The sequence below is a fragment of the Nomascus leucogenys genome, chromosome 3, assembly GCF_006542625.1.
Source record: "Nomascus leucogenys isolate Asia chromosome 3, Asia_NLE_v1, whole genome shotgun sequence".
Lineage (NCBI taxonomy): Eukaryota > Metazoa > Chordata > Mammalia > Primates > Hylobatidae > Nomascus > Nomascus leucogenys.
The window spans coordinates 35,937,536-35,998,483 of NC_044383.1; the positions used below are offsets into that span (position 1 = coordinate 35,937,536).

The 60,948-nt window shown below is 46.0% G+C and overlaps 2 protein-coding genes across 3 annotated transcripts; one reads left to right on the forward strand and one right to left on the reverse strand.

The window, feature by feature from the left end:
- Positions 1–14,138: 14,138 nt before the first annotated feature.
- AVPI1 (arginine vasopressin induced 1) lies at positions 14,139–24,273 on the forward strand. Of its 2 annotated transcripts, XM_030808843.1 has the most exons (3): positions 14,139–14,642; positions 21,777–22,073; positions 23,673–24,273. In XM_030808843.1, exons 2-3 carry the CDS (start codon positions 21,787–21,789, stop codon positions 23,827–23,829), a joined length of 444 nt encoding a protein of 147 aa, XP_030664703.1. In that variant the 5' UTR covers positions 14,139–14,642; positions 21,777–21,786; the 3' UTR covers positions 23,830–24,273. The 2 variants fall into 2 exon arrangements, with proteins under 2 accessions (XP_030664703.1, XP_012361232.1); XM_012505778.2 differs by lacking the exon at positions 14,139–14,642 and having other exon boundaries at positions 20,730–22,073.
- A 1,362-nt stretch (positions 24,274–25,635) lies between these two features.
- Positions 25,636–60,550, reverse strand: PI4K2A (phosphatidylinositol 4-kinase type 2 alpha). Its single transcript, XM_004093140.3, has 9 exons — positions 60,059–60,550; positions 49,783–49,983; positions 44,536–44,667; positions 43,982–44,135; positions 38,288–38,349; positions 36,265–36,364; positions 34,686–34,819; positions 34,136–34,195; positions 25,636–28,111 (listed from the first exon to the last, which is right to left on the reverse strand). The coding sequence occupies exons 1-9, from the start codon at positions 60,491–60,493 to the stop codon at positions 27,950–27,952; spliced, it is 1,440 nt and encodes a 479-aa protein (XP_004093188.1). The 5' UTR covers positions 60,494–60,550; the 3' UTR covers positions 25,636–27,949.
- Positions 60,551–60,948: the final 398 nt, after the last annotated feature.

The following is a 60,948-nucleotide window of genomic DNA, read 5'->3' on the forward strand; positions in this document are numbered from 1 at the left end:
ACACAGAGACAAAGTATAGAGAAACAACAGTGGGCCCAGGGGACCGGCACTCAGCACACCAAGGACCTGCACCGGCACCAGCCTCTGAGTTCCCTCGGTTTTTATTGATTATTATTTTTATTATTTCAGCAAAAAGGAATGTAGTAGGAGAGCAGGGTGATAATAAGGAGAAGGTCAGCAAAAAACATGTGAGCAATAGAATCTATGTCATAATTAAGTCAAGGGAAGGTACTATGACTGGACGTGCACGTAAGCCAGATTTATGTTTCTCTCCACCCAAACATCTCAATGGAGTAAAGAATAACAAGGCAGCATTGCTGCAAACATGTCTCACCTCTCACCATAGGGCGGTTTTTCTCCCATCTTAGAATTGAGCAAATGTACAATCGGGTTTTATACCAAGACATTTAGTTCCCAGGGGCAGGCAGGAGACAGTGGCCTTCCTCTATCTCAACTGCAAGAGGCTTTCCTCTTTTACTAATCCACCTCAGCACAGACCCTTTATGGGTGTCAGGCTGGGGGACAGTCAGGTCTTTCTCATCCCACGAGGCCATATTTCAGACTATCACATGGGGAGAAACCTTGGACAATACCCCGCTTTCAAGGGCAGAGGTCCCTGCGGCTTTCTGCAGTGCATTGTGCCCCTGGTTTATTGAGACTAGAGAATGGCAATGACTTTTATCAAGTATACTCCTTGTAAACATTTTGTTAACAAGGCACATCCTGCACAGCCCTAGATTCCTTAAACCTTGATTTCATACAACACATGTTTTTGTGAGCTCCAGGTTGGGGCAAAGTGTCTGGGGCAAAGCTACAAATTAACAACATCTCAGCAAAGCAATTGTTTAAAGTACAGGTCTTTTTTCAAAATGGAATCTCTTATGTCTTCCCTTTCTAAATAGACACAGTAACAGTCTGATCTCTCTTTCTTTTCCCTACAGTTTAGGAGCTAGAAGCTACCTGCTGGCTGGGCATAGTGGCTCAGGCCTGTAATCCCAGTACTTTGGAAGGCCAAGGTGGAAGGATCGCTTGAGGCCAGGAGGTTGAGACCAGCCTGGGCAATAGAACAAGATCTCATCTCTAAACCCCACCCCCCACCCCGAAAAAAAGAAGCAGCAGCAGCTACCTAGTCTATGATATTTTGTTTTAGCAGCCCCTGAACAGACTGAGGCAGCATGTAAAAAAGTCCCACATATACATAACAAACAGAAAGAAAATATTCAAAACGACTACTATAGTCCAGGTGGCCGGTCACAAGACCAGGCTAGTAATCAGTCACAAGGCCATAATTGATATCTATGCCTTCCTTCTTTCATTACTCATTCCCTGTTTCCTCTAATTTTAGCTAGAACTGCAGATGAGTGAATTTTTTTTTACCTGTTGAAGTAACCCAAATCTTCATTTCTTTTTTTTTTTTTTTTTTTTTTTTGAGATGGAGTCTCCTTCTGTCGCCCAGGCTGGAGTGCAGTGGTGAGATCTTGGCTCACTGCAGCCTCCACCTCTCGGGTTCAATCGATTCTCCTGACTCAGCCTCCCAAGTAGGACTACAGGCACGCGCCATCATGTCTGGCTAATTTTTGTATTTTTAGTAGAGGTGGGATTTCACCATGTTGGCCAGGCTTGTCTTGAACTCCTGAACTCAAGTGATCCACCCACCTCGGCCTCCCAAAGTGCTGGGATTACAGGCATGAGCCACCGCACCCGGTCTAAAGTTTCATTTCTGAAAGGCCTGAGATGTCAATGTTCCTACCTTCTTTTGGCTACTAGTTTCCTATTGACCTTTACTACTGGGCATGGAAGTACCACTTGGTACACCCTGAGGATCCTCTGGTTTCCAGACATAGTCCTCCTATTCACATGTGGCAGACAGACTGTAAGGTAGTTCCCCACTATGTCTGCTTTCTGGTATTCACATTTTTAGGATTTTTTTTTTTGTTTTTTTTGTTTGTTTTTTTGTTTTGTTTTGAGATAGAGTTTTGCTCTGTCGCCCAGTTTGGAGTGCAGTGGCGAGATCTTGGCTCACTGCAACCTCCGCCTCCTGGATTCAAGCTAATCTCCTCCCTCAGCCTCTCAAGTAGCTGGGATTACAGGCGCATGACACCACGCCTGGCTAATTTTTTGTAGTTTTAGTAGAGATGGGGTTTCACCATGTTGGCCAGGCTGGTCTTGAACTCATGACCTCAAGTGATCCACCCACCTTGGCCTCCCAAAGTGCTGGGATTACAAGCATGAGCCACCGCACCCGTCCTGGTATTCACACTTTTATGTGTTCCCCACACCTTGAGTAGGAATAGGACCTGAGAGTGACTGCTAACCGGAAGGAGCCCAAGCCACGGCAAAGGTGATGGTACTCCGATGGTTATGTTATGTGATGTCATACTCCCATGGTTATGTTATGCTAGTCTATGAGTCTATCTTGCTTGCAGACTTGCTCTAGAGACTCTCCTTGCTGGCTTGATGAAGTAAGCAGCCATTAGCAAAAGCCCATCTGGCAAACAACTGTGAACCCCCCCGGGGAGCTGTGAACAGCCTCCAGCTAGCAAGAAATCATAGCTGGGCACGATGGCTCACGCCTGTAATTCCAGCACTTTGGGAAGCCAAGGCGGGCAGATCACCTGAGGTCGGGAGCTGGAGAACAGACTGACCAACATGGAGAAACCTCATCTCTACTAAAAATACAAAATTAGCCAGGCGTGGTGGCACATGCCTGTAATCCCAGCTACTTGGGAGGCTGAGGCAGGTGAATCGCTTGAACTTGGGAGGCAGAGGTTGCGATGAGCTGAGATCACGCCATTGCACTCCAGCCTGGGCAACAAAAACAAAACTCCATCTCAAAAAGAAAAAGAAAAAGAAGAGAAATCAGGCCCCAGTCCTATAGCAAGGAAATGAATTCTGCCAACACTGAATGAGCTTGAAAGAGGCTTCTTCCCCTGCCAGGCCTCCAGGCTCCCAGGTGCAGCCTTGGCCAACACCTTGATTACAGCCTGTGAGTCCTGAGCAAACAACCCAGCTGAGCCCTGCCTGCTTTCCTGACCCACAGAAACTGTGGATCAATAAATGGGTGTTGTTGTTTTTAAGCCAGTAAATTTGCGGCAATTTGTTACACCACCCATAGTAGAAAACTCACCTGGTGCAGTAGCTGACGCCTGTAATCCCAGCACTTTGGGAGGCCGAGACGGGTGGATCACCTGAGGTCAGGAGTTCGAGACCAGCCTGGCCAACATGGTGAAATCCCATCTCTACTAAAAATAAACAAAAATTAGCAGGGAATGGTGGCATGCACCTGTAATTCCAGCTACTTGGGAGGCTGGGGCATGAGAATCGCTTAAACCTGGGAGGCAGAGGTTGCAATGAGCTGAGATCGTGCCACTGAACTCCAGCCTGGGTGACACAGCGAGACTCTGTCTCAAAAAAAAAAAAAAAAAAAATTCTGCCAGTGGGTTACTAGAGATAGTAGTAAGTGGATCCACTCCCACTTCTACCCTTGATTCCTGGGCTAGGAGTTCTAGCTATGGAAGAGATAGCGTCGAATAATGATTCAAAGTATAGATTGCATGTTGTAAGACAGAATCCATCCTTTCTGTGTCTTGTCTCCTGAATAGCACTGTAACTGAGTCTTCAGTAAACCATTCCACATTTCCCTTTGTTTTGTTTGTTTTTGTTTTTTTTTTGAGACAGAGTCTCGCTCTGTTGCCCAGGCTGGAGTGCAGTGGCACAATCTCAGCTCACTGCAAGCTCCGCCTCCCGGGTTCACGCCATTCTCCTGCCTCAGCCTCCTGAGTAGCTGGGACTACAGACGCCCGCCACCACGCCCGGCTAATTTTTTGTATTTTTAGTAGAGACGGGGTTTCACCATGGTCTCGATCTCCTGACCTCGTGATCCACCCGCCTCGGCCTCCCAAAGTGCTGGGATTACAAGCGTGAGCCACCGCGCCCGGCCTGTTTGTTTGTTGTTGTTGTTTTTTGAGATGGAGTTTTGCTCTTGTTGCCCAGGCTGGAGTGCAATGGTGTGATCTCACCACAACCTCCACCTGCCCGGTTCAAGCGATTCTCCTGCCTCAGCCTCCTAAATAGCTGGGATTACAGGCATGCGGCACCATGCCCAGCTAATTTTGTATTTTTAGTAGAGACGGGGTTTCTCCATGTTAATCAGGCTGGTCTCAAACTCCCGACCTCAGGTGATCCGCCCAGCTCGGCCTCCCAAAGTGCTGGGATTACAGGTGTGAGCAACCGCACCGGGCCCTCCATTCCACCTTTTAACTAGCCCAGCTATTTTCAAGTGATGGAGTAGGTGGTAAAACTAGTTAATTGCAGCTGGCCGCGGTGGCTCCCACCTGTAATCCCAGCACTCTAGGAGGCCGAGGCGGGCGGATCACAAGGTCAGGAGATTGAGACCATCTTGGCTAACATGGTGAAATCCCGTCTCTACTAAAAATATAAAAAATTAGCCGGACATGTTGGTGGGTGCCTGTATTCCCAGCTACTTGGGAGGCTGAGGCAGGAGAATGACGTGAACCCGGGAGGCGAAGGTTGCAGTAAGCCGAGATTGCGCCACTGCACCCCAGCCTGGGCAACAGAGCGGGACTCTGTCTCAAAACAACAACAACAACAACAACTAGTTAATTGCATGGCCATGAACCCATTGCTGTGAAATGAGTTATCTGACCAGAAATATTGTTACAGGGAATCCCACGATGGTAAATAAGGCATTCTGTGAGTCCAGGGGTGCTGTTCCTGGCAGAAGCATAATGGGCAAGGAGGGCAAATCCATATTCAGAATGTGTCTATTGCAATGAGGACAAATCTCAGCCCCTCCATGATAAAAGAGGTGCAGTGTAATGAACTTGCTACAGGTGGCTGGTTGGTCCCGTCTGTGAGTGGTGCCATATTGGAGGGCTTTGTATGGGTCTCGGCTGTTGGCAGATTAGGCACTCAACAGTGATATTATCTAGGTCAGCTTTGGAAAGGTGAAGTTCACATAACTGAATTCCTGGGCGGCCTCCATCTATGCCACCATGGCCACTTTGTTTATGGGCCCATTGCACAAGAACTTGGGAGGCGAGAGAAAGGGGCTGACAGGCATCTAGAGCATGATGCTGTCAATTCTCCTGCTCTCTGTCATGTACAGTCCTAGCAGGCCAGACACGGTGGCTCAAGTCTGTAATCCTAGCACTTTGGGAGACCAAGTGGGCAGATTGCTTGAGCTCAGGAGTTCAAGACCGGCCTGGGCGACATGGGAAAACCCCATCTCTACAAAAAATACGAAAATTAGCTGGGCGTGGTGACATATACCTGTAGTCCCAGCTACTCCAGAGGCTGAGGCAGGAGGATGGCTTGAGCTGAGGAGGGGGAGGTTGCAGAGAGCTGAGATAGTGCCACTGCACTCCAGTCTGGATGACAGAGCCAGACCCTGTCTCAAAAACAAAACAAAACAAAACGAAAAAACAGAAAACAGCCTTAGCAGATCTTGATGATTTTGACATTCCACAAAACATCATGATGGTCTATTACATTGACAATATTATGCTAAGTTGGTCTGATAAGCTGAAAATAATGCATACTTTAGATGCCTTAGTAAAACTTACCGGACCTGGAGGGTAGGAGATAAACCCCATGAAAATTCAGGGTCAGCCAGGCGCGGTGGCTCACGCCTTGTAATCTCAACACTTTGGGAGACCGAGGCAGGTGAATGACCTGAGCTCAGGAGTTCAAGACCAGCCTGACCAACATGGTGAAACCCTGTCTCTTTGCAGTGAGCCGAGATCACTCCAATGCACTCCAGCCTGGGCAACAGAGCGAGACTCCATCTCAAAAAAAAGAAAAAGAAAAAAAAAACCCTAAAATTTATATGGAACCACAAAAGACCCACAATAGCTGGATCATAAATCCTCGTATAAAGCCTACAAGAGTGGCTTGTACTGCACATTGAACTTAGTACAGAGCCTTCTCTTGCTCTGGTCCCTAAAAATACAAAAATTAGCCGGGTGCAGTTGCAGGCGCCTGTAATCCCAGCTACTCGGGAGGCTGAAGCAGGAGAATTTCTTGAACCCAGGCAGCGGAGGTTGCAGTGAGCTGAGATTGAGCCACTGCACTTCAGCCTGGGCAATAGAGTGAGACTGTCTCAAAAAAAAAAAAAAAAATCAGGGGCTGCCCATGTTAATGAAGTTTCTGGCACAATCAATGGCTTTTTTTTTTTTTTTTTTGAGACAGAGTTTCGCTCTTGTTGCCCAGGCTGGAGTGCAATGGCACAATTTCGGCTCACAGCAACCTCCGCCTCCCGGGTTCACGCCATTCTCCTGCCTCAGCCTCCGGAGTAGCTGGGATTACAGGCATGCGCCACCACGCCCGGCTAATTTTGTATTTTTTAGTAGAGATGGGGTTTCTCCATGTTGGTCAGGCTGGTCTCCAACTCCAGACCTCAGGTGATCCGCCCACCAAGGCCTCCCAAAGTGCTGGGATTACAGGCGTGAGCCACCATGCCCGGCCTCAATGGCTTAAACCATCTGAAAATAGGCCTTCTATGGTGACAGACACCTACATTTCACACTATCTACCTTGACAAAAGAGGCACAATGCTTGGTAGATCTTTTCTGATTTTGGAAGCAACATACCACAACTGAGTGTACTACTTCAACATATTTATAGAGTCCCCTCCATGGCTAACAGTTTTGAATTGGGACCAGAGCAAGAGAAGGCTCTGTACTAAGTTCAATGTGCAGTACAAGCCACTCTTGTAGGCTTTATACGAGGATTTATGATCCAGCTATTGTGGGTCTTTTGTGGTTCCATATAAATTTTAGGGTTTTTTTTTTCTTTTTCTTTTTTTTGAGATGGAGTCTCGCTCTGTTGCCCAGGCTGGAGTGCATTGGAGTGATCTCGGCTCACTGCAAACTCTGTATCCCTGATTCAAGCTATTCTCCTGCCTTAGCCTCCCTTGGTTTTTTTCTAATGCTGTGAAGAATGTCATTGGTATTTTGATTGATAGGGATTGCATTAAATCCGTAGATTGCTTTAAGTAGTATGGACATTTGAACAATAACGATTCTTTCAATCCATGAACATCGAATCACTTTCCAGTTTTCTGTGTCCTCTTCAATTTCTTGCATCGATGTTTCATAGTTTTTATTGTAGAAATCTTTCACTTCTTTGGTTAATTTCTAGGTATTATTTTATTTTATTTGTGGTAGTCGCTTTTTCAAAAAAACGAATGCATGAGAATAAATATAGTCCTGGTCGAATTTTACTCACAGAACTGCTGCAGCCCCCTTGGGTCCATGAGGAGAGATACTGCCCACGTGCTGAGTAAACAGAGCAGAGGAATGAATGACACCATTGCCCTGTGGAATGAGCCATTCCAGAAATCTCCCTGCCTCTGGACTTCATGATATGTAAGAAAATAAGCTTCTCCTTGTGTAATCCAGTTTATGTGGTGCATTATCCTCTGTTTACTCCCTCTTGATCTACTTTCTGCCATTATTTCCACTCTGCTCTTGCCCTGGGGGCTGACCTGTCTCAATTACATTAGGAACTTCCCTTCTCCTCCGGCTTTCAACTGGGTTTGGCCAATAAAACACACCCACAAGAGATGGGAGGGAGAGAAATGAGTTAGAAAATGTTTCCTGCCAGAACCTTGAGTGATGATATTGGGTTATCTGTTACTTGAAGTCAAAAGCATCCTGATGATGTCCATGTTCTCTGTCTTCTAGGTGGCAATTTATATATTATTTATTTATTTATTTCCCCCAGCTTTACTGAGGTGTGATTGACAAACAGAACCAACATGGTGAAACCCCGTATCTACTAAAAATACAGAAAAATTAGCTGGGCGTGGTGGTGGGCACCTGTATTCTCAGCTACTCGGGAGGCTGAGGCCGGAGAATCACTTGAACCTGGGAGGCGGAGGTTGCCGAGATCGCACCATTGTACTCCAGCCTGGGCAACAAGAGCAAAACTCTGTCTTAAAAAAAGAAAAAAAAAAAAACAGAACATTGTATATATTTAAGATTACAGCATGGTGTTTCAATACCTTGTAAGTATACCTTGTGTAATGATTCTCACAATCAAGCTAATTAACATACTTGTCACCTGGCATAGTTACTTTTTTGTGTGTATGGGTGATGTGAACATTTAGGATCTATTCCCCTACCAAATTTCAAGTATATACTATTATTAAGTATGGTTGCCATACTGTACATTAGATCTCTAGAATTTATTCATCTTATAACTGAAAGCTTGTACTTTTGACCAATACCTTCCCATTCCACCACTCCCTAGGTGCTGGCAACACCATTCCTCTACTCGCTGTTTCTTTAAGTTCAACTATTTTGGATTCCACATATAAGTGATATCATGTAATATTTGCCTGTAATTTGTGAAGAGATACTTTTTAGACTATATAAGTATCCTGTTCATCAATAAACTTTCACTCACTAACTCTAGTAGCCACTGATGATTTTCTAACTATGTCATTCCTTCTATATTTATTAGTGAGCATTCTACTGTAAGGAAGGGCTTTCTTCTTTCCCCTGTTTATTTACTGATTGATATTATTGTGGACTTAAGCATTCTTATTTTATTACACTATAATTTATTACTGTTATATTTTATTTTGATGCCTAATTGCCCCACCTTTGGCCAGTGGGAGCCCTTTTAACCTGACTCCTGGTCCTTTGACATGTCTCCATTATTCTTTGAGAACCTCCTTACTTTCTAGCACAACAAGATGTTCCAGGTTCATCTTGAATTTTCTCAACTTCATTCTAGAATCAACCATTTCTCCAAGGATCCATAGTCCCTTTTTGTAGAGAATGGTTATTGAGAAGTCAATATCTAGGTGCTAAGTGTGGTTATTCCCACTAGACTATCATTGTTTCTAGGCCTTCTTCACCAACAGAGCTGGGGAGTGCATGTGTGTGTGAACGTGATTGTTCATATACATACATATGCATATATGTACATATATGTGAATATATATACATATACACATATAGAGAGATATATACATTTATGGCTTTATTTACTTTTAGAGACAGGGTCTTGCTCTGTCACCCAGGGTAGAGTGCAGTGGCACAACCACAGCTCACTGCAGCCTCAAACTCCTGGGCTCAAGCAATCCTCCCACCTGAGCCTCCTGAGTGGCTGGGATTATAGACGCAAGTCACTGCACCCAGGTATATTTATTTTTGTATCTATTTATCTATATCTTTAAAACCATGAGTTCATACTAGCTATGGATTGAATTGTGTTCCCTCAAAATTCATATGTTGAAGCCCTAACCTCCAGTGTGACTGCATTCGGAACAAGGAAGTAATTAAGATTAAACGAGGTCATAAGGGTGAAGCCCTGATTCAACAGGATTAGTGTCCTTGGCCAGGTGCGGTGGCTCACACCTGTAATCTCAGCAATTTGGGAGGCGGGGGCAGGTGTATCACCTGAGGTCAGGAGTTCGAGACCAGGCTGGCCAACATGATGAAACCCCGTCTCTACTAAAAATACAAAATTAGCAGGGCATGGTGGCACGCACCTGTAATTGCAGCTGCTTGGGAGGCTGAGGCAGGAGAATCACTTGAACCGGGGAGGCAGAGGTTGCAGTGCCTGAGATCTCACCACTACACTCTAGGCTAGGCAACAGAGCAAGACTCTGTCTCAAAAAAAAAAAAAAAAAGATAAGGATGAATGTCCTTGTGAGAAGAGAAGAGACGCCAGAGCTTACTCACAAATGCTCTCTCTGTCTCTCTTTCAGCATGTGAGGACACAGTGAGAAGGTGGCCATCTACAAGTCAAGAAGAGAGCCCTCACCAGAAACGGAACTGGCTGGCATCTTAAGCTTGGACTTCCCAGGCTTCAAAGCTGTGAGAAAATAAATGTTGTTTAAGCCACCCAGTCTATGGTATTTTGTTACAGCAGGCTAATACAATACTGACCTTTAATTCTAATCTACATGAACAGTGTACTTTTTTAGTGCTTCTATAATGTACCATTTTTCTTTTTTCTTTTTTTTTTTTTGAGACGGAGTTTTGCTCTCATTGCCCAGGCTAGAGTGCAGTGGCACAATCTTGGCTCACTGCAACCTCCACCTTCCAGTTTCAAGCGATTCTCCTGCCTAAGCCTCCCAAGTAGCTGGGATTACAGGCGCCCGCCACCACGCCCAGCTAATTTTTTTGTATTTTTAGTAGAGACGCGGTTTCACCAAGTTGGTCAGGCTGGTCTCGAACTGCTGACCTCGTGATCCATCCACCTCAGCCTCCCAAAGTGCTGGGATTACAGGCGTGAGCCACCGCACCCAGCATGTACCATTTTTCTATAAGGACTTTGCTATTTTTTGCCTGTCCAGATTGTCAGTTGATAGAAGAGGGCTATAGTCTAGTTGCCTTGTGTAATGTCATAAGCAGAAGGGGCTTTCTTAAAAAGTTTAGAATGCCCATGATTATTTATCAAGAAAATCAGAGTTAATTCAAAAGTTGCACTGTTGCATGTCAGTTGAGTGTAAAAGTTCTCTCTACTTTGCCCAGAACAGGACAAATAGCAATAAGAAACCCATGGGAATAAGTGTCAGCCCCATTAGGGAACCGTAACTGTCCAGCTGCTTGAACCATTCCTGCAGGATAGAAAGAGGGAAGGAGTCCAATGCTGGTTTAGTGTCTATAGCAAGGTGTATATTAAGAACTCAGCCTACAGTACCTCAATTCATCTTCACAGCAACACTGAAAAGTGGTGTGATTATTCTCATTTTAAAAAGAAGAAAAATAGGCCAGGCTGGGTGGCTCACGTCTGTAATCCCAGCACTTTGGGAGGCCGAGGCAGACAGATCACGAGGTCGAGAGATAGAGACCATCCTGGCCAACATGGTGAAACCCTGTCTCTACTAAAAATACAAAAATTAGCTGGGCGTGGTGGCACACGCCTGTAGTCCCAGCTATTTGGGAGGCTGAAGCAGGAGAATCGCTTGAATCTGGGAGGCAGAGGTTGAAGTGAGCTGAGATCAGGCCACTGCATTCCAGCCTGGTGACAGAGCAAGACAGTGTCTCAAAAAAAAAAAAAAAAGAAAAGAAAAAAAAGAAAAGAAAAAAAGAAAAAAAAGACAAGAAAACAGGCAGAGGAATTAAGTCATTTGCTTAAGGTAAAACAGCTAGAACCCCCTTCCTAGACTTTATTTCCTTTAAGGGTAAAAACCAGTACTGACTTGAACCATATTTGAGCCCAAGACAAAAGAAAAAATATATGTCCTATATGCACTTACCTTCCATATTTTGAACCAAATAGCAAAAGTGGATAAAAGCATTCCAATAAAAAAAGACTACATATACAGTTCCATGTTATTCAATCTGTTCACATGTTATTGTCAACTCCCATAAAGCCACTTGTCAGGACACGCAGTGGCAGTCTGCCTGGGAACCATGGGCTGACTGGTAATGACTGTTCCCATTGCAAAATAATGCAAAGTCATAAACAATAGCCTGCCTATATTTTAAATGTTGATATTCTGTTCATCATGGATTTTTTGCATTAATTTTGATTTTAAAAAATATTGTGTTAATATTATTTATCTTGGGTTTCCTGAATTTTTTGATGCCCTCTTAAATTTTATGCCTGAAGGGAGTTCCTCACTAAACTCACTTTAATCTAGGCCCTGGGTAAAATCAAGTTTGGGCCTGAATTTCATGACGTTTCCATTCCCCAGAGTTGACTTTCTCTAAACAGGGCCCTGTCCGGGGTCATTACTGTCTCCAGTACCATTCTGTGGGTCTCAGATGACTCCACTTCTGGTGAGGCTTACATGGCCCACACAACTGTGGAGTGCCCCATCTTCTCGCCAGAAGTATGGAATCACAAAGCTGTAACAACAGAAATGGTTCCATTGTGTGGTAAGCACATGGTCACATGCCTGCAAACATGTTTGGAGATACTAGATACGCTCCACCCAGCCTTAGTCACATCTGAGCCAGAAACCACAAGTTCCCAATTCCTACCTTGGGATGCTCATCTAAGCTCATGGCATCAGAGTTCCTAGGTTCACCCAGCACTGATATGCCAAGTCTGGCTTCCCCATTGGTTAGAATGGGCCAGTGGGAGTCACTGGCTCAGAAGCTCAGCGTTTGGTTTAGGAGCCTGCATAGTCCCCTCCTTAGCCAAGTAGTTGGCTGAAAGTCTCTGCACCAATACTTTCCACTGGAGATGAACATTGCTGATTTCTTTGTTTTTTTCAGCAGTTCCCCAGGGGTTGAGGAAAAGTGAAGAGAGGCCACTGTAAAAACCTTTTTAACGGGCCGGGTGCTGTGGCTCATGCCTGTAATCCCAGCACTTTGGGAGGCCGAGGCAGGTGGATTACCTGAGGTCAGGAGTTCAAGACCAGTCTGGCCAACATGGTGAAACCCCATCTCTACTAAAAATACAAAAATTAGACAGGTGTGGTGGTACGTGCCTGTAGTCTCAGCTACTCAGGAGGCTGAGACAGGAGAATCGCTTGAACCCAGGGGCAGAGGATGCAGTGAGCTGAGATGGTGCCACTGCACTCCAGCTTGGGCAACACAGTGAGACTCTGTCTCAAAAAAACAAAACAAAAAACCCTTTTAGCCACAGCACAACAACACTTACTGATGCTGTTTTTGTGCAGAAGGACAGAGAGAGGAACTGGAGATTATGGGGTGAGGACGAATAGCTCCCAAGCATCCCCTTCACCCTGCAACAAGGAATTCACAAAGCCCCATGTGCTGGCTCTTCCCCTTCCCACCCAGAACTTTTACAGAAGAAAAATCAAGCTTAAATGGATAAGAGGTCAGCTATGAAGTAAAAAGGAAGTCAGGGAGACCCAAGAGCCTTTCCTGAGCATTGCTGAACAAGTGCACGAACATTTCATCTTCCAAGGACAAAACAAGCATTTATCAGGGGCCCACTGGACACCCTGTATCCACTCCTGCCCCCTCCAATCCAAGTTCCAAACTGCAGCCAGAGTGACCTTCTAAAAACACAAACTTGTCATGATGATGAAATTTGCAAAGTGCTGACTGACACTACCGGTACGTGGTAAGTACTATAAAATACCCGTTACATAAACACAGTACATATAATGCCATTCCTTGTTTAAACCCCTCCAAGGATCACATGCAACCTTCTCTGCCTGCCTCTGCCTTCTGCTTCCCACCGTGCTCTCTCTTGCTAGCCTTACTCCGGGTCGCATTTAATTCCTCCGGAGCCAAGCTACTCCTGGCCCAACCAAATGCCTTTCCCTCTTTCCTTAAAGCAGTCTCCCGATCCACTCCTCTTCATTTGACCAATTTCAACTCCTCTATATCTCAGCTTAAATGTTGCTTCTTCAGCCCTCCTGAACTTCCCAGAAGCAGCTTAGGTTCCTCCATATTTATCCTCTTATAGCCATAACATTGATCACAACTAATCACATACTCCATGTTTTAGGTTGTTTAATGCCTGCCTCCCTTACTAGGCTGTAGACGCCCCAGGACAAGGGCTGTAGGTCTTTCTGTCTCTCTTGTTTACTGCCTATCAAGGAACTCGGACAGCATAGGTCACTAATGAACATTTCCGAATGCATACAAACTTTAAAATACTGTCGTTTAGGCAACCGGCCCAAAGTCGCACAAATGACCCAATATTTGAACCCACGACATTCTGGCTTTGAAGCCCGAGGTCTGACTGCAGCAGACTGCCCCCTCCTCTCCCTCAAAGCTGGAGCCAAACGGAGGGCTGGGAGGGGAGTTGAGCAGCAGAGTCTGAGGATCTGCAGAGGGCTACGCGCTGCAAGGCAGTCGGTGCCGCGCGCGCTGGGCTCGGGCCCAGGAGAAGGGGCATCCGTCACGTGTACCCGGCAGAGCCAGCTTTCGCCGCACCCTGGGACAGGAATGCAGCCCCGCCCAGCTCCCGCGCCAGCAAAACCGCACTGGCCCTGGGGACTGACGTCAACGAAGGGGGCGCCTCGGGCGCCGCGCGAGGGCGGTGAGTGCAGTGGGCAGGGCCCGGGCAGACACGCCCCCTCACCGCCGCTCCGCCGCCGATTAGGTTCGAGGAAGCTTCGCACTCGGCTTTCGAGGCCAGCGGAGGCGGGGGGCGGGGGTAGACACGCCCCCTCCCTGTCTCCCGCCGATGATTGCCGCACGGAACTCCGCCTTGGGTTTGGAGGGCTCGCCTGGGAGCTCACACCGGGCTCGGGCCGAGGATTGGCTGTTCCGGGGCTAGGGAGCGCTTTCTCCTGGGAACCGCGGCTGTGACCCAAGTGGCCCGGACCAGTTTGGGGCTGCGTGCGGCCTGCCTCGAGCAACCGGGTACGTAGGTCGGCGGCCCAGCTCGGCGCTGCGGTGGGAGCCGGAGGGCGACAATCAGAGCCGGGGTGCCAGCGGGACGCGACCGCCAGATCCACTTAGGGCCCCGTCGTTCTGCGAAGCGGCCACGTCTGAGCCCTGGGGCCTCCTCGTGCTGCAGATGTCGCCTTAGGACCTCGGCCAGGATACCCTGTGCCATGCTCTTGTGCTGCCCGTGATCACCGACTGGCCCTTGTAAGCAAGCACCTTCGCAGCAGGAAGCCCAGAGCTGCGCCCGCCCTTTCTGAAGGCTGTGGAAGAGGTTGGAGTGGACACATCTTAGCTTGCCCCATCCCCATTTGAGGTCTGTTGGAGCTGCCCTTCAGCGTGGTGAGTACCTGCTCCAATTCTCCACCGGGCAGTGGAGTGCAGAGGTCACAGAGGCTAGTCTGGGAGTCCTGACTTTGGATCCCTGCTCCTTCCACAATCTACAGAAGCAGATAGCCTCCGAAAGGCTTCTGGGCCCGACCTTCCCCAGAAGACTTCCTCAGCCATCTGGCAGGAACAAAAATAACAGTGGCTTGAGAGCCTGGGTGCTGGGGTCAGACTGCCTGGTTTCTTGTCCCAGCTTCCATCACCTGCCAGCTGTGTGACTTTGGGTGTAGCTTTCTCATCTGTTAAATGGGTGTAACAATAGTGCCACCTCAAGTGAGGAGGAAAGAAAGCACCCATCTGAACGTGCTCTGTTCTGCGCTTGACACTGAACAAGCTGCCTTTTAATCATAAAAACAAGCTTTATGATTTTAATCATAAAGCTATGATTTAAAAGTACACAGATTTGTTGATGGCTGTGATGATGAAAATGACTGATTCTATAGCCTTTGGTAGTCAAACAGCCTTTCCTTTCATCATTTATTCATTCAACCAGCATACATAGAATGTCTGTGGTATACCAGGTACTAGAAGGAATGCCATCACAAACTTAATCTCCCTTTTCCTGTTAAGGGTTATTTATTCTCACCATTTATTTTATTTATTTATTTATTTATTTATTTATTTATTTTTTTTTTTTTTGAGACGGAGTCTCGCTCTGTCGCCCAGGCTGGAGTGCAGTGGCGCGATCTCGGCTCACTGCAAGCTCCGCCTCCTGGGTTCACGCCATTCTCCTGCCTCAGCCTCTCCGAGTAGCTGGGACTACAGGCGCCCGCCACCACGCCCGGCTAATTTTTTTTGTATTTTTAGTAGAGACGGGGTTTCACCGTGGTCTCGATCTCCTGACCTCGTGATCCGCCCGCCTCGGCCTCCCAAAGTGCTGGGATTACAAGCGTGAGCCACCGCGCCCGGCTTCTCACCATTTATTTTAAAAAGCTTATTTAAAATTTTGTAGAGGCAGTCTTGCTATGTTGACCAGGCCGGTCTCGAACTCCTGGGCTCAAGCGATCCTCCCACCTCAGCCTCCCAAAGTGCTGGGATTACAGGCATGAGCCACCGGACCTGGCCTTATACTCACTATTTTGATGACGAGCAACTTGTGGCAGGGGAAACTGAGACTTATCCAAGGTCACCCAGGTAGCAGCACAGCCAGAATTCAGGGTTCTGGAAATCTTGAAAGGATTATCCCTAGATCTAGTAGCAGTTTATTTCCAGGTCATATATGAGAACTGGTCTGGGGAAAGGGCCCAGTTCCCTTCTCCACCTCCAGGGGCACGGATTTGGAGGCCAATGTATATCCAGTTCTCTAGGCATACCTCCCTGAGGCTAGGCCCTGCTGGTGGGGAAGCCCACACAGCCATTTGAACTGGGCTTCCCGTTTGAGGAGCCACAGATTTTGGCTGCTGTCCAGTGGCATGTCTGTGTAGGGTAGCAGGCCAGGGCCCCAAGTGTTGATTCAGGCCTTGGGCCACAGCCTCCAGTAATTTTTCTAAGAGCCCCTAGGCCCCTGATTACAGAGATTATTGCTATCACCTGGGTTATTGGAAGGGTGCCTCCTCCTGCATGAGGACCTAGGAGTTGCCAGCTCACCCAAATGTGTTCTGCCTCTCGTGGTTACCTGTGCCTCCCTGGGACTACAGTGAGATACTCTCCTAGAATGGCTGTCTGAACTGAACTTCGTATATTGCAAAGAGTGCTCAGTTGCGCACCATATGTATATATTGCAAATTCATTGCATGGTGAGTCACTTTTTAAATATATTTCTTTGTTAAGGTTCCACAGTTCTTCACTTATTGCCTGTTTCAAAACGAGTTGAACTTTGTCATTTTCAACATTTGGTATTTCCTTTGGGGTTTTCAACCTAGTTTGTGTCAAATTGAAGTATTTTGCAATTGGTCTTTACTCGTTTGTACACAGACCCATACTTACCTTCTTTCATGTCAGCTCTGAAATGAAAGGTCCATTTGTAATCTTTTAATAGCCCCATGGTTTCATTTTCTAGTTTTCAAAAGTACTATTGTTCCAGTATACACTGACTTTTCCTGGACTAAGGTCTTCTCCAGGAAATTGGAGGGAAAATAACTATTGAACACATTGAATGAGACAGGAAAAGTTTCTTTTGATAATAAAAGTGTTCTGATTCGCCATTTCATAGGTTTTCCCAAAACTTACCATCTAATCCTACCTGGAATCAGCCTAGTTTTATTCCCAGCCTCACTCTGCTGTCTGAATCCCAGAATAAGAGGCAGAGCAAAGAGTGAGGGGACTTGGCTGGTCACAGTGGCTCACGCCTGTAATCCCAACACTCTGGGAGGATGTGAGTGGATCACTTGAGGTCAGGAGTTCAAGACCAGCCTGGCCAACATGGTGAAACTTTGTCTCTACTAAAAATACAAAAATTAGTCCGGCATGGTGGTGGACACCTGCAATCCCAGCTACTTGGGAGGTTGTTGAGGCAAGAAAATTGCTTGAACCTTGGAGGCAGAGGTTGCAGTGAGCTGAGATTGCACCACTGCACTCCAGCGTGGGTGATAGAGACTCTCCCTCAAAAAAAAAAAAACTTAAAAAAAAAAAAGAGTGAGGGGCCTCAAAATCTGGAGGTGCTAAGCCCTCCCCAAGGTTCATGGAGGGTTGAGGCTGGAGGCTCAGACTCTCCCTAAGGGTTTCTTGGTATGTTTGTGATGCGCGGCTCGCAGCTCGCTGAAGCTGTGGAGTCAAAGCCTTGCCGTCCTGGGAGAGGTTGCTGGGAAGTCAGGCTCCAAGCCATTTCCTCCCAGAGGCAGCTGCTGCTACATGATCCTTATTGCCCTTCTTTCCCTGGGGAGGTGAGGCCGGATATCACCCTTTCTCCTACCACCCCAGACCAGCCTAGGCGTCTGCCCCCGGCTTGGTCATAGCCAGCTGAGGTCACTAGGGAGCTTTAGAGCTGTGAGTTCTGTTTTCTACCAGGTCCTAACCCCAGGGCCCACTGCAGCAAAACAGCATAGAGTAGGGAGGAGAAAGGGAGCTACTGGCTGGGGAATTTCCTAGCACCCAGTTAGCCAGACCTGTCCACACATGTTGCCCCTAGGCTTTGGCAGACAAGTAGCTCCATTCCTCCTTCTGTACAGACTTACCTGCGGGTGGAAGTGTTGACTCCCAGCACTGGTGCAGGCCCTCAGAAACCAACAGCATCAAGCTGTTCTTATAGCAGTAACAGGGAAACTGACCCACAGAGGGGATGTGAATTGCCTGAGGCTTTTCAGCCAGTGAGTGGCAGAAGTAGGGCTTGAACCCATTCCTCTGACTCGTAAGCCAGGGCTCTGTGCACTGGGCTGGGTTGCAGTTCTTGATTTCTTCTGTGGAAGCTGGGCTCTTCCTCTTTAGAGTGCTACGGCTCAAAGCTGGGCTGTCACCCAGGAAAGAGCCCTGACCCTAGAGAACAGACTAACGAATTTCCACAGCTCCACCCCTGCCTCCACCAGGTGGGATAATTCATTGTTCTTCCCTTTCCATTGGCAGGATTTCCCCTTCATGAATTAGGTGGGAATAGGAAAGCATTCTTCATAGAAACGTGAAGTGTTCTTTAAGCTGCCTGGCTGTGAAGCGTAGGCTGATTGGGCGCAGTGGCTCACGCCTGTAATCACAACACTTTGGGAGGCCAAGGCGGGTGGATCACCTGAGGTCAGGAGTTCAAGACCAGCCTGACCAACATGGTGAAACCCTATCTTTACTAAAAATACAAAAAATTAATCGGGAGTGGTGGGGGACGCCTGTAATCCCAGCTATTCAGGAGACTGAGGCAGGAGAATCGCTTGAACTCGGGAGGTGGAGGTTGCAGTTAGCTGAGATTGCAACACTGCACTCCAACCTGGGCAACAAGAGCAAAACTCGCTCTCAAAAATAAAAATAAAAATAAAATCATGGGCTGCAGTCATTTGAACCACCTCTGGCCTCGGCTAAGCCACTGGTACTCATATTTGCATCTTAGCTTCCCTTTACTTCCCTGTGAAATGGGATAACAGTCCCTAACTCCTAGAATTGTTTTTTTGTTTTTTGGTGTTTTTTTTTGAGATGGAGTCTTGCTCTGTCGCCCAGGCTGGAGTGCAATGGCGCCATCTTGGCTCACTGCAACCTCCACCTCCTGGGTTCACGCCATTCTCCTGCCTCAGCCTCCCGAGTAGCTGGGACTATAGGCGCCCGCCACCACGCCCAGCTAACTTTTTATATTTTTAGTAGAGACTGGGTTTCACCGTGTTAGCCAGGATGGTCTCGATCTCCTGACCTCGTGATCCGCCCGCCTCGGCCTCCCAAAGTGCTGGGATTACAGGCTTGAGCCACCGCGCCCGGCCTCCTAGAATTGTTTTGAGGATTAAAGGATATCATACATATTGCCTGATCCAGAGTAAGTATCCCATAATTAGCTTTTATTTCTCTTTATCAGCCTAAAAGTGTTACTTGGTGACTGTTGTCTTCTTGTCACAGTGTGTTTATGTCATCCAGCTCTGGGGGCTTAATTACCACATAGATTAGGTTTTAACTGGATTTTCATAATAGCACCTAAGGAGGGGCAGATTTTTAAATTCCATTTTCCAGATAAAAAGTACAATTTTCATGATGTTAACTCATCTGGAAGTCTTCTGCAGCTTTTAGTTGTCAAATCTTTTGAAAACAGGGTGGAGTTTTTATCATAGAAGGCCTGGAAATTGGGACAGAGTGAGCATAGAAATGATTGGAATAATGAGGGTGACTGTTGAGGTGAGGAGCAGAGAAGGCCAGGGCAAAGGAGGGAGTCATATTTTGGGAGTATGATTGGGGCGGAGACAATTCAAACTCTTACAGAGAACAAAAGGCAGGTTAGGGGAAGGGTTACTTCTGCAAGTGGGTTGATAGGAAATTGGAAAAGCTTTTATATATAAGCTTTTGTACTGTTTGCCTCTTATGATGAGCATATAAATATTTTAATTTAAAAGTATTTTAATGTTCCTTTTCCCCCTTTGGAAGCTGGTTGCTGTTGACAGCTGTCTCTGTAGCTGGCTGTGAAATGAGGTCTGACTCAGGCAGCCAGGCCCTGGGGAAGCAGCAGGACCTGCTCCTCCTCTCCCCAACAGCCCTGAGGCTGGGAGAGAGGGGTGGGAGCACAGGCCTGTCATCAGCTGGCTGTGCCACACAGCTTGGAGGAACGGAGGGTTCACCTGTACCCCTGACCCAGGTACAAAGGTCACAGAGGCCAACAGAGGAGGATTTGCATTTATAAATTCCTCAGTATCCATGGAGGGTGGTTCCAGGCTCCTCCATGGGATGCTTAAGTCACTTACATAAAATGCCATGTTTGCCTATAGACTGCGCACATCCTCCTGCATGCTTTAAATCATCTCTAGGGTACTTATAATACCTAATACAATGTGAATGCTCTGTAGTTACAACGTATCCATTTTTTATTTGTATTTTTTAATTGTTGTATCATTGTATTCTTTAAGACGGAGTTTTGCTCTTGTTGCCCAGGCTGGAGTGCAATGGCGGGATCTCAGCTCACCGCAACCTCTGCCTCCTGGGTTCAAGTGATTCTCCTGCCTCAGCCTCCCGAGTAGCTGGGATTACAGGCGTGCGCCACCATGCCTGGCTAATTTTGTATTTTTAGTAGAGACCGAGTTTCTCAATGTTGGTCAGGCTGGTCTTGAACTCCCGACCTCAGGTGATCCGCCCGCCTCACCTCCCAAAGTGCTGGGATTACAGATGTGAGCCACCATGCCCAGCCACATCATTGTATTCTTAAATTTTTTATTTATCTAAGGTTAGTTGAATCCCTGGATGTAGAACCCACAGATGCTGAGGGCCAACTATAGCTCTCATTGGGTAACTGATATACTGGGCTCATTTAATCCTTACTATAACCCTAAGAAGTGGGTAATCTTATCCCCATTTGACAGTTAAGGAAACAGGCTCAGAGAGGAGGTTGGGTAACTTGCTTAAGGTGTCAGAGTTGGGACTCGAAACCTGTTCTATGTAATGCCAGTCTTCCTTTGTTTCCAGGCTGTGCTGGATACAAGGATGTGATGGGTAAGCTTCTTAGGCCTTTATTATTCAAAGTGAACTATCTAGAATCAAGGGAGATCCTTTAATTTTCACTTCCTGGATATGATGGGAGACATTGACACACAGCCTAACTTCTATTGAACTTTCTTATAAATTTCAGCCTCTGCCCTTGACAGTATATTCTAACCCTTGTAGCCTCCTCTTTTGCCTCCACCTCTCGCTCATTAGGTCCACTGGACTGTGCTTAGATCTGATTGGCTCATTTCATACTATGTTTGCTAAATTATATGGATTTGGTTCATCCTCAAGGTCTTGAAGATAGGAGGTGGGATGATGTCTCAATTTTATAGATTGAAAACACTGACCACTATTCTATATACTTTGTCTTCCTTCAATCTTCAAATTAATCCTACAAAGTAGGTAGTAGTACCAGGTGATAATTTGAAATGGCAGGCAGCTGAGGCAGGGGGGATGCCCAGCCAGTAAGTGGTGGAGGGGGTAGAAGTGGGATTCCAACTTGGGTAGCCCAGCTCCACAACTCCTCTCCTACCTGTGTGCTACAGCACCTGGGCCTTAGCATCAGAGAGGCCTGGGTTCTCATCCTAGTTGCATAACCATGGATGACTTAACCTTTCCTCAGATTCCTCATCTGTGACATTGAAGAAGATAAAAATACCTACCTAACAGGGCTGTTGTGCTTGTTACATCTCCTTGATACTATGTGAAGCAAGCTCTTACACATGAAGCAAGTACTGGGCATCCTGGTGTCTGCACTGCTGGCTCTGCATGTGCACGTGGCTTTATGACAGTGGCAAGTCATTTAACCCCTCTGAGTTGCACTTCTTCATCGCTAAAATGAGGATAAACAATAATTCTTACCTCACGGGTTGCTGTGAATCCTAAATGAGATAATATGGGGGTCTGACACATAAGTGCTTAAGTGATTTTAAGGCAAGAGACTTCCTCCAGTTTATCTGCTGGAGAATGGAAGCATCAGAAGTCCTAGGATTAGCCAGGACCCCCAGGTCTGGGAAGGACCAGCTGAGTTGCTGATGTCTCCATGCTTTGCATCCTCAGAGCATCCACAATGGGTACCCCAGCCTCGGTGGTCAGTGAGCCACCCCCTTGGCAGGCCCCGACTGAGGCCCGGGGCCGCAAGCAGGCCTCAGCCAACATCTTCCAGGACACTGAGCTGCTGCAGATCCAAGGCCTGTTTCAACGCAGCGGGGACCAGCTGGCCGAGGAACGGGCACAGATCATCTGGGAATGTGCAGGGGACCACCGTGTGGCTGAGGCCCTCAAGAGGCTGCGTAGGAAGAGGCCCCCAAGGCAGAAACCCCTGGGCCACTCGCTACACCACTGCAGCCGCCTCAGGTAGGTTCCTAGAACTGGATGGCTGAGGGAAGAGCACCAATGCCTATTCCACCATTGTGTGGCTGTGTGGCCTGGAGCTAGTTACTTGGCCTCACTGTAAAGTGCCTGCCTACCACTGGGGTGGTTATAAGGTCTACACAGTGTCACCACTTGGTTGGCACTTAAAAGATTGCTGTTGGCAGGTGTGGTGGCTCATCCCTGTAGTCCCAGCACTTTGGGAGGCCGAGGCAAGCAGATCACTAGGTCAGGAGTTGGAGACCAGCCTGACCAACATGGTGAAACCCTGTCTCTACTAAAATTACAAAAATTAGCTGGGTATGGTGGCACGCACCTGTAATCCCAGCTACTCAGGAGGGTGAGGCAGGAGAGTCACTTGAATCTGGGAGGTGGAGGTTGCAGTGAGCCGAAATGGTGCCACTGCACTCCAGCCAGCCTGGGTGACAGAGCGAGACTCTGTCTCAAGAAAAAAAAAAAAAAAAAAAAAAAAGATTGCTGTTACTTTTGGAGTCATATACAACCCTGTGAACTCTCATGGAAAGAGATGCCGGAGTCCTAGTAGCACCACCTCATTTTGCCGTTATTCTCAGTTTACCAGCCTGGGCAACATGGCAAGATCCTGTCTCTGAAAACACACACACACACACCTGGGCAACATGGCAAGATCCTGTCTCTGAAAACACACACACACACACCTGGGCAACATGGCAAGATCCTGTCTCTGAAAACACACACACACACACACACACACACACACACACACACACACGGAAAAATTAGCCAGGCATGGTGGCATGCACCTGCAGTCCCAGCTACTCCAGAGGCTGAGGTAGGAAGATCACTTGAGGCCAGAAGTTTGAGGCTGCAGTAAGCTATGATCCTGTCACTGCACTCCAGCCTGAGTGACAGAGTGAGATTCTATCTTTTTTTTTTTTTTAAAGCCTAATTAAAATCTTGGCTGGGGGATTACAGAGAATATAGCCTAGGAACGTACTGTCGAGGCATTATGGGTTAAAAATTGTCGAAAAACTTTTACCTTGAGATCTCTCCCCAGTCTCCCTAGTTGGCCACGTCTTTGCCTAGGCCACTGCCAGCCCAGGAACAGTGAACCCAAAGGGAGGGAGCTGAACCACTTTGCCTCAACCAATCACTATGGGTGATGCTCTGGGCTTCATCTCTCTGCTGCCTTCTCTGGGGCCCACAATCATAACATCAGACCTGAACAGGCCTTTGGAGGTCATCAGATCCTGAGATAGCAAGTCAGTGTCATAGCTTGTATTTAACTCCAGTTGATTAGTAGTCACTGCTTATCAAACCAGTTTACTAGCATGACTAATTAATGACATCTGCCATGAGTACAGGCTGAGGATGAAGAAATGTTGAGTTTTGCACAACCTGATCTGGTCCAACCCTTTCTACTGCAGAGAAATCTGTAAACTTTGTCTGGTCAGACAGTTCTCAGAGGGGGAAAGACCAGACCAGAGCCCTGGTCTCATTTTGCTCCAAATCGTATGTTTTATGGTCCACCACGACAAAATCTCTTGAAGTCCCCATTCCATTCTCCCTATTGATGTTGGCTAATCATACACTTGTTCTCTGCAGAATCCTGGAGCCCCACTCTCCACTGGCCGACCCACAGAATGCCACGGAGACAGCCTCCAATGAGCAATATCTGCACTCTAGGAGGAAAAGTGCCAGGATCCGCCGGAACTGGAGGAAGCCAGGCCCCACAAGCTACCTCCACCAGATCAGACACTGATCCAGGGAAAGAGCCAGGAATGGCAGTGTCTTCCCTCTTGCCAAAGGGCCTGGAGAGGTGAAGAAGGAAGAGAGACTTTAGGCAAGCAGCCCAAAGGGGTAAATGAAAGCAAGAGGCCGCTGCTACTGGCCTGCTCCATTCAGAACAAGACTGGATGCTTCGGCTGAGTTCTCCATTATTTGGGACCCATTCCTCACCAAAATGAGGAGAGACAGTGACTGTTCCTGCCACAGTCCTTCCCAATCTAACACTATTCCTGGGCTGCATGATATTCCCCTGAGAGCCAAGCGACAGGCACTCAGATGCAGCATTTCACCACTCATGCTACTAATCTACCTGCTACTACTGTAAACCATGGTTCCGGCAGCCTGTTCCACACCCCGCACCATCAGGAGAGCACAGGGAAACTGGTTTAAGTGGCAAATAAAAACATTTGCATCAAGAGCTGTGTGAGTCTCACAGAAGGGGAGGACCTGAAACAGAGGGGGAGGGGCAAGAGTGTCCCCAGGAAGGAAAAATCAGCGCTGGCCTCCTCTGTCCTTTTCACCTCCCTCTCCTTTTTCACCCCCATGCCAAGCTCCTGGATCACAGCCCCCTTTTCCAGAGCCTGTTGGATCGGGAGTAGAGAGGGGAGTCTCTGCAGCAGTCCTGATCCACAGGATCAGAGAAGGGGGAAGACTGTCATGGTCAGCCCTGCACAGTAGGCTGGGGCCTTGGGTTGGCTTAATCTGCAGTCAAACTAGTGGTGCCAGCTCCTCATTTGGTTTCTTCATCCTTATGGGCTGACCATCCCAAGGTGGACCGATCATTCTGAAGCTGCCTGCATTATATCCTAGGCTTCCCTTGGCTTGGAAACCCTTGAAGGCAGGGTTTTTCCCGCAGTTCTAGCTCCACCTCAAGAGAGGCATACTCTGTGCTTATTAGCTTTCTTCTCCCTCTCCACCCACCCTAATTGCCTGATTATTCAGGGTTTGAAGTGGGGCAGTGATGTACACAGGGCAGGGCTGCCCTCTGGTGGCCGAGAGGAGGAACCACTACTACCTGAGTGTAGGTAGGTCCTCTTTTTTATTTTATTTTATTATTTATTTATTTATTTAATTTAATTTATTTAGAGACAGAGTCTTACTCCAGGCTGGAATGCAGTGGTGCGATCTTGGCTCAGTGCAACCTCCACCACCCGGGTTCAAGCGATTCTCCTGCCTCAGCCTCCCGAGTAGCTGGGATTACAGGCGTGTGCCACCACACCCAGCTAATTTTTGTATTTTTAGTAGAGACAAGGTTTCGCCACGTTGGCCAAGCTGGTCTCAAACTCCTGACCTCAGGCGATCCACCCACCTCAGCCTCCCAAAGTGCTGGGATTACTGGTGTGAGCCACTGCACCCAGCCTGTAGGTCCACATTTCTTATCCCAAGCCCTTGCCACTAGATTATTTTGGAATTCACATTTTTTATTTTTGGCTCTTAGGAAGTAGTCAGGGCAAATACTGTATAATCCCTAGTAGGGAACCATGTCATAAAATATATTGACATTTCTGCAACAAAGAATCACACTAAGAGGGACACATCATAATTACCAATAGCTTCCCATCAGTGTAGGTTCAGGTCAGGTTTGGTTTCAAATGGGTTATGAAAATACTTTTGGTTTTCAGAGCATCGGGACTTTGGAAATGAGGACCTGGATCGTCCTTTACTAGGGAGAAATAGCCCCAGAAGCCACGTCTCAGCAACTCCGTGGAAACAGGTTTCTTTGCCCTCAAAATTCGGTTCCTACCTTGTCTTCCTTCCCCCAAAGAAACTGACAAAAAAGGTCAGAACTGGATTTGTTATTCATACATTTGCGTTGATTTAAATACATTACGTACAATTTCTACAGTGGATTAGAAGAACGACACGGGGCAGCAGCACTCTCGCAGCCCAGCCTCCATTCCCTGACACTGGAGGCAGGGCCTATGGCTGGCAGAGGGACGTTGTTTCATGAGTGCCACCCAGAAGCCTCCCCCAGCATTCTGGGCCCCTGGCTCTTCCAGAGTCCACATTCAAGGCAACCTGAGCACAGGCTTGAGGGAGAGTGGAGAAAGGCCAGGAAAGGATGCCCACACTCTTGCCTGCCAGGCCCAGGACCAGCTTGCTCCTACATCGGACCCAGTTTCCTTCTGATCACAGAGCTGGTCTGGATCAAGACAATGTGCAGATCTGGTGTGGAGGCTGTGGCCAGGTGAGGCAGCCGGGCTCCCTGTTAGACCCCCAGGCTCTCTTGAGCACCAGATGGGTGCTTTACCAACAGGTTTGGGTAAAAATGTCTACAGAGAGCTATGCACACCTGGGTCCCCTTCTGGCTCCTACAGTCAAGAACACGTGCCGGTGTTCTCTCAAACATTGTTCCCAAGGCCAGTGTCCGAGTCAGCTGCATGTGATTGTCGGGGCTGGGGCTGGGGCAGGCAGGCGAGCTGTACCTTCGTCCACAGGGCATGCACATCCGGCTCTCAGAGATTCTTCCTGTCAGCCAGGTGGAAGCCTGGGACAAGTGGGCTCCTGGTGGCTGGACTGGAAGGGGACCGGCGGGGACCAGCCTGGACCAGCTGACCAGAGGGCTGCACATCTCTGCTCTGCAGCTGGGCAAGCAGAGGACATGCAGCCATAGTCCTCACTCCCTTTCTTTGGTTGTTTTTCAAACCTTCAAGATAGTTACTTTCTGAGGTTGACTGACCAATCGCAAGGTGCCAGAATTATGAAATGTCCAGTAGCACAGGACATGAACACAGCTGCCCCTCAGACACAGATGGCACCCTTTTTACTCCCTCCTGAGGCCGTACTTTGCTTTGGTGTAGAAACAGCTCAAACACCTGGCAAGTGGGGATGGGGAGTGAGGCAGCAGGGGAAAAGACACATGGAAGCAAGAAGATACGCACTGAGCTGGGCAGGACCTGGGACAGTTTGAAGGCCTCTCTCCTTTGGGTCCCACCTTTCTCAGGGAAACCATAGAGAAATCAGCCTAGGACAAGTCAGAGAGAAAAGGGAAACTGCCACTTATGAGGCAGAATCCACATCCTGTTACTTCCACCAAGCAGCAGCGGTAGCACAGAAAAAAGTCCAAGAACCTAATAGCCTGTCCTCTTAGAAGCCAAGACTCATCCCAGAACCCTTGCAGAGACCCACTCCAGAAGATAAACTGAAGTCTTACATCAAAAGAATTGGGGGGAAAAAATTTAAAACGACAGGAACAAATGAGAAGATTGGGACCAAGGACTCAGGAAGCAAGGTGGGCTACATTCACCCATAGACGACTTAGCTCCCGGCATACACTCCGGCTGCGTGGATCACTTTTACATGCTGGGAGTCAACTTCCTATTAAAATATAAATGCTAAGACTAGCTCTTCCTGCCTCTGCTTGAGAAAGAGACAAGCTGTAGGCCAGCAGAGAGCAGAGAGGTTCTGTATGATTGTGTGCGGAAGTGCTGGCGGGGGTAAAGCAAAAACCTCCCTTCCAGGAGAACTGTTTGGAGGCTTGCAGCCAGCCCACAGCACTGGTGGGAGATGGAGGAGGCTTGGCAAAAACTCAAAAGAAAGGTGTGGCTTCTGTCTGTCCCAGTGCTGTGGTACTGCAAGTCATCCAGGTGCCCTCTGACACTGCCTTGGCTCATGGGAGGAAGCAACTGCAAGGCAGCTGAATGTCAGGTCTATGCAAATTTAGGCCTGGATTAAAGGTTTCAGACGTGAGATAACCCAGGATTCTGCTACAAGCATTTAAAGTTGTTTTTGTTTTGTTTGTTTTTCTGATGCAGAATATAATAGGGAATTGCAATAGAGCAGGGTGTCAGGGAAGGAAGGGACTGTCCCAGCCTGCCACCAGCAGATGCTGGAAGGGAGATGTTCCTTCCCAGGCATCTGGACTACGTGCATGGAGCTCCAGCCTCCCCCGCACTCAGAAGGGCAAGGAGCACTCACTGTTCCTGATTGTGCTTCTCCTTGTGGGTGGGAAAGCCCTGAGCGGGGTGGCAAGCAGACAGAGAGGGCTCTTAAAGGTGCTGCTCTCCACCAGCTTCTCTGGCTTTTCCTGCACCCCACTCCCCAGGCTTCCTCCCACCAGTCTCTGACAATATTTCCTCTGCCTGTCTCTGGAGCTACCACCATGAAAAGAAGGGCTTCCGGCTCTGAAAGCTCTGTGTATAGGACTCGCTAGAAGACCGCTGGTGGGAACGGGCCGTCTCGACAATCACAGGTGGCATCTGGACGAGGTGCAGGGGACTCTTGTTGTCTTTCAAGGCCTGGGTCAGATTTAAGATCTGCAGTGGGAAAAAGGAGATGGGTGAGGGAGAGGCCTCAGCATTCCAGATCTGCCTCTGAAAGCAGATCAGTAGAGAGGACTTCTACCAATCAATTTTTAAAAACACCAATGGAAAATCATGCAAATAGGCTATTTACAAAAGTAGAAATGAGCAAAACAGAAAATGGAAACCTCTCTAATCATTTAAAAAATACAAATGAAAACAAATCCTTTATTTTTTTGCCCTCCAGTTAGTAAAGATACAGAAGAACGACTCAGAGTTGGGGAGAGTTCAAAAAAATAAACACTTGCCAGGCACAGTGGCTCATGCCTGTAATCCCAGCACTTTGGGAGGCTAAGGCAGGTGGATCACTTGAGGTTACGAATTTCAGACCAGCCTGGCCAACATGGCGAAACCCCGTCTCTACTAAAAATACCAAAAAAAATTAGCCGACCGTGGTGGCACATGCCTGTAGTCCCAACTACTGGGGAGGCTGAGGCAGGTGAATCACTCGAACCCAGGAGGCGGAGGTTGCAGTGAGCCGAGATTGTGCCACTGCACTCCAGCCTGGGCAACAGAGTGAGACTCCGTCTCAAAAAACAAAAAGAAAAAAAAAAAACACACACACACAGAAACACTTAAAAATGAACAGATCCTAACCTGGCCAACATGGCAAAACTCTGTATCTACTAAAAATACAAAAAAATTAGCCAGGTGGGGTGGTGCACACCTGTAATCCCAGCTGCTTGGAGGCTGGGCTTAAGAATTGCTTGAACCTGGGAGGTGGAGGTTGCAGTGAGCTGAGATCATGCCCCTGTACTCCAGCCTGGGCAACAGAGCGAGACCCTGTCTCAAAAAAAAAAAAAAGGAGAACAGACCCTGACTCAGCAATTCCATTTTTAGGAAACACTAATGGATATGCAAAAAACATTTAGTTCCAAAAAATATATAATGTAATATTGTTTATAACAGTGAAAAGATGTAAATTGAATTAGTTAATAATTTAAGGGATAAGAAACAATTATCCTGAAATATATAGAAATTTAACCAGGGAACTATCAGATATATATACAAATGTATTGGCAAAGAAGCGATCACACTGTTGTGTTAGATGCAAAGGAAAGCAGAAAAGGAACCAGTGTTAGACTGTGACCCCACTTTTACTTTCTAAAATTCTATCTTCCTATCTACCTATAGTGTAGAAAAAAGTCTGGCAGCTGGCAGTGGTCACCTCTGGGTCTCAAGAAATTATAGGTGGTTTTGGGCCGGGCATGGTGGCTCATGCCTATAATCCCAGCACTTTCGGAGGCCGAGGTGGGCAGATCACGAGGTCAGGAGTTCAAGTCCAGCCTGGCCAACATGGTGAAACCCCATATCTACTAAAAATACAAAAATTAGCCAGGCATGGTGGCGCATGCCTGTAATCCCAGCTACTTGGGAGGCTGAGGCAGGAGAATCATGTGAACCCAGGAGGTGGAGGTTGCAGTGAGCTGAGATTGCGCCATTGCACTCAGTCTAAGCGAAAACTCAAAAACAAAACAAAACAAAAAAAGTAAAAAGCCAACATTTCATTTGGATTCTCCTTCTAACACTATCTCTTCATCATCTTTTTTTAAAAATAAATGTTTTACTTTGGAATAATTTTAAATTTAGAGAAAAGTTGCAGACAGTACAGAGAGTTCCTATATAGCATTTGCCCAGTTTCCCCTAATTTTTTTTTTTTCTTTTCTGAGACAGGGTCTCACTCTGTCACCCAAGCTGGAGTACAGTGATACATTCATAGCTCACTGCACCCTCCAACTTCTAGCCTCAAATGACCCTCCCAATTTGGCCTCCCAAAGTGTTGGGATAACAGGCATGAGCCACTGAGTCCAGTACTCACCATCTTTTGTCAGTATTTTACAGGTATTTCAGTTATGTGTCCATGAGGACACAGTTTCTCCTCTTTGTCAAAATTAGTATCACCACCATTTATCTTCTCTGGTAGGACAGTACAAAAGCTGAAGGTGTCCTATCTTCTCTCTCTTTCTTTTTTTTTTTCTGAGAAGGAGTTTCACTCTTCTTGCCCAGGCTGGAGTGCAATGGCGCAATCTCGGCTCACAGCAACCTTCGCCTCCCAGGTTCAAGCAATTCTCCTGCCTCAGCCTCCCGAGTAGCTGGGATTACAGGCATACACCACCACACCCAGCTAATTTTGTATTTTTAGTAGAGATGGGGTTTCTCCATGTTGGTCAGGCTGGTCTCCAACTCCCAACCTCAGGTGATCCACCCGCCTCAGCCTCCCAAAGTGCTGGGATTACAGGCATGAGCCACCGCGCCTGGCCCTATCTCCTTTAAAACACTAGATGTTGAAGATTTCATGGCCAGGTCACAGACCATGGGAGGGTAAGCTAGACTGCACCCCGAAATCACACAGACACACAGCCCTCAAGCCACAAATATCCTCTTACACAACTGCTGCCTATAAAGAGGCAGAGATACACCTGCAACAGGGGTCATTTGTTACCCAATCGGTAACAAATTTCTTTTTTACTTAATTGTTTTGGTACTTGCCAGCATCCTACACTGTTCCAAACAGTCTTAAGCACAATATCGGGGTGAAGAACTGAAAGGTGATTACGGGAGTATCTGGGGTAAACATGTCAAATTGTCTACTACTTATTTTCAAAAGATTTGGCAAAAAAGCATATCTAGGGAGAGAGAGAAATTAAATAGATATTATTCAGATACATCAATGGATAATACGTAGACATATGAGATAAATCTGGCTAAATATAACAACTGAAGAATCTAGAAGATCCCATTCGTTCAACTTTACTGAGGTTTGAAAATTTCCAAATTAAAAAGCTGAAGATAAGCCTGGAACCAGGACTAAAAAGAAAGGAGAACAAAGAATTTAAAAAGAAAAATTATTTTTTAAAATTGAAGAAAAAGTATAGCAGTCACATAATACTAAAGAATAAATACTATCTTTGAAAATGTTGGGCTGGATGTGGTGGCACATGCCTATAATCTCAGCACCTTGGGAGGCCAAGGCAGGAGGATTGCTTGAGGCCAGGAGTTTGAGACCAGCCTGGGCAACATAGTGAGACCCCACCTCTTAAAAAAAATTACCCAGAAATGGTGGTGCATGCCTGTGGTCCCAGCTACTCAGGAGGCTGAGTGGGGAGGACTTCTTGAACGTAGAGTTCAAAGCTGCAGTGGTCTACGATTGGGCCACTGCACTCCAGCCTAGGTGACAGAGCATGACCCTGTCTTTAATAAAAAGAAAAGAAAAAGAAAATGTTAAAGAGGCTTTCTCTCAGACCCTAGATTCTTTAACTCCTGGTGAGAAGCCTTTGAGTAACAACTTCTATCACCTGACTGTGTCCCTGTGGGGCCTCTTCACTCTTTCCCTACATCTCAGGGCCCTTGTACTGCAGCCCATCCTGTGATAATGGCTCAGCTATGTAAGACAGGGTTATGACCTCTTTTCTCTGTGCTTTGTCAGATTTCTGTAGTGCAGAGGACCATTTTGCTTTGATGTGTGAATGGTAGACAAGTAAGCACATGAGTGATATACTGGCCATGTGCATGTTGGAAGGAGCTGGATGGTCACCCTAAGGTAGTAGGCACCCTAGGTTACAAGATAGCAAAAGCTCCTCTGAAGACATTAGGAGCACAAGATGGAGAGAAATAAAACTGCACTACCCCAACCTCTCCTACCACTCTGAATAATGGCTCTATCTGAGTAATGGGAGAAGGGCTGGCAAGGAACTGAGCTGGGATGGAATTAGGTAAGACATTGCAATATGGACAGAGGCACAGCCTATATCAACTGGAGAAGCCAGTTTATTCCTTTATGCTGAGTTCCATAACATCTGAGTCTATCACGTGGCTTTTAATGTTTCCAAAAATTCTGCCAGCCTAATTGGGCCCTTACATTACTTGGGAAATGTAGGAATACCATGTTACTGGTATTCAGACAGCTACAATAATTGTAGTTCTTAAAACCTCTGTCCAGGCCGGGCTCAGTGGCTCACTCCTGTAATCCCAGCACTTTGGGAGGCCAAGGCAGGCAGATCACCTGAGATCAGGAGTTTGAGACCGGCCTGGCCAACATGGTGAAACCCCATCTCTACTAAAAATACAAAAATTAGCCAGGTGTGGTGCCATGTACCTGTAATCCCAGCTACTTGGAGGCTGAGGCAGGAGGATCACTTGAACCTGGGAGGTGAAGGTTGCCGTGAGCCAAGATCTCACCGCTGCACTCCAGCCTGGGTGACAGAGTGAGACTCTGTCTCAAAAGAAAAAAAAAACCTCTGTCCAACCCACTTCCAGGGAAAAATGGGCTCAGCAAACCCAGGAGGTGCTGTCATCAGACGTCTTTAGATAAATGGAAGGAAGAAGTAAATGCAGAATTAAGGCTGAGAAGATCCTCTTGCCCTTTAAAGATGGGAGAAGCTGAATTTTCTGTATACAAAAATCATAATCCTAACAGCTATTAATACTACAAATTGAATACTTCAATATGCCAGGTGCTACTCTAACTGTTTCAAATCATTTATCTCATAATAATTCTGTAAGGCGGGTACCATTATTATCTTGAGACAGGTTATCACTCTGTCCCCCAGACTGGAGTGCAGTGGTGCCATCTCAGCTCACTGCATCCTAGACCTCCCAGGCCCAAGCAATCCTCCCACCTCAGCCTCCTGAGTAGCTGGGATTACAGGTGTGCGCCACCACTCACAGCTAATTTTTGTATTTTTTGTAGAGATGGGGCTTCACCATGTTGCCCAGGCTGGTCTCCAACTCTTTAGCTCAAGTGATCTGCCCACCTCAGCCTCTCAAAGTGCTGGGATTACAGGTGTGAGCCACCATGCCTGGTCTCAGCTACTATTATTGATCCCACATTAAACATCAGGAAACTAAGGGAAGGAGAGATTAAGTAACTTGCCCAAAATCTCACAGGTAGTAAATGGCAGAGCCAGGCTTCAAAAACCCAGGCACTGTGACCACAGTTTGTACCCTTAACCACTAGGTCATCCCAACTGTCTTGAAGAAGACTTCAAAGTGATAAGCATAATACCAGTACCCTATAGAGTTTTCAAACCATTTTTCAAGCATTTCTTTACTACGCTTTGGAAGATCAACAATCCCCTTGGTTTCCTTAGCTCCCTTTGAAGGTGAAGTGGAAGGAGAAGGAATAATGTAAGTTGTACCTACAACAACATAATTATAACCGTAATCAATATCTGAGTGCTTCATGTGCCCAGTACTCTTTTTACTAAATGATTGATAAGCATTATCACGTGAAATCCTCCAGCCAACTGTGCAATTTATTATTACTATTCTGTTTTATGAACAAGAAAACAGAGGCTTTTGCCCCAGGCCACAGAGCTTCCAAGTAGTGAAGCAGTCTGGCTCCAGGGCCCAGGTCTTAACCACCAAAACATACAGCCTGCCTTGAGCAACTCTAGGACAGAAAGCATTAGTTTAATTACCAATGAATTACCTAGCAACTAGCATGGAGATAAGTGCACATTAAGTGCTTCATCAAGCACTGGATTCCAGGGAAGAAGTGGGAGAATTGGGAGGGCCACTTTTCCTCTCGTAGGTGTTAAGGTAGAGCCAAAAATAACGTACAGAACATACTGAAAAAAGGTGTAAAACACGGTCAGGCGCGGTGCCTCACGCCTGTAATCCCAGCACTCTAGGAGGCGGAGGCAGATGCATCACTTGAGGTCAGGAGTTCGAGACCAGCCTGGCCAACATGGTAAAACCCCATCTCTACTAAAAATGCAAAAATTAGCCGGGCATTGTGACATGCGCCTGTAATCCTAGCTACTTGGGAGGCTGAGGTACAAGAATTGCTTGAACCTGGGAGGCCAAGGTTGCAGTGAGCAGAGATCATGCCACTGCACTTTAGCCTGGGTGACAGAGTGAGACTTGGTCTCAAAAAAAAAAGGGGGGTATAAAACACAAGCTTCAAACATTTGTTCAACCTGAGCACACAACACTCCCAGAGACGCCAAAGATACTGGGAGGATGTCCCAGGCTTACCTGGCCCCGCATGACAGCAATCTGCTTATGGAACTGGCCCCTGTCGAAACCAGGATCTTTCTGCAAAAGAAGACCAGAAGGAGATGGAACCTGTGTGAATGCCTCACAGGAACCCATTTTCTCCCCCAGTTAGAAACTTTCTAATAAGGAAAACCTGCATAAGGCTTCTGCAGCTTTGTGAAGTCAACTACTCCCACAAGAACTCCCTGCTTTACAGATGAGGAAACAGAAAACAAGTCAATATCTTCCTCTACATCTCAAACTCTAGGCTCCAGTGCTCCATATTAAAATGAAAGCCCTGCAGATACATTGCAGCCACATGATGCACAGGAGAGGCACATCAGTGTGATTTCTCACCCCTGCCCATTTCTCTCAAACCCATCCAAACCAGGTCCTGCTGTCCACATGTGGAAATCTTGCCATTCGTTGGCTAACTCAAGTCAGAAAGGTGTTAGCCATTTCCTCTTGGCTTTTGTCAGGACCAATTAAAAAAAACCATTAAAAATTCCTTCTTCCATATGATAATAGGGCTGAGGTTCCCAGGGCTAACCTTGAAGAGTTCGTATAGGTCCTCTTCCAAGTCCTTGACGAAGTTAGGGTCCGATATCTTTGGAAGGATCAGATCTTTTATCTCCTGAGAAAATGGGACTTTCGCCTGGGGCAACCAGGCCCAGTAAAAAGGATCTGAAAAGAGGAAAAGCCAAAGGCAAAGCTGGTGTTGGAAAAGTCCCTGCTCATCTATGTCCCCCACTCGTCAAGGCATTTTCTAAAGGAGAACCCCTCTTCCCTGATATACAACAGAAACAAAAACTTACAAGTGCTCTTAAGTGTAAAGGTTACACAGCTAGTCAGTAGAGGAACCAGGGTTCAAACCCAGGGCTGCCTAATGTCAGAGCTCATTCTCAGACATTACATGACCCTCCCAGATGCAAGGTCTAGAAGCAACTACTTGTCACCGAGATGCTGAGATGGTCCTTCTGAAAAGGAAGACTAATGCTGCAAAAGGGGCTACTGACTCCCTACGTTTATTTCTCCTCCTTTCCAGAAGCTTCTGTTACAACAGGGTAGGAGATGGAACAAGGAAGACAGAACACTGATAGGCAGCTTATATTTAGAGGCACAATTGGAATAAATTATGGAAAGACAGTCCTCAGATAACAGAAAAAAAAAGATATTTCAGGAAATATACACTAAAACAATAAAATAACAAATTAAAACATTAAAAAAGGGCCAGGCGCAGTGGCTCATGCCTGTAATCCCAGCACTCTGGGAGGCCGAGGTGGGTGGATCACAAGGTCAGAAGATTGAGATCATCCTGGCTAACACACTGAAACCCTGGCTCTACTAAAAATACAAAAATTAGCTGGGCATGGTGGTGGGCACCTATAGTCCCAGCTACTCGGGAGGCTGAGGCAGAATGGTGTGAACCCAGGAGGCAGAGGTTGCAGTGAGCCGAGATCATGCCACTGCACTCCAGCCTGGGCGACAGACCAAGACTCTGTCTCAAAAAAATAAATAAATAAAAAATAAATAGCCCTCGGCCAGGTGCAGTGGCTCACACCTGTAATCCCAGCATTTTGGGAGGCTGAGGCAGGCGGATCACCTGAAGTCAGGAGTTCGAGAACAGCCTGGCCAACACGGTGAAACCCCGTCTCCACTAAAAATACAAAATTAGCCGGGCGTGGTGGCGCATGCCTGTAATCCCAGCTACTTGGGAGGTTGAGGCAGGAGAATCGCTTGAACCCGGGAGGTGGAGGTTGCGGTGGGCACAGATCGCACCATTGCACTCCAGCCTGGGCAACAACAGTGAAACTCCATTTCCAAAAAAAAAAAGGTCCTCAGAAAGAACGAGAAGAATGCAAAGAGACAATGAGAAAACTCATCTTTATGCTTCTAATTTCTAATCACCTTTATGCTTGTAATGGTAATCATAGAAGACAAAAATTAGAAAAACAGCTTACATTATGAAATAGTTGCCATATGCCAGCCATTGTGTTAAAGTGCCTGAACTGCATTATTTCATTAATTTTTAGAATAATCCTATGATAGAGACATTATCATCTCCACTGCACAGTGAGAAAATATACCGAGCAAGGGAAGAGCCAGACCACCATTGTCTTGAGACTTACATGCCCTCCAGGAGTCAGGATGCTTCAGAGGGAAGGCCAGCCCATTGTCTATGGCAGCCACCTTGATAACAGGCTCCTTCACCACCACCCAGTCTGTGTCCTGAAAAGCAAGGAAAGACTAATGACTGAAGAAACCCATCTCCCTCAGGCCCTTCCAATTAGTAGCAAAGCAACTCATCCCAACTCCCTCAAGAGAACAATTCTTATTGAACTTATCTTGAGCTACTCTCTGAACTGGCTTCCATGTTGTTATCTGAATTTAGCACATTTTGGTGCCTCTGACCTGGCTCTTGTTCAAAGTTCAAGAGTCCTGTTCTTATCTCAGAAAAGGCACACTTCCCCAAGAGTTGCTATAGACCTTGGTAAGAAGGATAATGACAATAATAAAGATAACTATAAGCCATTCCTCCTAGGGAAAGAAAATGAGAATCCTGAAAGCAGAACAGAAGAAATAAAATCCATATCAGTTGGCCAAGGTCCTTTTGTGTGGACCTTGACTCAGATGTTACTTCACTGGTGACAACTACATTTTCCAGCGAGAAAACAGCCTCGGAAGATAACAGCTGGCTGCTCTTGCACAAGGGAGTCTATTCTCCTGCCTCAATGGTGCATGAAAAGGGAAAGGACAAGAGATGAATGTAAAAAGAGTGGGCATGTCACCTGTGACAGCCCATGTCAGAGACAATCACTGACTATGTGGCTCCATGCTTCAGGTTCATGGGTGCCATCACAGGAACAAGAACTGTGGTTCCAGGATGCCTGAATCTGAATCCCCTGAGATACCTTATTAAATGTGCAGAATCCTGAGTTTTACTCCAGACCTGATGAATCAATTTCTAAGGGAAAGGCCTGAAGAATCTGTGTACTATTTTAAATAACTCTTCAGAAGATTCAGGCACAAAATTTGAGAGCCACTATTACAGAAAGTAAAAAAGTTATAAGGAATAAAAACCCCATTCTGGGCAACATAGCAAGACCTCAACTCTACAAAAAATTAAACAACTTTTGCACCTGTAGTCCCAGCTACTCAGGAGGCTGAGGTGAGAGGACTGCTTTGAGCCCAGAAGTCCAAGGCTGCTGTGAGCTAGGATAGCACCACTGCAGTCCAGCGTGCACAACAGAGCAAGACCCTGTCTCTCTCTTTTTTTTTTTTTTTTAATTTTTGAGACAGAGTCTTGCTCTGTTGTCTGGGCTGGAATGCAATGGTGTGATCTTGGCTCACTGCAACCTCCGCCTCCCGGGTTCAAGCCATTCTCGAGTCTCAGCCTCCCAAGTAGCTAGGAATACAAGCTCTCGCCATCATGCCTGGCTAATTTTTGTATTTTTAGTAGAGACGGGGTTTCACCATGTTGGCCAGGCTGGAACTCCTGACCTCAGGTGATCCTCCCACCTCGGCCTCCCAAAGTGCTGGGATTACAGGCGTGAGTCACCATGCCCAACCGACCCTGTTTCTTAAAAAAAAAAAAAAAAAAAGAAAGAAAGAAAAAAGAAATAAAACCAATCTCACTCTCCCCCAGGCAGCCTTCTGCTAATTTTGTAAAACATGCAGACTGAACAGTGATAGAGAAGTACGGTGGAGGATGAAAGAAATGAGAAAGGAAAGCAAGTTGCAGAAGCAGCTTTTTCTAAACTTATGTTCTGTGGACTTGCGGTCTGTTGTGAGAAAAGTGGCTCATGGCTTAAAAAGGGTAGAAATCAAATTTAAATAGGTTTGTTTAACGTAGTACTTCTCAGACCTTTACTATGCTACTGTGCAATAGGAAGCTCGAAGAAAGGAACAGAGTACATAATATGTTCCAAATTTACTTGACCCTTTCTTCATGCTATTCCTATTAACATGTGTCAGTAGGATGTCTTTGAAACACATATTGAGAAAAACTATACCAAATATTAACCTATTAATTTTAAACATATGCGCCCCCTGATTCTTCTGAACTTATATGAACTACATCTCTGACCATTTTATGTTTCTATATTATGCAAATACTCTTCATTCTCTTTAAGATTTATCTCAGTCTCTTACCCGAGAGCTAGAACTATCCATTGGACAGTCATATTTAATCAGCCAGTTGTCATTGCCTCGATCTGTGAACAGAAATATAAAGTTAGCAGAAAAAGGGGGGATGATTTTCAATTTTTGTAATGGTGGACTAGGTATTCTGGACACTTGGACTAACCCTTCTACTGAGAATGACTACAAATGCTGGGTAAAATATTTTTAGATCTCTTTAAGGTACTGGAGATTTTAACAAGACCACAAAGAATTTAAGAGTGAAGATATGGGAGAGAAAGGAAATCCATGGGAGGAAGTGGAGCCCAGCACTGTGGCTTCTTTTCCCCCACAGCACCTGCCAATTTGGAAAGAGCTGGCTAAGAGCTTGAGAGGTACAACAATTATAAGAGCCTTGTGGAGCTAGAGAGACAAAAACTATAATCCAGTAACTGATCAGGGGTAAAGGACCCTCGTATATCATCTATGCTTTGGGTTAAGACCTGAAGCACTACACCTTAGAAATACACCAAGCTCCCCTCAACACCGAAATTAAAGTGATACTGGATTGCTAGTGCCCTAGATGCTTGCCAAAAGAAATCTTCCTCCAGACAGGATTTACAATGACATCTTAGGCCTTCATACAGCTCTACGATTTCTGATAGGCAGTATTTGACAGTGAAAAACAACCAGGTACACAAAGAAACAAGATGACAGGAATAAAAACAAAGAGAAACAACTGAAAATTAAAACAGATCTGTAGGGGCTCCAAACAATAAAAATATACAGACTTTAAAATGTTCACAACAAAATCCTCAATATGTTTAAAAAGATAAAAGTCAAGATTAAGAATATCAGCAGAGGCTGTACCTGAAATCCCAGCATTTTGGGAGGCTGAGGAGGCAGAGAATCACTTGAGGCCAGGAGTTCAAGACCAGCCTGGGCAAAATAGCGAGATCCCATGTCTAAACAAATTGTAAATAAGATTAGCCAGGTGTGGTGGTACGTGCCTATAGTCCCAGCTACTTGGGAGGCTGAGGCAGGATAGCTTGAGCCAAGAGTTGGAGGCTGCTGCAATGAGCTATGATCATACCACTGCACTCTAGCATAGGCAACAGAGTGAGACCCTGCCTCCAAAAAAAAAAAAAAATCAAACCTGAATTTGATCAAGCCTTTAAACTCAAGCAGTAAAGTTACAGGAAATACAGAGAATGGAGGGTGCCAAATCCACAATGTGGAACTTCTATAGGGCAAATATCCAGTTTCTTCAACAAATAAAAGTCAAGGGGAAAAAAAAGATGTGAAACTTTCCCTAAATTGAAGACATTTAAGAAACATATTAACCTGGCCAGACACAGTGGCTCATGCCTGTAATTTCAGCACTTTGGGAGGCTGAGGTGGGAGGACTGCTTGAGCCCAGGAGTTTAAGACCAGCCTGGGCAACACAGTGAGATCCCATCTCCAAAAAAAACAGAAAAGAAAGCTATTAACCAAATGTAATATGTGGACCTTTATATCATGATTTCAACAAGCCAATTATAAAAATCATTTTTTTATGAGACAACTGGGGTAATCTGAACACTGATGGGACATTACATACTGATTATACTGAAAAAAAAAAAAAAGTCTTTATCTCTTCAAGAACATATGGAGGTATCTATGGATGCTATAAAATGATGTCTCAGATTTGCTTTAAAATAATCCAGCGGTGGCCAGGCGTGGTGGCTCACACCTGTAATCCCAGCACTTTGGGAGGCCGAGGCGGGCAGATCACGAGGTCAGGAGATCGAGACCATCCTGGCTAACACGGTGAAACCCCGTCTCTACTAAAAATACAAAAAATTAGCTGGGCGTGGTGGCAGGCGCCTGCAGTCCCACCTACTCAGGAGGCTGAGGTGGAAGAATGGTGTGAACCTGGGAGGCGGAGCTTGCAGTGAGCCAAGACTGGGCCACTGCACTCCAGCCTGGGCGACAGGGTGAGACTCCATCTCAAAAAAAAAAAAAAAAAAAAAAAAAATTCAGCAGTTCCAGTCAAAGCCTTAGTTGAAAGAAAAAAAAAAATCCAGCAGGGATGGGGGTAGCAGGAAGTGAGACCTTACATAGTAATTGTTGAAGGTGGTTACAAGTACATGGGGTTTATTATACAAGTCTCTCTACTTCTGCGTATTTTGAAATTTTCCTACTAACCAGCTAAAAAATTATTTTAAGTAAACTATGGGTCAGAGAAGAAATGAACAATGGAAATTAGAAAATATAGTCTCCATCTATAAACTGAGGGGATAAAAAAATTTTCAATATATTTTATAATGATTGATTACAGTGAAAAAAAAAAAAAAACACTTGTAAGATACACCTAAACTATGCTTAAGATGAAATTAAAGTCTGAAGTGCATATATTAGAAAAGAAGAAGCCGGGCTCGATGGCTCACACCTGTAATCCCAGCACTTTGGGAGGCCAAGGCGGGCAGATCACGAGGTCAGGAGTTCAAGACCAGCCTGACCAATATGTTGAAACCCTGTCTCTACTAAAAATACAAAAATTAGCTGGGCGTGGTGGCATGCACCTGTAGTCCCAGCTACTCGGGAGGCTGACGCAGGAGAATCACTTGAACCCGGGAGGTGGAGGTTGCAGTGAGCCAAGATCATACCACTGCAATCCAGCCTGGGCGACAGAGCGAGACTCCATCTCAAAAAAAAAAAAAAAGAAAAGAAAAGGAACGGAAAGGAGAAAAGCTAAAAATCAATACTCTAAGAGAGAGGATTCTGGGAAGATGGTGGAGTAGGAAACAACAGAAATCTGTCTCCCCACGTGGACAACAACTGTAGTGGCAAAAATCTGTCTGATGTAATTATTTTGGCGCTCTGGAGTCTGTGGAGGGCCTGCAACTTGCAGGGGAAAGCCTGGACAGTAAATTGTGGTTAATTTCATTCAATTTTGGCTCTTAGCCCCACAAGCAGCTACCCACCCCCCACCCTTCAGCCACATGGCAGCCAGATATGCACAACTTCCAGGAGCAGCTTGCAAATAGCTTGAGGGTGCCAAGGTGGGCAAAAAGGACCCTAACATCATAATGGTGAAAGACTGCAAGGTTTTCCTCTAAAATCAAGAACAATGAAAAGATGCCTGCTTTTACTTCTATTCAACATAGCACTGGAAGTCTTAGAGCACTGAAGCAAGAAAAAAGAAATAAAAAGCACCCAAATTGGAAAAAAAAAAAAAAAAAGAGGGAAAATTATGTCTGTTCATAGATATGATTGTGTGTGTGCATAACCCTAAAATTTCCACACACAAAACAAAAACTACTAGAACTAATAATTCAGCAAAGTAGCAGCATACAAAGTCAATCCACAAAAAAATCCGTTGCAAGCCAGCCGCAGTCATTCACACCTGTAATCCCAGCACTTTGAGAGGCTGAGGTAGGAGGATTGCTTGAGCCCAGGAATTAGAGACCAGTCTGGGCAACGCAGTGAGACCTCGTCTCTACAAAGAATTTAAAAACTAGCCAGGCGTGGTCCTCACACCTGTAGTCCCAGCTACTCGGAGGGCAGAGGTAGAAGATCACTTGAGCCCAGGAGTCCGAGGCTGTAGTGAGCTATGATTGTGCCACTGCACTTCAGCCTGGACAATAGAGCATAACTCTGTCTCTTTAAAAAATAAAACTAAAGGCAACAGATTGAGAGAAAATATTTGCAAATTATATATCTGATATGGGACTAATAGCTAGATATACAGAGAACTTTAAACAAATGTATAGAGAACTCAACAATAATGACCAAAAAGAAAATTCAAAAATAGGCAAAGGACTTAAATAGATAACTCCAAAGAAGATATATGATTGGCCAATCAGCACATAAAAAGATGCTTAACATCACTAATCATTAAGGAAATGCAAATCAAAACTATAAGATAACATCTCACACCCATCAGGATGGTTACTATCAAAACAACAGAAAACATTCAGCAGAATGCAGATTAAATATGAAAAGGAAAAAACAGAAAACAGTAAGTGCTGGCGAGACACTGGAAAGAACCCTCGTGTGCTGTTGGTGGGAATGTAAAATGGCACAGCTGCTGTGGAAAACAGTATGGTGGTTCCTCAAAAAATTAAAAATAGAATTACCATATATGATCCAGTAATTCCACTTCTGGATATATACTCAAAAAAACTGAAAGCAGGGTCTTGAAGAGATATTTGTACACCCATGTTCATAGTAGCATTGCTCGTAATAGCTAAAATGCAGAAGCAACCCAAGTGTTCACTGAAAGATAAATGGATAGACAAAATGTGGTATATACAGAAAATGGATCAGTATTTATCCTTAAAAAGGAAGGAAATTCTGATACATACTACATCATAGATGTACCTTGAGGACGTTATGCTAAGTGAATAAGCGAATCACCAAAAGACAAATACTATACTATTCCACTTATATGAGGTACTTAGAGTAGTCAAAATCATAGAAACAGAAAACAGAATGATGCTTGCCAGGGACGTGGGGAGGGGGAATGAAGAGTTACTGTTTAATGAGTATAGAGCTTCAGTTTTACAAGATGAAAAGAGTTCTAGAGGCCAGGCGTGGTGGCTCATGCCTGTAATCCCAGCACTTTGGGACACCAAGATGGGTGGATCACCTGAGGTCGGTTCAAGACCAGCCTGGCCAACATGGTGAAACCCTATCTCTATAAAAACACAAAAATTAGCCAGGCATGATGGCGGCTGTCTGTAATCCCAGCTAGTTGGAAGGCTGAGGTGGGAAAATCACTTGAACCCAGGAGGCAGGGGTTGCAGTGAGCTGAGATCGCGCCATTGCACTCCAGCCTAGGTGACAGAGCAAGACTCGGTCTCAACAACAACAAAAAAGAGCTCTGGAGATGGATGGTGGTGACAGTTGCACAACAATATGAATGTACTTCATACTACTTTAAAATGGTTAAGATAATAAATTTTATGTTACATGCATTTTACTGTTTAAAATATCAGACAAAATATAGCTCCAATAAGGTGAATTTAAAGACTTTTTTTTTTTTTTTTGGAAACAGAGTCTTGCTCTGTCACCTAGGTTAGAGTGCAGTGGTGCAATTGTGACTCACTGCAACCTCCGCCTCCCAGGTTCAAGCTATTCTCCCACCTCAGCCTCCTGAATAGCTGGGACTACAGGTGCGTGCCACCACACCTGGCTAATTTTTGTATTTTTAGTAGAGATAGGGTTTCACCATGCTGTCCAGGCTGGTCTGGAACTCCTGGCCTCAGATGATCCGTCCACCTTGGCCTCCCAAAGTGCTGGGAGTACAGGCATGAGCCACCACGTCCAGCCTGAATTTAAAGACTTTTGTCCTCAATGCATGTACATTTTACCAGGCTAGTTGAATTTAAATTGCACTGAAAAAAAATTTTTTTTAAATGTCAATGATCTAAACATCTACCTCAAGAAGTTACAGGAAGACAAAACTGTCCTGTTACAGGTCTTGAGGCTACAAGAATGACTAGGGATCAAGGGTAAGAGTACTCTTCACAGTGCTTTGGAAGAGCTAAGTGTCTTCTGTCTGGAACCAGGAAAGAGTGTAAGATAAAATGCAAATACTAACTCCAGGCCTCACCACTTCTGAAAACTACACATGATGTGTCTGGACAAGGCACTCTGACTCCAAAGCCTTGCAAGCCTCCAGGCCTCCCCATGCCTCAACACAGTCTGGCACAGGGCATGGGACCACCTGCAGGTGCTCACCAGTGTTGCGGATGATGTAATCCAGCACCACCAACCGCTCAAACTGGAGCAGTAGTTGCCGGTTAGTGTTCTCAGGAAGAGGTTCTGCTTCAAAACGTCGCAGCCAATAGTCTGCATCTTTGTAGCCTTCAACAAAGAGCTGGAATGAACCAACCTGGAACCAAGAGGAACAAAGGTTTTTCCCTACTGCCCAAATCCAAAGACCTTTGGAGTATATGCCAGATACCCATTAAGGCCCTATGGAGTTTGTATCAGAGAAGGAAAACTTTTCAAGATCTTTACTTCCTCATTTCCTGCAAGTACAGGAGGAAAGAGATGTAACAGTGATCATCCATCCAAATTAAAGAACCTATCCAAATGAACCAGAGGAGTAAAGTGAAAAGTTAGGTCTCAACTTTTCAAACCTTAGCCACTTGACAGAAATGAGGAAGACAGGATCCTCAGGGCAGGTTATTCATGTGCCCATATTTGAGTTGTAGGCACCTTGCTTCACCACTTGGATGACTATGTCACTATAAATCATGACCCTTGATAAGCCAGAGGTGCGTCTATACCTTTGGTGGTAGCCCGATGCGGTTAAACCGCTGTCCAACTTTTGGCACTTTCTCTAGTGCAAGCCGCTTGCCCCTGGACTTCACTCGGTCAATGGCACTATAGTTGAAGGTCTCACTGGCCAGGTATACTACCTACAGTGAAAGAGAAGAGATACTAAGGTTAGAGTCAAGTTTAAGGAACCAGAACACTATGGCAGAGAATAAATACCTTGATGTTCACAAGTAATATTCCTCTTCCAGGGCACAGAAAGAATACATTTCTCAGCCTTCCCAGCAACTAGGAGAGGGAAGATAACTAGTTGGGGCCAATGAAATAATGACAAAATTATGTATGTACAACACTTCCACTGTTGGCAACTAAAATCTCCCACAATCCTTAATTCACATTCCCCAGTCTGTGCAGCTAGGAAAGAAGGGCTGGGAAATAGCAGAGCCACACCATGGAAGAACCTCGGATACCTTGTAACTACAGGAGTGATGTGGTATCTAGGAGAGCTGCCTATCTGGCATGAGTCTGAGATGTAATCAAGAAATACACTCCTGGCCAGGCGTGGTGGCTCACACCTGTAAACCCAGCACTCTGGGAGGCCGAGGTGGGCAGATCACTTGAGGTCAGGAGTTCGAGACCAGCCTGGCCAACATGGTTAAACCCCGTCTCTACTAAAAATACGAAAAAAAAAATTAGCCAGGCATGGTGGTGCACGTCTGTAATCCTAGATACTTCAGAGGCTGAGGTGGGAGGATGGCTTGAACCTCGGAAGCAAAGGTTGCAGTGAGCCAAGATCACACCACTGCACATTCTATCCTGGGTGACAGAGGGAGACTGTCCGAAAAAAAAAAAGAAAAAAAGAAATACAATCCAATTGTATTAAACCACTGAGATTTAAGGGTTGTTACAGCAGCTAGTATGAAGTACAAGGATTAACACTGTCATCTCCTGGGTTAGATTAGGCCAAATGCCCATTTTCTTTCCAGAGACAAACAATTTACTCTGTACCCCTTTATTTCCTTTTGAATTTTTTTTTTTTTCTTTTTTGAGACAGAGTCTTACTCTGTTGCCCAGGCTGGAGTGCAGTGGCGCAGACTCGGCTCACTGCAACCTCCAAGTCCCGCATTCAAGCGATTCTCATGCCTCAGCCTCCCAAGTAGCTAGGATTACAGGTGTGTGCCACCACTCCTGGCTAATTTTTGTATTTTTAGTAGAGAGAGGGTTTCACCACGTTGGCCAAGCTGGTCTTGAACTCCTGACCTCAGGTGATCCTCCCCCCTCAGCCTCCCAAAGTGCTGGGATTACAGGCATGAGCCACTGTTCCCCAGGCCCTTTTGAAATTTTTAATTTGTGAAATTATGCATATTCAAAACATAAACATTAAAATTGGTTTTCATTTTAATTAACTGCTATTTTTATGTATAGGCTATATACTGTAATCCTGGCTGCCTCTGAGGAAGGAAACTGAATGACCAAGAGATAAGGGTAGCAGGGAGTCTGAATTACTTTTCTCTGTTTACCCTATGTGCCTTCTGATTTTTGTACTAGATGCATGCATTACTTACTCTAAAAAAAATTTTTATGGGCCATCAATATTATACTTGATTTAAGTCAAATTGCAGTGACATAATTGTAATCCACAAATGCATCTATTGTCACACTTATCACATTGTCTTGTAATTATCCATTTGTATATCTAACTCCTCCCTTAAAACTAATGAGATTTGAGGAAGTGGAGAACATCTTATTTATATTAGCATCCACAGCACCTAACACAGTAGCTGGCATATGCTCATTAAATATTTATTAAGTAAATGAAGAAGGAGTTACAAGCTTCTTTCAGAGACAGCAACAAGTGAGTTTTAGCATATAAATACCTAAAATCAAACTTACAAGAAAGGTATTTTCCTAAACCTTGTAAAATTTATTACAAATAACTATTTTTTTCCCATGAACCTGAGAGGCAAAATAACTGCCTCTCATCTATCGCTCCATGCTACCATCTAGTATTAATAGAGTACCTAAAATGGATGTGCATGGTACTGTAGGAGGCACTCCCTGCCTTACAAATCAGAAAACTCAGGCATAGGAATGAAGGAAAAAGAGCTTTCCTAAGGCTACCTTGCCAGTGTCCACAGTGAAACTCCTGGCTCTCTCAAGCCATATATCCCCTTTTGCCCCCATCATATTTATTTTCTATCATTCTTCCTAATAAACCACTTTTTCCCCGTGACTAATGAAACTATCATAACCTGAAACCTCATAGGAGCAGAGAGCAGAGACAGCCACTGAGTGAGAATTAGAGCCTTACCATTTGAAGTTCCAATGCAATGTGAGCCCTGTTTCTATAATGACAGATGCTCTGATCAACTGGATAGAATCCTGTCACAAGAGTTGGGGAGACAGGGAGAGGAGTCCTCTTACTATTCTCCAGCAGTTATATGTTAAGCTTCCAAAGTTCTGTCTCATCTCAGTCTCATGGAAGACAAGTCTCGCTCTGTTGCCCAGGATAGAGTGTGGTGGCACAATCTCAGCTCACTGCAACCTCTGCCTTCCAGGTTCAAGCGATTCTCCTGCCTCAGCCTCCCAAGTAGCTGGGATTACAGGCACGCACCACCATGCTCAGCTAAGTTTTGTATTTTTAGTAGAGACAGGGTTTCACCATGCTGGCCAGGCTGGTCTCGAACTCCTGACCTCAGGTGATCCACCCACTTAGGCCTCCCAAAGTGCTGGGATTACAGGCGTGAGCCAGCGAGCCGAGCCAAGACAAGTATTTTGGTTGTTGCTGACTTTCTGATGCAAAAGATCCTCAGGCCTCATGAAGGTTCTCTAACAGGGAAAGAGGAAGACCAGAGATAGGGATGAAAGGGATTGTGGGGGTGACACTAACGATTAGAATAGCTGATAAAAAATATCACAGGCTAACATATGGAGGGTTTACGTTGTGCCTGGCACTCACTCGGCTATGTGCTTCATATAGGCTGTCTTGTGTAATATTGATGGCCACTCTACAAAGTAGGAACTATTTATATCCCTATTTTTACAGTAAGGAAACTGAGCCTAGGGAGGTTACACGACTTGCCCAAGTGTTACACAAATCAAAAACTGCAGAGCAAGAATTCAAACTCAAGTCCTCTGATTCTTGGGCACCACACTCCAGAAGCACCAACAGAGCAGGCAGGCATAGGGCCAGGCACGGTCTGCTATCTGCCTAGTAAAGGAAGAAAACTACAGAGTGATAAGCAAGGAGAATTTAAAAGTTTCTAGAGTCTAAGAGGAGCCTAGTAGAAGGATTTCAGGTTAGGAGACTTAAGAACATTAATTATCATACAAGATGTTCAAAGCATGCTGTAAAACTATCTGCACAGAGAGGGAAAAGTAAGGCATAAAGAGAAGGAATGAGTTGTACAAAGCCAGGCAGTGAATTAGATGTGAAATGGGAACTAGAAGCCTGGTCAAACATTTTCTCGCTAGACCTGAAGTTGGGAGAACTTTGGTATTGTTTCTCATGATTTGATATTCATTTACTGACTCAGCTGGTACCTCATGAATGCTTACTATAAATATAGTATTTTGCTAGGTGCTGAGAGTGAGAGAGGAAATCTTCAGAAGTGGTCTCTGACTTCTACAACTTACAAATTAGTTGGCTAATTGTTTGGAGTTTAGTAGCAAAGGAGCAGACATGGTTAAATATCCACAATAGTCACATTTTCCTCTCAAACGGAAGGGAAGTTTCTATCTGCTGATCAATCTCTTTGCTCATAGAGTCTGCTATCTAAACCTGTGAAGAAATCTTCAAGGCTGGGCATGGTGGCTCACACTTGTAATCCCAGCACTTTGGGAGGCCAAGGCAGGAGGATAGCTTCGGACTAGGAGTTCAAGACCAGCCTGGGCAAAACAGGGAGACCTTGTCTCTACAAAAAATTAAAAAAAAAAAAAATTAACAGGCATGGTGGCACATGCCCATAGTCCCAACCTGAGAGACTGAGGTGGGAGGACTACTTGAGCCTGGGAGGTCAACGCTGCAGTGAGCTGTGATTGTGCCACTGCACCCCAGCCTGGGCAACAGAGCAAGACCCTGTCTCTAAAAATAAGAAAGAAAAGAAAACTTTAAGCAGAGGGATTTTAATCTAGAGACATGCTCGCTGGGGGGTCAACAGATAGACTGCAACATTTATGAACCATCGCCCTAAAATTATCCAGAAAACAATAATTGCAAATATATATACTTTTTCTGGAAAGGGGGTCTATAGGTTTCATCAGATTCTCAAAGAGTTATTTAACAAATAAATAAATTTAGTTTTAGTTATTTAGTAAATAATTAAATAAACTAGCATAGATTAGTTAAAACTAAGCACAGAGCCAGGATTGTTGAGATGACTCAGCAGCCTCAGGGCATCAGATGAGAGTTCCACCTAAGTTGTTACTAAACCCCAGATAGCCACGTACTCAGTGAATGATGTGTCCGGACATGTTCATATGCTGACCAGCAGATTCCTTCCCCTCATAATCCTTGTTGAGTTTCATGGAATACCTTGTAGTGCAGGGGTTCTTAGCCTGGTGTCAGTAAACTCCCTGAAATTTTATGCAATAAATTCTGTATTCAAGCATATTGGTGGGGGTGGAGGTGGGGGTGAGGGGAGACCTCAACTATGTCTATAACACATACAAGATGTGTATGAATCCATTCTGAGTGTGAGTCTGCCTGGATCTGGCACCCCTATTTTGATATGTTCAGACAAGTCCCAAAATTCCACAGCATAAAGATAAGTTAGAAAAATTCCATGTCAGTTCCCTGTAGGGTTCAGGCCAGACCATTGCTCTAACCCTCAGCCTGTCCTAAAGTCTTCCTTGTCAGACCCTGCAGAAGTGCTTAGCTGTCATCAGTCAGTCCTAGACTGTATCGAAATGCTGGGATGGCTCAGAAGTCTGAGAGTAAGCCACAAAGTCACTAGGTTTCTAACTAGCTTGGGGTTAGCTGGGATTCAAAGACCAAGGGAGCTAATAAACATGCAGTAGAAGTTTGTGAATTTCCTAAAATTGTATGCAAAAGTTGTGTGTGTATCCTTCAAAAAATAGCCTTATCAGATGATCAAATCACGAGCCTAAGCCTGCCATCCTCCCGAAAAAAGATCGAGAACCCAGACCTAGGGTATAAATGACCCTAGTGGACCCAAGGTCCCACTAACATGTAGCAGGGCTTAGGCCCCAGGAAAACTGTGGCCAGGCAGTAAGGCTTCCTGAGATGAGTCACTGACCTTTGTACGGGGAACAATGTTGAGTTCCAGTTTTTGGTCCACCAGGCTGGCCCCTGCCTCTGAGAGATAGCCCTGGTTGAGGACAAGGCAGTCACGGCCAAAGCAGCAGGGACAGCACAGCTTCTGCAGCCACTTGGTCCACTTAGGATTAAGATGCCCATAGGGCTCTTCATTCTTGGGTTTGAAGACAGCAATGATCCTCTACAAAGACAAAAGAAAAAGAGGATGTTGAATCCAAGTTGACTGAAATAGCCCACAGACCAAGTCAGCAGGAATCTAGAAAGAAATGAGAGGGCATAGGCAGACAATTCCTACTTACAGTCGGACTCAGGTTTCTCCCAGTTGGTAAGGGGAAGACACCAGCTCGTGTGTGCAGCTAAGAGACCCACTGCTAGAAAGGGTTGTGGCCAAAGAACATATTAAGTCTTTTCTTTCTTCCTTGCTCCTTTATCCCTCTTCTCCATCTCTTTTCCCTCATATAAGTACCTACCTCTAACTCTGTGCTTCAAACAAACAAGGTAAATGGATTACTACATTTCTAGGAGCAAGATACAGAAGCAGGCCAGGTACAAGGGCTCATGCCTGTAATCCCAGCACTTTGGGAGGCCAAGGCGGGCGGATCACTTGAGGCCAGGAGTTTGAGACCAGCCTGGCCAACATGGCAAAACCCTGTCTCTACTAAAAATACAAAAAGTAGCTGGGCGCAGTGGTGCACACCTGTAATTCCAGTTACTTGGGAGGCTGAGGCACAAGAATCACTTGAACCCATGGGGCAGAGGCTGCGGTGAGCCTAGATTGCCCCCACTATATTCCTCACCCTGGGCGACCGAGCGAGGCCCTGTCTCATTAAAAAAAAAAAAAAAAAAAGGTACAGAAGCCAATTCAGTGGTAGATGCTGAGTCACTGGCAGCATCTAATGCCAATACGGTACCGCTTCCTGCCCTCCAGAAAAATACAATATCCTAATGCACATATCGTAATGTTCATTAGGCTGAGGTGGGTGGATCACAAGGTCAGGAGATCAAGATGTTAGCATCCTGGCTAACATAGTGAAACCCCGTCTCTACTACAAATACAAAAAATTAGCTGGGCGTGATGGCAGGCGCCTGTAGTCCCAGCTACTCGGGAGGCTGAGGTAGGAGAATGGTGTGAACCCGGGAGGCGGGTTCACTCTAAAGTAATCTTTCCCCCCAAAAATGAGGAATTAACTTATCACAGGTTATGTTCTCTTTTTTTGCATGCACCCCTGCCCTATTTATCCTACGGGATCTTTCTGTATGTGGTATGCCAGAAATTTAACACCATAAACTCTAATTTCCAAAGTTACATATATGCACACTGTTGTTCTGCATCAATTACAGAAAGACTAAAAACTTTACCAACTGGAAGGAAGTAAAGAAGGTATTATGGGCCGGGCATGGTGGCTCACGCTTGTAATCCCAGCACTTTGGGAGGCCGAGGTGGGCGGATAACCTGAGGTCAGGAGTTCGAGACCAGCCTGGCCAACATGGTGAAACCCTGTTTCTACTAAAAATATAAAAATTAGCTGGGCATGGTGGCATGCACCTGTAATCCCAGCTACCCGGGAGGCTGAGGCAGGAGAATCACTTGAACCCAGGAGGTGGAGGTTGCAGTGAACTGAGATCACGCCACTGCACTCCAGCCTGGGTGACAAGATCAAGCCTCTGTCTCAAAAAAAAAAAAAAAAAAAAAAAAAGCTATTATGGAATGAGGTTAAGGAAATTCCTTCATCAATGATGAAGAGATTTCCTCTCGCAGCCCTATTATCCAAAGAGAAAAATCACAGCAGGAAAAAGACTCTGCTACTTGGTTAGAATGAAGCCCTCTTAAGTAATTCTGATAGGCAAGAAACCAGGACATGAGATGCCACACAGATTAAATCCATCTTCTATAGCAGACAGTAACTTAATCTTCTAAGGTCTTTGGAAATATGGGATGCCTAGAAACTATGGCCCTCCCTCCTGAGTGTTTTCTTCAACAGGCCAGTCAGCCCTCTGAGGTTGTTTTACATTCACCTAATTCCCTCCAGTCCCCAAACTGGTAATTCAAGGGAAAAAAGCAAATATGCTATCCAAGTGATTCATCCTCATATCATATGACTCTTCTTGTCCCCTCACCCCACAGCCTACTCAAACTAGTCTGGGTCATAAGACATTTTCCTGTGGGTGTCACTTCCTGAATAGCAGGTCACAGCAGACAACATACACCCATCTGCTTTCACCAACTCAGTACTCATATTAGGAACTGGCTAAGTCCATGTTGCTAACAATAACTGGTCGATCTTGAAGCCAGCTCCTTTAAAAATGCCTTCCAAGGATTTGAGAGGACAAGAAAAATACAGAACTCCTCCTTCTCCCTCCAAAAAGAATCAATTTATTCTTAAAGACAAACTAACTTATTTACTGGCAAACCCAAAATGCATATATTCACATCCTAAGTCTTCAGAATTACTTTCTTATCCAAAGCAGCTAGCTAGAGGCCTCAGCAGTCTTCTCTGTCTCTGCTCCCCTGGAACCCCAGCCTCTGAATAACAAAGCAGCAGTAGCAACAGGCTCACAACTCAGAGAATGACTGACGAGTCCACTGTAACCCTCCGGAACCTGGACAGGGAAACCAAAAGGCAACTTGAAGCATGTCCCAGAACGCAACAGTCAGTTCAACTGAGGCACATTATGGAGTTCAGTAAGCTCGTCCCCAATGAAAGGGAGGCCAAGACACTCCTACCACTACTGGGGGCTGAAAAATACCAGGGCTAAGGCCAACTGGTAAATACTTATACTTAAAGACAGAAAAGGTTGAGCATAGTGGCTCATGCCTATAAGCCCAGCACTTTCAGAGGATGAGGCCGGACTGCCTGAGGCCTGGAGTTTGAGACCAGGTTGGGCAATACCACAAGACTCTGTCACTAATTTTTAAAAATCAGCCGGGAATCATGCCTGTAATCCCAGCACTTTGGGAGGCCAAGGTGGGCGGATTACCTGAGGTCAGGAGTTCGAGACCAGCCTGACCAACATGGAGAAACCCCATCTCTACTAAAAATACAAAATTAGCCAGGCATGGTGGCACATGCCTGTAGTCCCAGCTACTTGGGAGGCTGAGGCAGGAGAATCGCTTGAACCTGGGAGGTGGAGGTCGCAGTGAGCCAAGATCATGCCACTGCACTCCAGCCTGGGCAATGAGCGAAATACCATCTCAAAAAAAAAAAAAAAAAAATTGGCTAAGTGTGGTGGTATGCACCTGTAGTCCCAGCTACTCGGTGGGGAGAATCCCTTGTGCCTAGGAGATCAATGCTGCAGTGAGCTAGGAGCATGCCACTGCACTCTAGCCTGGGTGACAGAGCAAGACCCCATCTCTAAAAAAGAAAAATTAAACAACAACAACAAAAAAAAAGAAAGCAGAACTTGAAGGCCAAGATTGCAGTCAAGTGTCATTTAAAGACTGACCTCTCAAACATCTTGATTTCCTTCTACCATAAGGAGAATAAGAAGCATTTCAGTGACTCCAAAAGCATGAGTAATTATGGTTATGCAATAGTACAGGGGTTTCACTAAAGAATACTGCCTGGACTAGATCAATGAGGGAATGTTAGAGTATGAAGAATGGAGGAACAAAAGGGCATTCAGACAGAAGGGGAGACAAGTGCCTTTCAGGACTAAGCGTAGGCCTCAGTTCAATTCAATTATGTTAGCATTTGCTCAGGACCTAGCCCGTGGAGAACGATGTGCAAGCATTCTGCAGGCATTTGGTGGCTTTCCTAGACAGAGAGGTAAAATAGCCTCTGGCCTAATTTCCAATGTTCACTTCATAAAATCAACTATGCTACTGAATAACCAAGAATACCCTCCTCATTCATGGAGAACAAACTCTAAAACCACTCAAATTGGAAAGACACCCACTAGTATTTAGCTGGAAAAGAAAATGACTACTGCCTAATTTTTCCTCACCATCCACTCTCTTCTTTAATAGATTTTTGTGGTTTTTTTCTCTTCTTTAATAGATTTTCAATTCCTTCATTATAGCTAGGAGAGAGCTTCAGTTTGATGCCAATATTATAAAACAACTTTTCTTAACACCCATTTACTAATCTCCCCTTTTAACAAAGGAGGGGTGAGGTACAGATAGCTTAAGCAGTAGCAGTCCATGAAGTTGGGAATAAAAACCAAATCACACAAGAAAGCAAGAGGCATGCACCAGCTGGTGTCAGAACCCACAACCAATTACTGGAAACTGAGCCCAGTGCAGTGGCTCACACTTATAATCCCGGCACTTGGGAGGCCAAGGCAGGTGGATCATTTGAGGTCAGGAGTTCAAGACCAGACTGAGTAGTACCAGCTACTCAGGAGGCTGAGGCGGGAGAATCGCTTGAACCCAGGAGGTGGAAGTTGCGGTGAGCCAAGATCACACCACTGCACTCCAGCCTGGGCAACAGACAAAACAAACAAACAACAACAAAAAATTACTGGAACCTGGAACCCAGGGGGGTTCCTATATCTAACCAGCAGTGACAAGAAGGAGGGTGTCATGCTATGCTAAAAGAGGTCCTTTCTCCAAGAACCTAAAACATAAGACAGTTCAAGCATATCATTCATATTGCACAGTGAAATATACAGAAATGACCTTTTATAAAAGTCTTCTTTTAAAGTTTCGTAAACATAAAGTGGATGGTTCTCAAACTTTTTGGTCTCAGAAAGTTTAAACTCTTAAAAATTAGGCTGGGTGCAGTGGCTCATGCCTGTAATCCCAGTACTTTGGGAGGCCAAAGCGGGTGGATCACCTGAGATCAGGAGTTTGAGATCAGCCTGGCCAACATGGTGAAATCCCATCTCTACTAATAATACAAAAATTAGCCGGGCATGGTGGTGGGCGCGCCTGTAATCCCAGCTACTCAGGAGGCTGAAGCAGGAGAATTGCTTGAACCCAGGAGACAGAGGTTGCAGTGAGTCGAGATCATGCCACTGCACTCTAGCCTGAGCGACAGAGTGAGACTCCATCTCAAAAAAAAAAAAAATTATTAAGGACTCCAAAAAGCATTTGTTAATGTGGGTAAAGGCTATATCTCATATCTTAGTATTCAATCTGTTTCAATATCACACATCATGTAGTCTCTGGAAATCTCCACTCTCCACTCATAAGTAAATGAGAATGAAAAAGGCAAATAAAGGCCGGGCGTGGTGGCTCAAGCCTGTAATCCCAGCACTTTGGGAGGCCGAGGCGGGCGGATCACGAGGTCAGGAGATCGAGACCATCCTGGCTAACACGGTGAAACCCCGTCTCTACTAAAAATACAAAAAAATTAGCCGGGCGTGTTGGCGGGCGCCTGTAGTCCCAGCTACTTGGGAGGCTGAGGCAGGAGAATGGCATGAACCCGGGAGGCGGAGCTTGCAGTGAGCCAAGATCGCACCACTGCACTCCAGCCTGGGGGACAGAGCAAGACTCCGTCTCAAAAAAAAAAAAAAAAAAAAAGAAAAAGGCAAATAAAATCTTAGAATTAATGATGAAAATAATTTTGATCTGTGGACCCCAAAAAGGAATTCCCAGAGGTCAAGATCTCTGGGCCACACTCTAAGAACTGCTGTATTCTATGGTATAGGTTGGAGGAAAATAGCAGTCCTTGATTTAGCTATTTAGGTAGAGAAGCCTTATTTACAAGTTCATTCTTACAAAAGGGAGGGAAGGGCATGTCCAAATATATAAAACCATCCAGGCACAGTGGCTCACACCTGCAATCCCAACACTGGGAGGCCAAGGCTGCAATGAGCCAAGGTTGTGCCACTACACTCCAGCCTGGGCGACAGTGAGAAACTGTCTCAAAAATATATATATAATAAAATTATTTTACTAAAACGTTAAGAGGCAGTCAAGTTTGTATGTCATACATGTAGGTCTTGAGATTTTAAGCATCATCTACCAACTCTTTTTTTTTTTTTTTTTTGAGATAGGGTCTCACTGTCTTCCCCAGACTGGAGTGCAGTGGCACGATCTCGGCTCACTGCAAGCTCCGCCTCCCGGGTTCACGCCATTCTCCTACCACAGCCTCCCGAGTAGCTGGGACTACAGGCGCCTGCCATCACGCCCAGCTAATTTTTTGTATTTTTAGTAGAGACAGGGTTTCACCATGTTAGCCAGGATGCTAACATCTTGATCTCCTGACCTTGTGATCCACCCACCTTAGCCTCCCAAAGTGCTGGGATTACAGGAGTGAGCCACCGCGCCCCATCTACCAACTCTTACAGCCTTATTCGATGCCATGTACCCCAAGAACCCTAATTCAGCAGTTAGTAGAAATGTTTTTAAAAACAAAACCCAAAACACTGTGATTGAGCTGCCCCCACTAAGTGCCAAGAACTACATCGGGGCTTTCATGTGTGATATGTCATTTAATCCTCTTAACCTAGTGAGTCACATGCTGTCCTATGATTCTTGGCAATGTGGAAATCTAGTATTACTCCACGCAAAAGAGAAAAAGCTCAAAAAATCCTTTTGCAGTTGAGTGAGCATGAGACCTGAAGCACAAGGAGGTAAGTGAGGGGGGTAATGTGTATCTAGCATTCTCCATCTGTTCCTGGACCCCACTGAGACAGAAACCATCCAAAATTGAGAAATGGGACCAGGGCTGTTATCTTCAAGAATCTTTCAGACTGTCTAAGATCCAAAAGTGGCTGTCGCAGAAAGTGCTGGTTCTCCCAATCTGTTCCCCCTTGTTCCCTAGACACAAGACCCATGATTTTTACCTGGGCAAAAAAAGAAGAAAGACTATAGTTCCCAGCCACTACTACAGCTAAGTTTTAGACAATGGGATGTAAGTAGAAGAGTCTCCTACAACTTCTACAAAGTGCCTTAAAGGATGGGGGCATATTCGCCCTCTCCCTTTCCTTCTTCCAACTGACTGAAAAGCAGACAAGATGTTTGCAGCTTGAGCGGCCATCTTGGACCATGGAGTAGAAGCCACATTCTAAAGATGGCTGATCAGCTGGCAGGAAGAACCCTATGTCCCCAGTAAAGTGAAATGTCATGCCAGCCCTGAGCATGCCTGAGCAGCTAGCCTATAAACTTCTTTTACATGAGGCGTAAATGAACCTTTTTTCAAGTCATCATTATTTTAAAATATCTGTCACATATAGTCAAATTCAATACTAACCAATATAGTAGCTGAGAAGAGAATTTAGAAATTCTTTTTGTTTTGTTTTGTTTTTGAGACGGAGTCTCACTTGGTCGCCCAGGCTGGAGTGCAGTGGTGCGATCTCAGCTCACTGCAACCTCCACCTCCCAGGCTCAAGCGATTCTCCTGCTTCAGCCTCCCGAGTAGCTGGGATTACAAGTGCCTGCCCCAGTGCTCGACTAATTTTTGTATTTTTAGTAGAGATGGGGTTCCACCATGTTGACCAGGCTGGTCTCGAACTCCTGACCTCCAGTGATGCGCCTGCCTCGGCCTCCCAAAGTGCTGGGAGTACAGGCGTGAGCCACCGCGCCTGGCCAGAACCTGGAAATTCTGATGACTGACTCTGAGGGAGCAAAGGATAGTGGTGAGAACATGAATTCCACAGCCAACCCGCCTGGGCCCAATCCTGCCTCTACCACTTACTAGGTGTGAGACCTTGGAAAAATTAGTTATACCATGGGCTTGTGTTGTCACCTGTGGGGATAATAACAGTACCTACCTCCAAGGGTGGTTATAAAGATTAAGTGAGTTAGTATTTGTAAAGCGCTTAAAGGAATATAGTAAATGCTATGTAAGTATTTGTTTAATAAAGTAAATACATTTGGAGGAGAGCCAAAGATGACAATTCCAACTACAGTAAGTCTGTGGGCCAGTCTAACCCACCGTAAGCATTTAGAAAGTGCCCTTTGCTCTAAATCACATTTTCTTCACTGGAAGCAGTATGAGTACATCAAAAAGTTTTGTCAGGGCATCTGTGTTTTGACATCCCCTATGAGAAAGGATAGTGGCCGGGAAATTTTAGAGACTGGAATCCCTAAATCACCAAGTAACATACCTATGGTCTGTCCTTCTCTGTGGCCTATATACTGAGATGGTAGTACTTTACCTGCCAGGTAGAATTAAGAGATCATATTACTCCCATCTGTCAAAGCACCAGCTCACTTCTCAGCTGACCTAACCCACTTCCAATGCAGCTCTAACAGTGTCATGAAAGAAAAACAAAAATATTCCTCCTTCTCCTGTACCTATCAAAGATAATCTTAGCCCCTTCTTACATTTGCCAACAAACTAAAAATACCCTCTGCCCGCAAAAAAAGGACAGACATGGTGGGTCACATCTGTAATCCCAGCACTTTGGGTGGCTGAGGCAAGAGGATCATTGCTTGAAGCCAGGAGTCTGAGACCAACCAGGGCAACATGGCGAGACTCTTGTCCCTACGAAAAATAATTTTTAGCTGGGTGTGGTGGCGCGTGCCTGTAGTCCCAGCTACTAGGAAGCTGAGTGGGAGGACCTTGAGCCCGGGATGTCAAGGCTGCAGTGAGCAGTGAGATTGCACCACTGCACTCCAGCCTGGGTGTCAGAGTGAGACCTTCTCTCTAAGAAAGAAAGAAAGACAAGAAAAGGAAGGAAGGAAGGAAGGAAGGAAGGAAGGAAGGAAGGAAGGAAGGAAAAGGAAGAAAGAGAGAAAGCAAGCAAACATCTGGCTGACATGTAAACTTCAGGGCACTCATATTTCTTTGCTTCTAGAAATGATGGTTCCCACTTGAGCTTGCAAGCTCTTTTATTTAAGAAACGTGGAGGCTGGGCGCGGTGGCACGCCTGTAATCCCAGCGCTTTGGGAGGCCGAGGTGGGCAGATCACAAGGTCGAGAGATCGAGACCATCCTGGCCAACATGGTGAAACCTGGTCTCTACTAAAAATACAAACATTAGCTGGGTGTGATGGTGCACGCCTGTAGTCCCAGCCACTCAGGAGGCTGAGGCAGGAGAATTGCTTGAACCTGGGAGGCAGAGGCTGCAGTGAGCCCAGATCGCGCCACTGCACTCCAGCCTGGCGACAGAGCAAGACTCTGTCTCAAAAAAAAGAAAAAAAAAAAAAGAAAAAGAAACTTCGAAAGACTTATTACTCGCAAAGCTTTCCCCAACTCAGTTTATGTAAACTGAGAAACTGAGTTGATGGCAGAATTGTTCCCTAATTCTTGATTAATTCAGGGACAACTCAAACTCTGAGGGAATAACTAGATCATTCAATGAGCCGAACCAAGAGCTACAAGTAGCAGCCCGTCCTGGCCACTCAGGACTCCTATTAAAACAGCACCCTGGCCATCTAAAGAGTTCACACAGGAGAGATGTCAGGGAAAATCTGAGGAAATTTTACACCCATAATTTAAATAACAATACATCTTTCCAATGACCCATTCCAGCACACCTGAAAATTTCCCTGAAACTTCCCTGAAAACAGGGAAGACTTGGTATTTCTTAAATTCTGCAGTTCTCAAAAGGATAAAGGTCACTTCTCAGATGCCCTGGTCACTCCATGCCCCATCCTATCACCATCCTCCTTTATATACAGGCAGGGGACAAAATAAAGGTCGGCAAACATTCTGCCTTAGTTGAAAAGCAGGCTGTTGATCGCCCTGGGAGAGAAATGAAAGAAAAAGTAGCTGATGGCCCCATGTTTCTAAAACTCCAAGTTCTATCTAAACTTTGGAGCCGTCAAAAAGGATTTGAACCCTTTCCCAGAAGTGAGCAATAACCAGGGCAGATGAAACTGGTGAGTCCGCCCATTCTTTCTTCAACGTCTGTTAATAAGAGCTGGGACGGTGGCAGGGGACATCCCCCACAACATAGAAAGCTGGAACTGAATTCTCACATCCCCTGATGGGTCACCCATCCTCCTCCGTGAACAGCGATACACTGGTTCGGTCGGTCCAAAAAGAGAGAATAGGCCTAAAGCCCCAAATCTGTAAGTCGGCGATCGAATAGGAGTCCCAGTAGTGTGAAGCTAAGTACCCTACTAGAAAGCAGTCTCTGTCCAGCGGCGGATAGCCCCACCACACCGCCGAGCCCTCGGCCCGTATCTGGTCAATTTCCTCTTTTCATTTTCCGCTCACTCCTCCCCCACCAAGTAGATTCTTATTTATTTCTCCATTCCGCACAGCGTCCCCAGCTCCAGTCCTCAGTGGCATCCCTAAATCCTGCCAGGGGCTGGTACTGTGAAGTTTCTCCCTTCTCCCTCTGGCTGTGCGAAGCCCCCAACTCCCCAGGAGCGCCGCCGGCCCCCAGCGCGGCAGCGGTCTCCACCCCCGCACTCACCCCCTGAGGGTCCTTGACGAAGTAGCTTCCGCTGGAGCCCTGGTAGATGCGCTCGGGAAAGATGCAGCGCTCGATGGCCAGCTCGGCCTGCCGCACCACCGCCTCGAACTCGGGATCCTCCGGGAACTCGTTCCGCTCGCGGTGGGCCTGAGCGGCGTGGGCTGCCGCCGCGGCCTGAGCGGCCAGAGCCTGGGCCTGCGCCGCCACGGTTTGGGTCTGGCCCTGGGCCGCCGCGCCTCGGGCCCTATCCAGCAGTGGCTGCCGCTCCCGGTCGTGGCCCGGCGAGCCCGGCGGAGAGGGGCCCGAGCCGGCCGCCGCCGCCACTCGGACCGCGCCCCCGGGCACCTGCGGAAAGTGAGCGCCCGAGCCCGACGGGAAGGTGTAGTCCGGGGGTTGGGCCCGCTCGGGGGACACTAGTGGGCTCGTCTCGTCCATCCCTCAGACAGCCGGCTCCGGGACCCGGAGCGCTCCACTCCGCTGCGCTCGCGGCCGCGACCAATCCGTGACATCCCCCAGGCCCCGGCCGGCCAACCAGGTCGCGACGCCTCCTTGGCCCCGCCCCTAACCTTCCCTGTTTACTTGGCTACGAATAGGCACGGCTCCTCGCGCGCGAACAGTAGCCAATCAGAACCTGCTCCTACGCAATCGCTGCCTCCGCATTTTTCTCCCCATCACCGTCTGTGAAGACTGCGCATGCTCCAGGACCCAACCTTGGGTCAGACACGCCCTCTGCTCCTACTATCCCAGCGCCGCGTTTAGTTTCCAATTGGCTTACTGGACTTGGGCGCTTTCAAAACAGCATCTATCCTGTCAGTCACTCATTGAGTGCCTACTCTGAACGACTGTGACATTGGAGGAATCTCATCTATGTATCCTCATTCATTCAGTCA

Excerpts from the sequence above, each read along its gene's own strand:
- AVPI1 (XM_012505778.2), top strand. The coding sequence starts at position 21,760 with ATGCTTTGCATCCTCAGAGCATCCACAATGGGTACCCCAGCCTCGGTG. Across the intron at positions 22,074-23,672 it reads CACCACTGCAGCCGCCTCAG|AATCCTGGAGCCCCACTCTC; the intron begins GTAGGTTCCTAG and ends TGTTCTCTGCAG.
- PI4K2A (XM_004093140.3), bottom strand. The coding sequence starts at position 60,493 with ATGGACGAGACGAGCCCACTAGTGTCCCCCGAGCGGGCCCAACCCCCG. Across the intron at positions 44,136-44,535 it reads GCATCGGGCTACCACCAAAG|GTTGGTTCATTCCAGCTCTT; the intron begins GTATAGACGCAC and ends TCTTGGTTCCAG. Across the intron at positions 38,350-43,981 it reads TTACATCATCCGCAACACTG|ATCGAGGCAATGACAACTGG; the intron begins GTGAGCACCTGC and ends TTCTGTTCACAG.